This window comes from Quercus suber, unplaced genomic scaffold (assembly GCF_002906115.3).
Source record: "Quercus suber isolate HL8 unplaced genomic scaffold, Cork oak 2.0 scaffold_151, whole genome shotgun sequence".
In the NCBI taxonomy this organism is placed as follows: domain Eukaryota; kingdom Viridiplantae; phylum Streptophyta; class Magnoliopsida; order Fagales; family Fagaceae; genus Quercus; species Quercus suber.
Window position 1 is genome coordinate 901,896 of NW_027069612.1, and position 72,089 is coordinate 973,984.

At 35.1% G+C, this 72,089-nt stretch overlaps 3 protein-coding genes across 3 annotated transcripts; all 3 read right to left on the reverse strand.

Moving 5' to 3' along the window:
- Positions 1 to 19,296: 19,296 nt before the first annotated feature.
- On the reverse strand, positions 19,297 to 30,962 carry LOC111992506 (ADP-ribosylation factor 1). Its single transcript, XM_024024374.2, has 8 exons — positions 30,538 to 30,962; positions 30,389 to 30,427; positions 30,213 to 30,275; positions 29,498 to 29,516; positions 24,291 to 24,402; positions 23,091 to 23,138; positions 22,603 to 22,733; positions 19,297 to 19,801 (listed from the first exon to the last, which is right to left on the reverse strand). The coding sequence occupies exons 1-8, from the start codon at positions 30,638 to 30,640 to the stop codon at positions 19,768 to 19,770; spliced, it is 549 nt and encodes a 182-aa protein (XP_023880142.1). The 5' UTR covers positions 30,641 to 30,962; the 3' UTR covers positions 19,297 to 19,767.
- Positions 30,963 to 34,281: 3,319 nt separating this feature from the next.
- On the reverse strand, positions 34,282 to 36,501 carry LOC111992543 (uncharacterized protein At4g14100). The gene is made up of 2 exons (XM_024024421.2): positions 35,845 to 36,501; positions 34,282 to 34,954 (listed from the first exon to the last, which is right to left on the reverse strand). Exons 1-2 carry the CDS (start codon positions 36,383 to 36,385, stop codon positions 34,851 to 34,853), a joined length of 645 nt encoding a protein of 214 aa, XP_023880189.2. The 5' UTR covers positions 36,386 to 36,501; the 3' UTR covers positions 34,282 to 34,850.
- A 3,249-nt stretch (positions 36,502 to 39,750) lies between these two features.
- On the reverse strand, positions 39,751 to 45,115 carry LOC111992505 (xylose isomerase). The gene is given in 22 exon segments (XM_065777271.1): positions 39,751 to 40,183; positions 40,294 to 40,370; positions 40,406 to 40,478; positions 40,601 to 40,700; positions 40,833 to 40,873; positions 40,972 to 41,042; positions 41,170 to 41,249; positions 41,376 to 41,427; positions 41,680 to 41,735; positions 41,818 to 41,863; positions 42,050 to 42,101; positions 42,295 to 42,396; positions 42,500 to 42,554; positions 42,636 to 42,712; positions 43,292 to 43,342; positions 43,545 to 43,636; positions 43,745 to 43,874; positions 43,950 to 44,024; positions 44,345 to 44,369; positions 44,371 to 44,447; positions 44,583 to 44,666; positions 44,987 to 45,115. Coding segments are annotated over 22 exon segments (1,539 nt in total). The 5' UTR covers positions 45,074 to 45,115; the 3' UTR covers positions 39,751 to 40,147.
- Positions 45,116 to 72,089: the final 26,974 nt, after the last annotated feature.

Here is a 72,089-nt window from a genome sequence, read left to right on the forward strand (position 1 = left end):
AATAAGTTAATGATTGTTCTCTTTATTAGTAGGCCTAAACAAAAATTAGTTTTTGGTGTAGGCAAGTTTAAACTTTCAGATCCCTTATTCAACAACAAGATATTTTAGGTGAGCTAATTAACTAGAACCCATGTATCCCTAATATCATTCAATATTATAAATATAGCAATCTAAAAGTAAAATATCTTCTAAACTATAATGTTATAAATATCTCATACTCATTGATATTTATATTTGGGAAAGTGCTATCTTCTAAACTATAATGTTATAAATATCTCATACTCATTGATATTTATATTTGGGAAAGTGCTCTCTCTCTCTCTCTCTCTCTCTCTCGCTCTCTCTCTCTCTTCATTGACAATCAGTCATTATTACACTACTCTTTCGCTCTATTATCCCTGTCTTTATTCTCAAGAGTTGCTAGAGAAATAAGTTTATTTACTTTATATACTATGTTTTATATATGTACAATAAATATGAAAATTGTATTATTAGTCTAACTTTAGTTAATCTATTGTTGCATGTGATTAAAGTTATTGGTGGTTTTATTTTTAAGCGAAACAGGAATAGTGAATTTGGTAAATCATTTTATATCGAAGCATTGGAATTTATTTTGCTCTATCAAATTATTATTTATATTGTAGATAGTATTTTTTTTTTTTTTTGGGAAAATATTTTTAACTATAAATGCTACTAGAAATAGTTAATATGGATGTGAACAATTGGAAAAAGGAAAATAAAATTTAAAAAAACAAATAGAATCTCTTGAAATTTTTGTTACTAGCAATAAACAAAATATAACAAAAAACAAATTAACTAATAAACATATTGATGATTTAGATTTTTTTTTAACCAAAAGTTTTAAAAATATTTTTATATAAATTTAAGAAGATACTATAATTGACAAACTAAATTATTAAAAAAAGTTGATTGTGTTCCAAATACGTGTATTGCATATAGATTTTTTATTTATTTATTGACAACAGATGCTACAGTTGTTTCTACTAAAATATACTTTCAATTAAAATTGATAAAATTCTAGCTAATTTCTCGTGCAATAAAAAAAATTAAGTGAATTAATCATGTTATCAATTAAAAAGAATATGTTAACAAAAATAATACAAAAATGTGAGAAGAATATGTTAAAATTACACTTACTAATAATTTTGCATCTTATGAAGAGAGAAGAATGTATTTTAAATAGATAAATTCATAATATATATATATATATATTAAATATATTTATTAATTAAATATAAGGTGAAAAAAAAAAAAAAAAAAAAAAAAAAAAACCTCATTAAAAATGTCACCTTAGAATTCAGATCCTAGAGTTTTGAAGTTGAAAATACCATTTGCCTCTACATTTTAGGGTCACTACTAATTTGGCTCATACAGTTTGGTACTTGGTAGTAGTCAATTTGGTTCATATTATTTTCAAATTGCAATAATTTGGTTTCTATCATCAACTCACTAACGAAAATTTATTGCAAGTTGAAAATAACATTAACCAAATTAATTACTAACAAATTTTCAATACCCAAAATGTAAAAATTTTGCCTTTTTGAAATTTGTTTTTTAAGGCATGCAAATCACGTTTATCATTACAAAAAAAATGTTCCAAATTAAAGAGATGGCTTCATCAAAATAAAAATAAAAATGAAAGAGATAGATAGTGGCCAAGAGACAGCAAATAATAGCGATTGAGAAAGGAGAAGGAATATTAATTATGGTACCACTATAACTACCAAGGTCCAAGAATGAGACTAGCCTTTGTCTTGTGGAATAGTAAGATAACAATTTACAAAATAAATTTCACCATTTTTTATAAATTTTTTTTTATATAAATGATGACTAACATTATTAATTTTTATTACACATCAACAACAATGTATTATCTTAATAATTGTAAGAAAAATACAAAATGATCTGCAATTAGACCTATCAATTGACAACACCCATCAAGATTGAATTTTGTTCCGTGTATTCTAAGATAATGATTTATGAGAAAATGGTATATTTTTAATTTTTTGTTTTGATTCAAAAATATTATTTTAGTGTTCAATTGTATTGAAAATTCTCCATATTTTAGTGTTCAATTGTGTTTAATTGCAAGTTACCCTTATCAAAAAAAAAAAAAAATAGAAGAAGAAAAAGATACACATAAGGTAAAATTAATACAGTATAAAAATAAACAGAATAAAGAAATAAAATAAAATCATTGCTAAGAAATAAGAAGACTTAAACAAGATATAAAATAAGAAATCAACTTTTAACACTGGAGGTAAAATTCTTCTCTCATTTGCCCAAGAACGTGGAAGCTTTAATTTGCACTCGAAGTTGGTTATATGGGTTTAAGGATAATATTTAATACATTTATAGAATAGTCAAGAGGAAATGTGCAGACTAGCACAATGAGGAGGAAGTATATCGTAAGTTAAGATGCGTTAGAAAGAAAGTTGCAAACTAGCATCTCGAGTTTTATAGAGTCGATTTCAATCTAAAACTTGAGGGTTAGAGACTCGAGTTCCAAAAAGCAAAACCGTACTTGAAGAACATCAGATCTGAAGAAGAACAAAGGAAGAACGATTTGAAGAGGCACAATCTAAAGAGGAAGAACGAAGAGATGATTTGAAGAGGCACGATCTGATCTGAAGAACAAAGAGACGATTTGAAGAGGCACAATCTGGTCTTCAGATCTGCTGTCGAAGAACGAAGAAGAAGAAGAAGGAAAAAATAAAACGCAAGGAAGAAACCTAGCATGACGTTGAAGAAACCTAGCAGATGAAGAAACCCAGGAAGATGAAGAAACCCAGAACGAAAAACAATCTAACGACAGGAAGAACGATCTGACGATGAAGAACAAAGACAAAGAACGCTGGGTGAGGAAGAAGAAGTATAAAAATGGTGAAACTCAAGTCTTAAAAGTTAAATCTTACAAATCGAGACTTAAAAACTCGATTTTTATCTTGGAACCAAGGGAGTCAATACCGTACCGGAGGCTGTACCGGTTTGCCCAACGGTACGATATATTTCGAATACCAGTCAATACCGGTGTACCGTTTCGGGTTTACCGCTATTTTTTATATTTATAAATAAATAAATATATATATATATAATATATATATATATATATATATAGATATATATATATATATATATATATATATATATATATATATATATATGTATGTATGTGTGTGTATATATATTATAATAAATATAAAAGCTTACCATAAAACATTTCCTCAATTCAGAACTAATTATTCATAATTTTATACTTTAGTATCAATTAAAAGAAAAAGAAAAAAACACAATATAAAAAATAGAAAACTTAAAAGTTATCATTGCATACTAAGAAAACAAATAATACTAATAAGTTAATACAAATAAGTTACCATTCTGCCCTAAAAAAATTTAAAAATTACAAAACTTAAAAAAAAAAAAAAAAAAAAAAAAAAAACTGTTTTCTGTACCGGCCGGTACGCCTGGTACTGGCCGGTATTGCCCGAAATTGGCCGGTATGGCCGGTACCGGTACGGTATCGACCACCTTGCTTGGAACTCGAGATGTTAGTTTTCAACATTGTTTTGAAATGTAACAACTAACTAAAATTTTTGATATTTAATGTTATTTGGAAAAAAAATTCAAATAGTCAGTGTTATAAAATTTTAATTCTTTATTGACTTCTTTTCATTGTATGCTAAAGTTATCTTAAAATTTTGTATTGTAGATAAAAGTACTAAAATTACTTGCGAACTTGAGATGCAATCTCAAGTATGAATATTTCACTCTAGGACTACTATTAACATTGAGTTGATTGAGGTGTAAGTGTAATACATGTTAAATATCTACTTATTTTTCTTTATCTAATGTGTTATGCTTTATTCTTAGAGCTTTATCTGTTTAGTTATCTTTCTAAATAATTTAACATTATTATTATTTTATATGCAACAGGCCTAAAAAGGTTGATAACTTGGTATAGTCTACATCATCTTTTTTTCTTTTTCTTTTTTTGTGGTGATTATAAAATTTGTGAACTTTTGGATTGTATAAAGTTAAGAACAGATTCTATCACATAATTATTGCAAATTGATATGTCATCAATAATAAAATAATAATTCAAAAATTCATTTTATTAGTTGTTAAAGTTCACTAATCGCATTTATTATCACACCACTCATATTCATTGTTATATCACTTTATAAGTTTTTTTTTTTTTAGAAGAATATCACTTTATAAGTTTTATAATTTATGTAGTAAAACTTGTTTATTTTTACCATTTTTCAATTTAATAATACATTTTTTTGAAAAAAGAAAAAAGAAAAAGAAAACCGATTTAATAATCCCTATAACATTTTTCACATAATTATTAGTTTTAGTCTTTTAGAGAGGCCAGGGTTGGGTGGGTACGAGTACTGTCTCGTTGGCCAGTGCGTAAAAGACATGGAAACACAGACATCAATTTTTTTTCTCTATTTTTTGAGGAACACAAACATCATTTTCTCAAACTAAGGATATACCATTCAACCAAACGAGGTCCTGGTTGAAACCGTGCAAAACAAAGGGGACAATAACATGTGATACTGGCCAATATGTTTCTTTGGCACTGGATAACTTAATCAAAATGCAAAGATTTTTTGAACAATCCTTCTCATTTTGGTTTTGGCCGAGCCATGTGAACAACATTTTTTTTCTTTGTTGCTTCATTTTGATTCATATACTGACCAGCTTTTGTCTTATTTTTAGTGAATCAGACCACAATTAAGAGATTGTAACTTACCACCGGGTCAAAAAATATATTGATATATTCAATTTTAAACTTAGTCTACTGTTTTTGCTGAATAATTTTTACCTTTTGTACCTTTCTTTATTAAATACTAGTTTTTTTTTTTTTTTTTTTTAAGAGAGAGAAATAAATGGAATCTAGTTTTCTAAATCTTTTTAAGAAATGAATACTATATATATCTTGTAAATATATTAATGCCAATCCTAGTATATGACAAATTGCGAGTTAAAACATACTACATAAAAGTGACACTCTGTTCATGTATATGAAATATTTCTTCCTTTTTGGCCAGAAAAAAAAGAAATGTTTCTCCCTAATAAGAAGTAAAGTGTGCATCTTCATACTTCATAGTATTAAATAAGAGTATAATGAAAATTTCTTGAAAAGAAAAAAGTATAATAAATTCTAATTTTAGTCCTTTCTATTTTTAATGTGTTAGATACATGAATTTACATGTGGAAGCACCTAACACAGAATCAAAGTATAATTAAAACAATTGTAAAACATTGTCATTAAATTCATAANCCAAGGTACGCATAATTAACCCTCTCTAGCACTCTAGAGTTGTGAGCACTCTTTCTGACTTGACCTTCGGAGGGTATTTGGCCGGCACCACACCGGTGCTCTCTATTAGGTCCTCTTTTTTCTGTGCAGGTGTCGTCTCGAGGGTGCGAGCATTGTGCAACCCACTGTTGATATTTTCGGCATCATCACAACCAAACGAGGTCCTGGTTGAAACCGTGCAAAACAAAGGGGACAATAACATGTGATACTGGCCAATATGTTTCTTTGGCACTGGATAACTTAATCAAAATGCAAAGATTTTTTGAACAATCCTTCTCATTTTGGTTTTGGCCGAGCCATGTGAACAACATTTTTTTTCTTTGTTGCTTCATTTTGATTCATATACTGACCAGCTTTTTGTCTTATTTTTAGTGAATCAGACCACAATTAAGAGATTGTAACTTACCACCGGGTCAAAAAATATATTGATATATTCAATTTTAAACTTAAGGCTGTGTTTGTTTCGTGTAAAATATTTTCCGGAAAATACATATTTTCTGGAAATGCTATTTTCCAGAAAAGGAAAATATTTTTAAGTGTTTGGTTGTATTATGAAAATTGGGGTGGAAAATATTTTTATGTGTTTGGTTCAATTAGGAAAATGCTATTTTCCTACAACAAATTCCGGCAGTAAAATTCCGGCCACAATAACAACAACAACAAATTCCGGCAAACGCAACAACAACAACAACAACAATAACAACAACAATAATCGGTTCTAAAAAAAAAAAAAAAACAACAACAGCAATCAAACTTAAAAAAAAAAAAAAAAAAAAAAAAGAGCTGAGAGATCGAGGAAGAGGAAGAGGCGCGGCGACGACGATCGACGATCGACGATCGACGGTGAGGCGCACGCTGGGTTCTTCGGGGATCGAGATCGAGATCGAGATCGAGATCGGGATCGAGATCGAGATCGAGATCGAGATCGAGCGCTGGGTTCACGGCGAGGTGCGGTGCGAGGCGCGCGGTGCGAGGAGCGGTTCTTGCGGTGCGAGGAGCGGTCTTCATGCTCTCTCTTTCTTCATGCTCTCTCTTTCTCTCCATTTTCTTCTCTCTGTCTTCGCGCTCTCTTTCTCTCCATTTTCCGGAACTCATTTGAAGTGAAAATGAGTCCGGAAATCATTTTCAGCCTTGACCGTGAGTCAACTGAAAATGATTTCCGGAAAATGCAATTTTCCAGCGCAACCAAACACAAGGAAAATTCGAAAACCATTTCCGGAAATGGTTTTCACCCAAAACAAACGCAGCCTTAGTCTACTGTTTTTGCTGAATAATTTTTACCTTTTGTACCTTTCTTTATTAAATACTAGTTTTTTTTTTTTTTTTTTTTAAGAGAGAGAAATAAATGGAATCTAGTTTTCTAAATCTTTTTAAGAAATGAATACTATATATATCTTGTAAATATATTAATGCCAATCCTAGTATATGACAAATTGCGAGTTAAAACATACTACATAAAAGTGACACTCTGTTCATGTATATGAAATATTTCTTCCTTTTTGGCCAGAAAAAAAAGAAATGTTTCTCCCTAATAAGAAGTAAAGTGTGCATCTTCATACTTCATAGTATTAAATAAGAGTATAATGAAAATTTCTTGAAAAGAAAAAAGTATAATAAATTCTAATTTTAGTCCTTTCTATTTTTAATGTGTTAGATACATGAATTTACATGTGGAAGCACCTAACACAGAATCAAAGTATAATTAAAACAATTGTCAGAAAATCATAGTGCATTTAAAATTCAAAGTAAATCAAGTGTGTAGTTAGAAAGGAGAAACTGACAGTGAAGGAGCTTGAACAGTGGGCTACCACAACGTGGGCAATTTGGAACGCAAGGAACAGAGCTTATTTTGACACGGTACAGACACAACCTCATGCGATTTTGGATGGCTCTATAGCTCTACCGACTGCATATCACACACTCTCAGCCACTCAAGAAAACCCGTGATATGGAGACATGGGGTCCACGGGTTTATTTAGTATGGGAAAAGTGTGTCCATTGCCCTTTACTCTGTTTACAGATGATATTACTATCAATAAAATATTTCTATCAGTTATCTAAAAAAAAAAAAAAAAAAGAAAGACACTTAACAAAAAATTAAAATGCAATTAAAATCATATTTAGATTCTTGATTGAAAATTCCTCTTTCCATTATATTAATCTCCGGACAATGCTATTTTAAAGCAACTCTGTTACAATTGTCCACAAATTTGAATTTTATTTATCCATTCACATTGAGAATGCCTCTGTTTATTTATATATTTTTGGAGTAATTCGAGAGCTTTACTGTTGTGGAAGCAAGAATTTAAACCGGGTTTAATTACTTGCTAATAATTACAATTAATTTCTATTATGGGCTCAATATAATCCACAATGGAAAATTTAAATAAGAACCAAACAACTTTCTGCTTTTAAAATAGTGTCAAGACTTTTATTCATATATTTTTGCTATTACATTCCTCAGTATGTGTTTTAATCCTCTCTTTTTTCTCTTTTTGCTCTTTGATTACCTTTCAAAAAACCGCCCGCTTGTCTATCTGTCTCTTTCCTTTTATACTCTTCCTTCTTCTCCTTCTTCCTCTCCAACACGTGCTATAGCAAGTGCTATTCTAATATAGTTGGGCAGCTTTCTGTCCGATCAGGCTCTTCTTTTCTCAAGGTTATGATGAACAAAGACTTTTTGAGCTTCTTGTCTTATTCTAATCAGTTATTTGTTGCATTAGTTGCAACTGTGTCAGATGGGTTGTTGTGGATTTATCAAGAAGATCTAGAAAGCATCTTCGGATACTCACACATACCTCGATAATATTCTTTGGTAGCTCAGTATGTAGATTGACATGGGCAGTATGGTCAATATGACTCATCTTGGATGACTTTTGTGGTTATTCATGATCGGATCTAAGGTGGTGGGTTATGTTGGGTCAAAGTTCGAGGTTAAGGGACCTTGGAGAGGTTTTAGCTGATTTATCATTTACCTTCAGTCCGTATTCTAAGGTATGTGTCCCGTAGAAGGGCTTTTTACCTCGAAAGGATACATTCTGGGCTCATTTTAATCCAAAGCCCAATGCTTATTTGGGCTTTATGAGCCATCTCCCTACAATAGCCCCCCAAGATCTCATGCCCATCTACTTCATGGGATGAGATCATGGTGAGAATCTTTAGGCATCATTTCAAAATTTATTAGCTGACATGGATGGGAGCATGATCATCAGTTTATTAACTACAATTCGGCGTGACTCTTCGATTTCTGAACTGTTATGACATTTGTCAATATCTGAGTGTGAGATGTTAAATGGTGGCATGAGAGGGGAGGAACCTTAGGTGATGGGGTTTGCTTTTCCCACCCAAGCCTTTGCTGTTTAAGGTGAAGTTTTCACCTCATACCTCATTTTTGCTTCATTTCATTATTTTTCTTGAAGTTCTTCATCTCTCTGAAGCTTTCTTCTTAGTGTTTCATTCTTCATCTACCTATAAGTTTTCTTATTTTTGTTTAGCTCTCTTCTTTTGTTTTACCTAATTTCTTCTTTTGTTCATCTAGCTATCAGGCACCATGAGCAAACTTTCCTAGTTATTAGTTCTGATGATCGTATAGTCGCTTTTAAGGCCAAATACAACATTCCCCGAGATGTAGAGGTCTAAACTTGTATAGATGATGAAGTAGCTAAGAATAGGGGTTTTGGTAGAGTAGTTATCCCATTAATAGCTTTTGTAGAAGGGGGGAGTTCGGATACCGATGAGTGATTTACTTGTTAGATTTCTTAGGCATTTTAAATTGTGTCTAGACCACTGCGCTCCAAATATTTTTAGGATACTTAATTGTGTAGATCAATTAAGTAAAAGGTTAGGTTTGTAACTGAGAGATAATAACCATAGATTTAGAGTGAATAATGTTAAGGAAATAATATTTTCACAACTTTTTTTACACTTATTGATAGGAGCAACTGCATACGAAATGAGAACTTAACTAACCACTCTATTGCAATCGCTCTTTCCCCCCACCTCGCTGGTCCTCAAAATTTCCTTAAGTATTCAAAGAAAAATTTTCTAATCATTCTATTGTGATTGAAGTAATATCAATTTCACTCAAATCTAACATCTTAGGGTCACTCTTAAGTGATTCCTTTTTGTAATAATCTGGTGTGTGTGGAATCAAAGCATATACACAAAGGAATAATCAGATACTCAAAGAGGTGTGGATATTCTCGTCTCTTAAAAAAATTGAGACTATCCATGTGCAGTTTTAGTTAAATAAATTTTTTAATGAGTCAAATAACTTATTTAAATAATATACATATATAACTTTAAATAATTTTACAGATAGATGGTTTTATAAATCGTCACGTAAATGTGTTTAGAGCATTCACAACAAGATTGCTAAAAAATATGGTTTTTAGTAACTCAAAACATTAGTTTATCTATTTTAGTAACTCAAAAAATATGATTTTCCTAATTAGTCTCTGTGTCGCTAAGAAAGTAGGTTTCCCTGCTTCTCTTAGGCTGTAGAAGTTTTGTCCCTTCTTTGAAGGAGAGTTTGTTCATGTGTTGTTTCTTTGTACTCTTAGAGTATCAAACATACTCTTAGAGCTTGTGGGGTTCTTTTCTAGGGGTTTGGGAAATAGTTTTCTTCTACTCTCCTTACATTTTCGAGTGGTCCTATTATCTATGGAGAATGGAACAACTAACCAGGAGGTGGGAAAATATGTCACTTTCAGACAATGAGAGAAAGGATTTCACACTTCCTGAGGATCATCGAAAGGGAGAATTTGAAATCGCTGCTAAGTTCTTAACTTCGCACTTTCTTCAAATGGAAGCGGTAGCAAGAACTTTTAAGCAGATATGGCGTTTCAACAATGGGTTTAGAATACGTAATCAAGGAAATAATATCGTCCTGTTTGTCTTTGATAACCTGGCTGATGTTGATAAGATCCTGAACAGTCAACCTTGGAGTTTTGATAAACACTTGATCCTCATGCAAAGGTGCACGAATGATGTTCCTGTCAATGAGTTAACTTTTACCAAAGTTCCATTTTGGGTGCAAGTCCATGATATCCCATGCAGTTTTTTAACGAGGAAGGTGGCTGAGAAGTTGTGTGATACTGTGGGCGAGGTCCAGAAATCAATTGGCGCAGTTGACGACGACGGAGGCAGTTTTTTCCGGGTTCGGGTTATGGTGGATATCACTTTGCCATTGTGCAGAGGAAAGGTCATCTCTCTAACCAATGGAAGCAAGAGCTGGGTAAATTTTAAGTACGAACGGTTACCAAATGTGTGCTACTGGTGTGGGAGATTGGATCATGATGATAGGGACTGTGAGCCTTGGATTGAAAGCAAGGGCACGCTGACCACTGATCAGCAACAGTTTGGTCCGAATCTGAGAGCACCACCGTATAAGACAACGGGTAGAGATATCATCTATGTACTGGGGTATTTTGAGGGAAGAGCTCGGCGCCCTCAAGGCGTAACGAAAGTGGCGCAACCAGTGGATGTAGTACCGGACATGGAAGTGGAGTGGACAGGTGGAGTAATGAATGCTGAAACCGTTACTAGCAATGAATCACCTTTTAATTCAGGAGCAGAGTCCGTTACAGAGGAAAGCCTTAAGCACGCCAACTCCAATCCGGTTTTCTCGCAGTCTGGGAAGCACAATTTAGGGTGCATTGATTCGGATTCTCTTGTAACACCCAACGTGATTGAAGGCGGAAAAAATGTGACCAACTCAGCAAGATCCGTTGAGGGAAACATTATGCTGAATGAATTAAATATGGGCAATAATCTCAGAGATACAAATTTAAATCCCAAGAGTTTCGAGTCAGCCACCACTAGTAGGGCTCCGAAGTTAATGCAAAAAACCCTAGTTGACTCTAACAATGCCAATCATACGTTTAACCCTACCATTAATGAGACTGTGATCCAAGCCGTTGATGGGGACGTGTCACAACTTGCCAATCTCAGAATGTGGAAAAGAATCATGCGACAATCTAAACCTAGTGGGGCAAAGGCCGAAGTTGAACAAGGGACAAAAAGAAAATTAAGCACTGAATTATCAGGTCAGCACGTTGTACCTAGCAAGCGTATGCAGGTTAGTCATGTTGATCAAAATTCATCCAATGTCTATTGGCGGAGGCTGTGAAGCAGCCCTTCCAGGAGCCATGAGTCTAATAGTGTGGAACTGTCGTGGGCTTGGGAACCTAGTGACAGAGAAAGAGCTTGGTGAGATTGTCCAGGCAAAATATCCCTCCGTCATGTTCATAGCCGAAACATGGCGGATGAAGATAGGCTAAAAACAATAAAACACAGGTTACAGTTCGATCACATGTTCATGGTCCCTCGGATTCATAGAGGTGGGGGACTGGTGCTATTTTGGAAGGATTCTATCAAGTTGAATGTGGAGACTTCATCAAAAAACCACATTGATTGCATCATCGGAAAGGGTAGTGAAGATGCATGGAGGTTCACGGGTTTCTATGGCGAACCTATCACCCATAAAAGGTTTGAGTCATGGGATTTACTGAGACATTTGAATAGTCAATTTGGATTACCATGGTTGTGTTGCGGTGACTTTAATGAGATTTTGAGAGGATCAGAGAAGATGGGAAGGAGTACTAGAAGTTACACACAAATGCAACTTTTTAGAGACACCATTGATGAGTGTGGTTTCCTGGATATGGGTTATAAGGGTCATCCGTTCACGTGGAAGAAGTTTTTCAGTGATGGGAGAACAATTGCAGAGAGGTTGGATAGGTGTTTGGCTAACAATGAGTGGTTGGTTCGATTTGGGGGCTCTATGGTGCACCATCTGACATGTAGTACCTCGGATCACTCACCCCTATGGATCATACCCGAAAATTTGGTGGTGGTTACTTCAGAAAAGCCATTCTGTTTAGAAGAAATGTGGCTTGCCGAGAAAGGGTGCTCAAATACTGTCAAGGCCGAATGGGGGAGGGGCAGAAACAACAATAGTCCATCAGGTATTGTCAGAAAAATTAAGGATTGTGGTCAAGCTTTGACAAAGTGGAGCCGCAATTGCTTTGGTAGTGTTCGAAGAGAATTGAAACACAAACAGAAATTGTTGGCTCAGGCAGAGCAGGAAGCTCTTACCACGGGGGTGAATTTTAGAGCAAGAATGCTCAAAACCAAGGTGAATGAACTCCCTGATAAGGAAACAAGGATGTGGTTCCAGCGGTCTAGATCTCTTTGGGCTGTACATGGAGATAAAAACTCTAAATATTTCCACCGGAGGGCAACCCAAAGATTGAGGAGAAACCGGATTGATGGGATCAAGGATTCACAAGGAATGTGGTGCTCGAATCCAAGGGAGGTGGCTTCGGCAATGTTAGATTTCTACAGTAACCTGTTCTCCTCACCCCATACTTGCCAACCTGATGTGGTATTGGATACAATTCAGTGCATTGTGACTAATGATATGAACAGGCAGCTCTTGGAGGGATTTTCGGAGAATGAAGTGCATGTGGCCCTTAATCAAATGGCCCCTTTGAAAGCTCCAGGCCCGGATGGGATGCCCCCCATTTTCTATCAACACTACTGGGATTTGGTGGGTAAGGATATCACTTAATCTGTTCTTTCCGTTTTAAATTCAGCCTCCCTTCCGGAACACTTAAACCACACATTATCACTTTAATTCCTAAAGTCAAAAACCCTGAATTAGTATATGAATTTCGCCCTATAAGTCTATGCAATGTTTTGTATAAAATATTTTCCAAGGTGTTGGCAAATCGTTTGAAAAAAATCCTTCCTCATATAATCACTGAAAACCAAAGTGCCTTTACAAAAAACCGGTTGATTACAGATAATATCCTTTTAGTGTTTGAGTCGCTTCATAGCATGCAAATCCATAATTCTTCAAAGGGGGGTTACATGGCTCTTAAGCTTGATATGAGTAAGGCGTATGATCGGGTGGAGTGGGCTTTTTTAGAAGCCATTATGAGGAAGTTGGGGTTCCATGAGCAATGGATTTCACTTATAATGCTTTGTATATCAACTGTATCGTATTCCATCCTTATTAATGGTGCACCAACGAGGTTCATTAAACCTACTAGGGGAATAAGGCAAGGAGACCCCTTCTCCCCGTTCTTGTTCTTATTATGCACCGAAGGCCTCCATGGCTTACTCTCTCAAGCAGCATCGAGGGGTGACATACATGGTTTCTCTCTTAGTAGGAGGAGCCCTTCACTAACCCATCTACTTTTTGCAGATGATAGCTTGTTATTTTGCAGATCAAATGCTGAGGAATGTCAGAAAGTTATGGAAGTATTGCAAGTTTATGAGGTGGGGTCAGGGCAACAACTCAACAAAGCAAAAACCACAGTTTTCTTTAGCAAATCCACCAATGATGATAGTAGGCAATTGATTAAAGATTGTTTGGGTGTGGAAGAGATTCGGAGTTATGAGAAGTACTTGGGGCTGCCCTCCTTAGTGGGTAGAAATAAGAAAAGTAGTTTCAACTACATAAAGGAGCGTGTGTGGCGGAAGCTTCAAGGTTGGGAAGAAAAATTACTCTCTCAAGCCGGTAGAGAAATATTGATAAAGGCGGTGGTCCAAGCAATTCCCACCTACTCAATGAATTGTTTCAAGCTTCCAATTGGTTTGTGCAATGAGATTGAAGGGCTCATTAGGAAGTTTTGGTGGGGACAAAGAGGAGATAGGAGGAAAATACATTGGGTTAGATGGGAGGAGCTTTGTAAACCTAAGAATGAGGGTGGCATGGGTTTCAAGGACCTTGCATTATATAATGATGTCCTCTTAGCAAAACAAGCTTGGAGATTACTACATAATACAAATTCCCTCTTCTATAAGGTCTTCAAATCTAAGTTCTTTCTAAATTGTTCCATCATGGAGGCAAAGGAGGGTCATTCGAGTTCATACGCATGGAGAAGTATCTTAATTGGTAGAGAGGTGCTAAAAGAAGGGATGAGATGGAGGGTAGGCTCGGGTGCAACAATTAAGGCCTGGTCTGACCCCTGGCTTCCATCAGATTTCCTTCCTTTTATCACTTCCCCACTAGTCAGGGGCTTTGAAGATGTTACTGTAGAAAGCCTTATCAATCCGGATGCAGTTTCTTGGAACATTCCTCTGCTAAATGATCTTTTCCTCCCACGAGATATTGCTTTGATCAAGTCAATTCCACTGAGCAACATAGCAGCTGAAGACAAGCTCTTTTGGCCCTTTACTCCCTCGGGCATTTATTCTGTCAAGTCGGGGTACAGGTTTCTTTGCAAAGTCCAAAGTTTGGATGACCATTCTTACCAATCGGACACTGATAGTATTTGGAAGAAGGTGTGGGGACTCGCAGTACAGCCAAAGATAAGGAATTTTTTGTGGTGTGCAATCAAAGACACCATTCCGACGAAAGCGAACCTCAAACGGCGAAGAGTAATTCCATCCGACTGCTGTGATCACTGCCATAACACCTCGGAGAATACCTTACATGCGCTGTGGTCTTGCCCTTCTCTGTCTCAGGTGTGGTCACTTGATCAATGCTGGAGGAACTGCTATACCAGAACGTTTCAGAGCTTTAGGGACTTAATTGAGCACATTATTGATGAAGGTTTGGATGTGGATTACTTTGCTACTATCGTGTGGATGGTGTGGCATAGGAGGAATACTTTGAGAACCACCAATAAGGCCTTTCCGATTCAGCAAGTGCTCCCTGAGGTGCGAGTAGTCCGTGCAGCTTTTGTTCGCTCTATTCCTCCTAAACCCCCTCACCCTCTCTCTCGAGGCTCAGAATGGGTTATCTGGAAACCTCCACCCTGGTCGAGACACAAAGTGAACTTTGATGGGGCTGTGTTTAGAGAGGACGACTCAGCTGGCGTTGGTGTTGTGATTAGGGATGATAAGGGTCTTATAGTGGCTGCAATGACGGAAAAGATCCCACTCCCCTACTCGGTCACTGCTGTGGAGGTCCTTGCAGCAATAAAGGCTTTGAGATTTGCTGGTGACATTGGTCTTGAGTCTTTCATCCTTGAGGGGGACTCCAAGATCACCATTGATGCTCTGGTAGGGGAAAACAGGGAGCATGGGGAGTTTGGACACCTGATAGAGGAAGCTAAGTGGCTGTCAAGACAGTTTGGTGATGTTAGTTATAGTCATGTTAGAAGACAAGGTAATTGTGCCGCACATAACAATGCTAGACATGCAAGACATGTTAGCGAGTATACGGTATGGATGGAGAATGTTCCTTCACATCTTTCTGCTGTAATTCAAGCCGATTTGGCATCTTCTGAATAAAGTTACAGTGTTCTTTCTCAAAAAAAAAAAAGTTTATCTATTTTAACAACCCACTTATAATAAACTCAACATCAAATGTTTTATTTTAACATTCAACACATTAAAATAATATAAATAACATAATAAAATAATATATCCAACATAATAAACAACAATCACAACCATCACCAAATTAAAATACTTTTCTTTTTAACACCACACATTAAAAAATTAGTTTTTATTTTGAGTTTTAAGCTACAATGAGCTGCTATCTCTAGCAACTCATGTAGCTCAGAGCATCTGCAATAAGGTTGCTAAATTGACTAAAAAATCAATTTATCAACCGATACCCTTAAAAAGTGCTCTATAGCAAAGAAGAGAAACTCAAAATCATTTGAATATGAGTTACTAGAGATAGTAGCTTACTGTAACTTAAAACTCAAAACAAAAAAAAAATTTAATGTATGAGGTTAAAAAAATAGTATTTTAATGTGTTGATGGTTGTAATTGTTATTTATTATATTAGATATATTATTTTATTGTGTTGTTTATATTGTTTTAATGTGTTGAATGTTAAAATAAAATTTTTAATATTAGATATATTATAAAGTGATATGTTAAAATAGTATTTTGAGTTGTTAAAAACTATAATTTGTAGGAACCTTGCTATGCTCTTATTCTCAAATTTTTTAAAGTTTCCTTTATTTGCTGTAGAACACATTTTGGTGGCTAAAAAGAGTACAAGACAAAGGGGTCAAGGGACAACGTGTCTCATAATAAGCATGTGGTACACATGGTTCATGTTATGTCTCCCAAGCCTAATAAAACCTTATTTTACAAGGTCCCATCTGATTTGTACCAATTTGAATGCCATGTGGAATATACTGTGAACCGCGCACGAGCCAACGGTGGTTTTGAAGATTCGTACTCCTTCATCCTTCCTAGCGTGCAACACATTTTTTTCTCCAGGTGCTTTTAATCTAGAAAAAAACTATTCAAATCAATATTTTACAACTTTCTTATGACAATTATGATGCAATAAGATATGACTGATAAATAAATAATAAAAAAAAAAAGTAGGTCTCTTTTTTATTTATCAGTTAATTAAGAATCTAATGTGTGACTCTCTAAAAAGAGAGGCTATCAAATATATTAAAAATTTTAACCTTAACTAATGTAATAAGATATTCATTAAACAGACCCTTAATTTATTAGTATTGCAATAACACTTTTATAATGTAAATCATGTGAATTCCAGTTAGTTCAACTGGTAAAGTCTCTAATATTTAAATAAGAGATTTAAAACTCAATCTTCGCCTATACCAAAAACCGATTATTATTTTAGTCTAATGATAAAAAATGCAATTATCGTAAGCAAATGTTTGAAACTCTATGTACCAAAAAATTAAAATAAAATAAAAAAATCAGATCCTTAATTTATTAGCAAAAATTCTAGATGCACATACAGGTTCATGGAAAAACACCAAATGCCCCTTTTGTTGTTGTCTTATGTTGGGATCTAAATTATAGCAATAAATTTAGGGACATTTTTATAACATGATGAAATTATTGGCCGTGAGGTGAGTAGTCAGCACTTTTTAGTTTTTAGTCAAACTTTAACATGGACTTTTTTTTCTTTTTTCTTTTTTTCTCTCTAACTTACAATCGGCCAATTTAGTATGATGTGAAATTGAAGTAAAATTCAGTTTGTCAGTAATATAGTTGGAATTATAAAGGAAATTGAGGGGCTGTTTGACCGTGTATTTTGAACAACAATTTTCAATGTTTAAATAACATTATACGTATTTTCACACACTTTTTTACCTACACGTATTTTCAAAAAATATAAACAACGTTACTAGACAATAAAGCCAAACGGGCCCTGAACTTTCGGTGGCTTTTTTTTCCTCTTTCAAAGGTCTTTTGATATGTATTACCACATCAAGTCTATATAATAATTAATGAAGAGAACTATAGTGTTAAATCACAACAATCATATCATCAATTGAAAAATATTATTGTGAATGATAATTTTAATGTCACAACTTGTGCCACAACTCGCCTATGTGGCAAATTGTGGTTGGTAGAGGGGTGTCTCCACATGGACCCACCATCACCCCTCCACCAACCGTAACTCGTCACATAGGCGAGTTATGACACAGGTTGTGGCACTAGCAATGCCCTATTGTGAAATATGTTATTATAGCAGCTGGGTAGAGATTGGCAAACCTTGACTGGCCTTTGAATTCTTTTTTTTTTTTTTTTCAGTAAATAAAATAACTTTTAAGCCAACTAAACCAAATGTCTCTAGGAAGCGAAATAACATCAGGCCAACTATTATCAACCAATATCTAAGATAACAATAAATAAATAAATAAAACTGATTGCATTAAAGAAGCATTTAATGCTATTTAGGGATTTTAGTTAAGTGGTCATATAACTGAATTTTAAAAGATGAATCTAAGTAATAGCACTTACGGGATTGTGCCTAAATTTTGCCTAAATAAGAAAATCACATATCACTAATAATATTACTATATCTTTTCTCTTTTTATTTTTCAAATTTTTAACATATAGGAAAGAATAATTCGTTCACACCAATAAGTATTCTCACCTTTTTTTTTTTTTTTAAATTTATTTAGTCACAATGGGGGGTGGGGGATTTGAACTTTAAATGTCTCATTTGCAACCAATTGAGCTACAAAGCACACATTTAAAAGAAGGAAAAAGAAGAGTTGGACACTTCCACCCACTGTAGAGTAGAGAGAAGATTGTAATTTAAAACCCACCTACTCTAATTACATGAAAAATTATCTCTTATTCTAAAATTGTTAAACTAATGGAAAACACTGAATTTAATCATTTGATAATTATTCTAACTACTCAGTATTTCCACCAAATCATAGCTTCCTACCAACATTTGATTTTCGTCACACAACTTTACAAGTTACAAGTTACAATCTCAGTTTTAAAAACCGAACTGGCCTGGCCGGTTCAACCAGGAACTTATACCAATCCAGTCTGGTAAAATTGCCCAAAACAGGTTAAAAACCGAATGTAAAAACGGTTCATTAACCGGTTCAATTTTTGAAACTGCGGTTACAATGCTCTGATGGAGTGTTACAATATTATTATATATATATATATATATATATATATTTATTTATTTAAAGGTCTGGTACAAATATTTAAAACTATTAATCCAAATTTATTCCTCCAATTTAAAATTAGTACAAATATTTAAGATCTACTGCGAATGTTCAACTTTCATTTTTCTTTCCTCTAAAATTTCTGTAACAGATTTCTCCACCAGCTATTGCCTATTGTTAGCCCCGAGCTCCAAATAAAGTATAGACGTCTTAATCGGCTATCATAACTAATACTCGAACTTTGGTGCCTATTAAAGACCGTAACATCAGCAGAATCAAGAATACAATATGTATGTATCACGAGAGGAAGCCAGAATAATCTCAATGGAAGGGCAGTAAGAACAATAGACAGTTACGACGCCTGAAGTTTAACCGTGTCAGCTTCAAGTAGATGCAAATGCATTGGGTAATTTGCTAATTGAGGTGTAAATTTTCTCCTACCAACAAAATGGCATTTGATTGAACTACTAAATCAACAAGTCTTAAAATCACGACAGAATGAACCAGTTAGCATCGATTGGTTAAATGGCAGAAATCGCTGATGTCCATAGGTATGCAAAACATACAACAAACCACCAATCCAGAGAAGGTTAATTACATAAACCAAAGAATTACAATATGTAATTTAGGGGACCTTAAAAGGAGTGTGATAAAGGAAGTAGTATACGGAAATAAGTCAAATAAAGTCACCGTGCATCCCAGCCAACATAGAAATTACCACATCACAATAAGAAAGAAAATTTTGAAAATTGCCCCAGAAGCAGAAAGCAATCAGAGACAAAATGTAAGCAATTAACATGGAAAATACAGAGAAGTGACGCAACAAAAAATAAGAGCCAAGTTGTCATATATCTATGATGATAAATTTTACATGTATACCAGTTGTTTACTCTCAAATTAATCAGAAAAGTTCAAGTGACATAACCGCACCCATAAAATCTCTACCACGAAGTCATTACGAATTGAATGCTGTCACCCCTTCTTAGTTCTGTTCTGGTCGTGCAGCAGCAAGCTTCTAATTCTTTTCTGGAACTGAGAGAGTTAGCCACCTCCAGACTTGAGCGTGTTACTCAACCTACATCAAGAAGTTATTTATTTTCACTAGGCTTGCACAGAAATTTAAAACTTTTAATTATATATTTCACAAGTGTTGCAGCTTGTGCTACTCTGGATTGAATTAGAGTCAGCCATAGAGTAGAGATGAAACAGAAAACAAACTTCATTGAAAGATTTTCGGGGGAAATAAACACTATAAAAACAAACAAAAAAGAAACATTGGAAAAGAAAGAAAGAATTGCAGGACCAAGTACAATGAGTATCAAGTTGACTTCAACCTTAAAGCTTACAATAAGTGGGAAATGGGGGGCTTTGAACCTAGGCTCTCCTCATTGGGAGAATCGGGAAATGCCATTGAGCTAAGACGCTCTTGGCAAGTTGACTTTAACCTTAAAGGTTGGAGGCAAAAATATTATAAAGTGGAAAAGATCAAGAGTTTTTAGCGATGAAATTTGCTCTTAAAAAACTAATTGTATAACGGGACATTCGATAATCAAAGTGACTCTATCTTTCATTAAGTAATGAGATTTCTCTCAATCCAAACCACCATCAGACATTATAGTGCACTTTTCCAAGCCAGAAGTCTCACCAAAGCTCCCAAATCCATCTTTTATTGGATGCAGGACTAAATTCTTCTATCCTGAACAGAAGATTGGGATGGCACAAAAGCTATCTAGACATTGAAGAACAAAGGGACAAGTGATCGACATTATAAATAGTTTTGTTTGCATTTTTTAATTCAGTCCCATCATTTGTTATAAGGAAAATTTTGGAGGAGTGCCATACCTTGCATAATAAGGATGACAACGTATACATTTTTGTTAGAACGAAACTCTTTTGGGCCTTCAAATATTAACAGCCAGAAAAAGGAACCAGTATCATACACATATAAATGAATGTGTTCCCCCCCACCCTCAGAAGAATGATGGCATTGTCCCCAATCTTACAAAAGTCAAAATGCCTCCCATACTCTTTCTTTCCACATAATATGAAATGGGTGCCACTGACAATTAGATCTCCTTATCCCAGCCCTTGCACCAGATTAATGTGAGAATTTCCCTTGCTCTCAATGACTGCCTTCATAATCCACCCAAGCCAACACTTTTCACCAATAATCTCCATCACCATCACAGCAAACCACAATTTAAAATCATCTTTGCCACCACTTAACTTTAGCCACCTACCACTGTCACTGCCAACCTTGTCCTAACTTCAGTCATCACCATTGATGACTCAATAAGCCAATAGAAATTGTAAACACATCACCAACAAGCTCACCAAACCATGCACAAAATCAACACTCAAACAAAGAAAAAGCCAATGATCGGAACCTACCCCCACCTTTTGAACTTGATTACTCATCAATATACAGCTCCATATCTAAAAAAAAGCAAATCAAGAAAGCAAAGAACAGGTTCTGTCTCATAATTTCTGACAGTATTTTGTTGGCACTTTTACCATCTGTTTGAATGAGCTTATTTTCATGGGTTTATCTGTTTAAAAAATAAGTTGCATAAAAGCACAGCTATATCTTAAAAAATGAGGCTTTTTATTGTACCTAGCCAAATAAACAAAATAAGCAAAAATAAAAGAGACCCTTGAATTGCAGAACAACCCTGAAATAGTGCTTTTTACATAATTGCCAAATTGGTGCTTATGTGCAAAGCACTTTTGTCTAATGAGGCCCAAAAGTGTTTTGGGAAAAGGTTACCAAATGCACGCCTGCACCGGCAGGTCTGTGCACTTAAGTGTGCTTCACACTTCTACCAACATTGGGATGAAGGTGGAAAGAGAAGCAAGCCAAGCGACTATGATAGGGGGATAACGTGGAAAAAGAAACGAGTCAAGAAACTATGGTAGTAAGAAATACTATATTTTCCTAAACCAACTTTTTTACTTCCCTTTTTTTATTGGATAGGTAACCTTTTTGCTCCCCTTCTGTCCTTTTCTTAACAAAATTAAAATAAAATCAGAAAAAGTGGGGAGAGATTGGGGGGGACCACTTCCTTTTCCTTCTCTTCTATCCTTTCCTTTCACCCTCTTTCAGTTTGCACTAACAAAACAGAGGTTAAACATAGCAATTTTAGATCTCATTGCAACTTGGGGTACTTCAATTTGCAGGATATACTACAAACTACAACAAAGACTAGCAAACAGTAGGCAGGTAAAAACAATGAACATAACTACTTTCATTCTTGTTCTTGTCAAAGCAAATTTCCTAATTGCACTAAGCTTTCTAACTAAATTGTTCACCCAACTTTGAATAGCCCACCTACTCTGATTAGTTCTGGCCTTCCAATTATCATAGTTGGAGATGAAATTCAGACTAAGACATCACAAATTGAGGTGGACAACCAGCACAGCACTATAAGGGTCACGCATTTTATAACTTTATTATAGCCCAATCACCTCCATTTAAGCATGGATTTAATGAAATATTCCTTTCAACTGTAAATCTTAAGGACATCTCATCACTAAAAGTACCCATCCTTCAAACCAATAGAAAACTAAAAATACTGTCAATATCATATAACCTAGGGTCAGACTCATTGGAGGGATTTTAGGCAACTTATCTGATTCCCACTCATATTAGTCTCTGAAATGCATTCCTACTCACATCAAAACAAGTGCACTAAACATGGACTGAAGTAAAAGAAAATGAAGTAGTTAATTTGTTCCCAGTAATAAGAGCCATAGAGGACTACTGCAGGCCTAGTATGATGCAAATATGTGAAAATTTGAAGTTTGACGAAGGAAGCAATAATTTGTGGTAACTTCTAGCCCAACACCGAAATACCACTTGACCATTGCTAAACTTACCAGTCCAAGCCCTCAAAGAGACCTTCACCCTTTATAGCAGAAGTTTTAAAAATAGCCCATTGGCGGTTTTTTATCTTGTGCAACTCTAAAGCCTCAGTAACAGCAGCATCATCAAGTGCACCAGGAAGATCCTGTAAAAACCAAGATACATCAAACAAAACAAAAAGGAAAGAGAAAGAACACAGAATTTAATTGAAAAAAAAAAAAAAAAAAAAAAAAAATTAATTTATAAAAAAAAAAAATTTAAAAAAAAAATGCATATAGAGACAAAGATGTAATAAAGGGATCCTAATTCCTTGACCAACATATTTTTAAAAAAATCCCCCACCCTTTTTTAAAACAAGCAATAATGGCTTATAGGTTATAGGATAAGTTAAAGGTTATAACACCTGTCTGCTTTCATCTTTATTTACAAACTCAATTAAATGTGAAATCTTTTATTGTACAGACATATCTTAAGGAATAAATAATATGGCAGTAGTAGTAACCTGCTTGTTTGCAAAAATGAGAACAACAGCACCTCTTAATTCTTCTTCCTGCCAAAAAGGTTAAAAATGGAGATTAGATTATAACATGTCCAATATATGCAGGAAAAATGCTTCACTAAGCAAGCCAACCAACAAAGGAAAGGAAGGGGAGATATATATTCATTACAAAACCATTTGAATTCCCCCAAAAAAAAATCTCTTAGAAAACACAATCAAGGGGTGGGGGGGAATTCTTCAGGTACAGTGTCACTACCTTCTAATGTCAAATTTCAATGTTAAAAGACTTAAAAAATCTCACAGTACATAACATGTGACAAGCTTATGATGAAACTATAGAACTGCCAAAAAAAAAAAATTTTTTTAATTTTTCAGTGTCACTGAGATTACTTGTGTTAGGAATCCGTTAGTGTGCTGACTTGTAATAGTTTGTTTGAGGATATTAAGGTTCCATGCACATGTGCATAGAGATTAGACGTGCTTGTAACAGATTAGATATCAGCCATGTGTATGCCCCCACTTGGGTGCCTCAGCGGTAAGGGAGAGTGCTTGGACTAACTGTAAACTCAGAAATCTTTGGTTCAACTCCTAGCCGAGGCATTTCGAGATTTACCCAATGCCTGCTCAATGGGGGTGTTTAGGCATCCGGGGTTTGCCCCTCAGGGTGGTCCCACTGGCCCATACCTTGAGGGGGATCCTCGTCACACAAAAAAAAAAAAAAAAAAAAATTGATATCAGTCAAGTGTGATTGATAAGGCGTGTGACTAATTAGTAGAAGGCTGTTGGGCTGTTAGAGTTGTTAAGTGCCATATGGCAAGTTAGTTAGAGAGTTAAGCCAATCTTAGCCTTTGTACTTGAGCAGCCTTATACCTTAGTAATAGGCTGCCACTCATCGTATACAATTCATTCAGAAAACTAATGCTAATACAGTCTCTTTAAGTCTTAAGCCTCTCAATTATCACTAATTTCTCCCTCTTTCTGAAGGAGGCCTAGCTACCTCGAATTAGCCATTTCAAGAACCAACCTATGCAAAAAAGAACCTTGACAACTTGACGAACAGTTGTTCAACATGAGATATATATGTGTGTATGTATATAATATAAATAAGCAAAGCATGAACTATATAAATGGTGGGGTGGTCATAGAGCACTAAAAAGTTTCCCATTAACTTTTCAGTCCTATAGTCTAGTCTGTAAAGTGTACCTCCAAAATTGCATGAAACTCATCTTTGGCTATGACCAACCTATCAGTGTCACTTGAATCAACAACATAAATTATGGCTTGAGTATTTGGAAAATAGCATCTCCAATATGGCCTGAGGCATAAAAACATGTAAGCAGTTGGTGAGCATGTAACATTAATGTCACTTGAATCAAAGACATAAATTATGGCTTAAGTATTTGGAACATAGCATCTCCAATATGGAGGCATGAAAACATATAAACAATTGCTGAGCATGTAGCCAAGAGCCATGTACCTCAACTGGTGGGCACCTCTTGGTGTTTCTAACAAAGACATTTAGGGTTCAAATCCCCCCACCCCCAGATATTGATGTATTAAAAAAAAAAACTAAATAAATAAATAAACAATAACTGAACATGTAACATTAATGAGAAATTAATGATTTGACAATCAATCAGAGGAATATTATACATGTCACAAGTACCAAATGGCAGAAAGTGAAACTTAAAGTCTAGAGGAAAAGAAAAATCCCTGCATTTTTTTTTTCCAAACTGAAAACAGATGAACAAGCATTAAGTTAAGGACAATGTATGGCACAGATATATTACATATTCCAGCCAATCCTCAAAATTGGGGCAGGAGATGCATTCAAAAGTTTGAGTCCCGTTGAAACAAGCATCAATTCAGTTATATTTTTCAATCAAGTGACCATACAAGTCATCAATCTTTCAAACAAGGTATACAAGTGACTGTCATTTTATTTATCATGCATCAATTGAACATATTGTTCATGTAAATGCATCAAATATTTGAACACCACTTTATCTTAACATCAACAAAAATAAAACTTCCATATTTATGACAAAATTATTTTACTTCCCTTGAGAACAGGAAAATATACTAATTTCAAGTTCATTGTTGTATTCATATTCTTATTGTAATTTTTTACTATTTTTTTAATGGGGTCATAACTGAATCTCTGATCTATATCCCAAAATTAATTGAAAACAATTATCACAGTATTCTCAATTTGTTAGAAATTAAGATATTTAACTGCAATACTACTTCAAGTTTAATTAACCACAACCTTTCAATTTTGATACATTAATCTCATGTCAATTGTGAAAATTGAAGATCAGTCAAGTTACGAGAAAATACATATTGGCCTATGAACACCATATTGGCCTATGAGAGCGAAATATTTTGTTGACAGAGTGAAGGTTTGGTGGGCATCTTAGTTGTTCCAAGGAACATCTAGTTTTATATTGGCTAAGAAGTTGGCAGCTTTGAAGTTGGATCTTAAAAAGTGGAATGAAACAGAGTTTGGCAATGTTACTCTTAAGAAACAACAGCTTTGTAGTAGTTTGAATGCTTTGGATGCTAGAGGAGACTCATCCTATAACAACTAAGGAGAAATTAGAACAAGTTAAACTCCGTACAAAGATTGAGAAGTTGGCTCTATTAGAATTTAGAAGAGATTAGTTGGAGACAAAAGTCTAGGGCGCTGCACTTGAGGGAGGGGGATTCTAATACCAGATTTTTTCACAGGATGGCTAATTCTAATAGAAGAAAAAAGGGTATTGAGAGCCTTATGGTTAATGGTAGTTTGTCTTCTGATTAGGGTATGATTGCAGATTGTATTACTCAATTTTTCATGAATTTATACTCTAAGCAGCAAGTAGATCGGCCATTTTCAGATGTGTTGGATTTTCCAATGATATCCGGAAATAATGTGGATTGGTTAGAGAGACCCTTTGAGGAGGCAGAGATATAAGACGTCCTTCAGACTTTTAATGGTGATAAATCTCCCAGACCAAATGGTTTTCCAATGGCATTTTTCCAAGCTTGCTGGGGGATTCTCAAACATGATCTTATGGCTGTGTTTCGTCATTTTTTTGCTAAAGGTCAATTTGAGAAAAACTTGAATTTGAATGCAAACCTTCATTACTCTCATACCCAAAAAAAATGCAGCAAGTGAAGTCAGGGATTTTCACCCCATCAGTCTTGTTTTGGGGGGGAATGATTGCTAAAGTCTTGGCCACTCGACTATGCACGGTCATGGAAGAGATAATTTCAACTTCACAGAATGCTTTTGTGAGGAACAAGCAAATCCTTGACCCTATTCTGATTGCCAATGAATGCCTTTACAGTAGGTTGAAGACTGGTTTGCCAGGGTTACTTTGCAAAATCGATGTTAAGAAGGCTTTTTGATCATGTAAATTGGGGTTTTCTTATGCAGTTGCTAGAACGGAGTGGGTTCTCTGCTAAGAGGAGGTGGTGGATTCTCTTTTTTCTATGTACAATTCGGTTTTTTGAAAGTTCCAGAGGGTTGAGACAAGGTGATCCTCTATCTCCTTTGCTGTTGTCTTGGTCATGGAAGCCCTTGGAAGGATGTTAGATAAAGCTGTCCATGAAGGTCGCATGTCAGGCTTTCATATGGGAAATTTAGAGGGAAGATCCTTGGTGGTGTCTCATCTCCTCTTTGCGGATGACACCTTAATTTTTTGTGAAGCAGATCTGGATCAGATTCTGATTCTCCGTATGGTGCGTATTTGGTTTGAGGCGGTTTCTGGTCTAAAAATATTGAGTTATTGCTGAATGTCCTTAGCTCTAAGCAAGGTACTCTTCCAATGAAATATTTGGGTCTTCCTTCCTATATCTGCTGCTGTGGCTAATCGTATTGAGAAACTTCAACGGAATTTCCTATGGGGTGGGCTAGGTGATAAGCCCAAATTTCACCTAGTTAGATGGGCTATTGTTTGTACTCCTCCTTCATTGAGTGGCTTGGGGATAAGGAAGGTAAGACTTTTTAATGATGTTTTGCTTGGGAAGTGGCTATGGAGATGTGGGATTGAGAGGGATGCCCTTTGGAGGCGAGTGATAGAGGTGAAATATGGATGTGAATAGGGTGGCTAGTGTACCAGATCTGTTTATGGTCCATATGGTGTTGGTTTGTGGAAAAATATTGGTAGGGGATGGCCTTCCTTTTCACATTATATTCTGTATGATATTGGCAATGGGTCAAGGGTGAAGTTTTGGCAAGACCGTTGGTGTGGGGAGACATCTCTTGCAGTCACCTACCCTGAATTGTTTAAATTTTGCCGAAATAAGGAAGCAAGTGTGGCAGAGCTTATGAAGTCCACTAATGGAGTCCTTTTCTGGGATGTAAGTTTCTTTAGGGGTGTTCATGTTCAGGAATTAGAGGCTGTATCAAGCTTCTTGGATACCATATATGGTGCTACAGTAAAGGAGTTTGGAAAGGATAAGATGTGTTGGAAACCAGATAGAAATAAGGGGTTCATGGTTAATAATTATTATAGTCTTCTAGGGACTCTACTGATTGTTGTTTTCCTTGGGAAAGCATTTGGAAGTAAAAGATTCCTTGTCGAGTGGTGTTCTTTTTTTGGACTACTGCCTTAGGGAAATGCTTAACAATTGACAATTTACGTAAAAGGAAGATTTGGATATTAAATTGGTGTTATGTGTGCAAGTGTAACGGTGAATCAGTTGACCACCTATTTCTTCACTGTCCGGTTGCTATGGATTTGTAGTCTATGGTTTTGGGTTTATTTGGAGTAAGCTAGGTTATGCCACAGTCTGTTGTGGGGCTTTTAGTTTGCTGGCAAGGCAGATTTGGTCATCATAAAAATGGTCATATATGGTTAATTGTTCCCCGTTGCTTGATGTGGTGTCTTTGGAGGGAAAGGAATAGTAGGTGTATTGAAGATAATGAGAGATCCATACCAGACCTCAAGCTTTTTTCTTTAGGACTTTATTAGATTGGTTGGCTACTTTGCGAAACCAATAATTCTCTTCCTTTCTTGATTTTCTTGATTCTTGTAATTTTTGTTGACCCCTTGTACACTCCCTGTGTACTAGGGTGTCCCTTTTTTGATATCAATAAAATTTATTACTTATCAAAAAAGAATTTATCGTGCAAATAGCCAAATAATCAATGAAGACTGTGAAATGATAGCAAGAATGAGATGCAGAAGGATTAAGCGGAAGAAAATGAATAAACTCCAATAAGAAGGGTCTAGCTATTCCTTTAAGCTCACATAAACCCAAGTACCATGGAGGAGAAGCAGTCCAAACAAGACAAACCAACCCGAGAGCACCTCAAAGTTGAAAAGGGTGATACACAACACCCCAAATAAAGAATATACCAGAAACCAAAGTTCCCAGGCCTCTAGGACAATGCAATAAGTAGTGATTCAAGCCACCAGGACAATGCAATAGTAGAGTGATTCAAAGATTTTTCTAATTGTTTGCAAAATCAACACCAGTTGAAAGAATGTGCTTGTGTGGCCCCAGGGGGGTTGGGGGGGAGGGGGCAAAAAAAATAAGGTTGTATTGGAGGGAAGACCAAGAGCATCAAATTACTTTCCAAAGAGAAAACCCAACTAAATTTGATTAGGAAAAACAGGTAAATATAATCAAACTTCAAATCTTCAACAATCAATTTACAAGAATAACCTCGATGAAAATCTAAAGATTTAACAGTAAATCTATAGTATTTGAATAATTCTAACAAAGCAATTCTCCACAATTCTTGGTGCATATTACATTGTCTATTGAGCTATAGATATTATTTTTGTATAATTGGCTCAGGGCAAGGCTTAAGTGAGGTTAAACTCTTACACTGTTGAATTACCTGCTAATAAATTTTAAGGCCAAACAAGCCCAATAAATTTGGAGAGAGGAGAGAGGGGGGAGGAGAAACAATAGATAGGTACGAGCTCAAGCTGTGAGTGCCATGTTTATGAGGTATCATAAATGTTCTCTTCATGGAATATATGTTGAAAGAATCTTTGAGAAAATTGGAGAAAGCTTATACGTGCTTGAATCAAAAAAAAAAAAGCCTATCAAATTACAATAATAGTAACTCTTTTTAGAAAATGTATATACTTTACAACATCATGTAGTCAATATTTTGACACACTTGACTTGAATTGAGTTCAGAAATTACATTGTGAGCTAGAATTCTCTTAATTCCCACAGCCAGCCATGTTTTGAAGTTATTGTATCATTAATCAAGTACAATTGCAATATACAGCAGAAATGTAAGCATGTTATTGTTAAAATTGTTTTTCACAAGAGTCACAGAACCTCTCCAAAGTTCCAACTACTTTATAAGCTAAATTTAATAATTTACCAGAGACTAATCATTTTCTTGCAAATCATATTTCATATTAATAATTAAGAATAAGCAATAAAAGCAACTGTACCTGATACTTGTCTGTCCACCTGTATAAACAAAGAGCAGAAATGGCATCAGAACAAGCAATTCAAATTACCTATAATTTGTAAAGAATTCAATAATAAAATCCTACTTTTTGGTGCTAAATACTAAACCATAAAACTTAATGCATTGCATATACACAGTTCTTAAATTAGGCATCCAAATGATAAGGCTCCAAAAAGCTCAAATCAGCTGCTCCTTTACATATAATGCCACGAACACAACAATTTCACAACCTTTTTCACAACTACTGAAATGACATATTGTGAATGTAACAACTTCACTTTCATCTGGATCCACACCTAACACAAATTTTATTATGCACGAATCACAACAAGCCATATCAACTGTTGTGAAAAATGTTGTGTCCCTAGACTTAATATCAACAATTCAATTCATGATCCCATCACCTCATCCACCAAAAACTTAAAACCTATCGTTTAAAAGAGAGAGAGAGAGAGAGATCAATATGGCTAGAAGTCAAGTCTCAAGCTCATCTATATTCAATGTTGGTCAAAGAAAGAGCTGTTGCTTCAAACTCATACTGTTTTTTTTTTTTTTAATTGGTAAACTCATACTGTTTTTTATAATGTTAAGCAATCAAAATTTAGTAAACCTCACTTGTCAGTCCTAGTATAGACAAATGTGATACGATGACTATAAAATTGAAGATGCAGATCAAAGAGAATAGATTGGCATACCCAGATCCCATACTTGGAATTTGATGTTATTATACTGGACCGTCTCCACATTAAATCCAATTGCTGCACCCCAAAAAACAACAACAAGATTTAAGTTTGGAAACACTCTAGCATACTTAAAAACAGTATCAATAATGAGTAAACTCAAAATTTAAGAAACGGGAAAGAGCACCAACTTGGAATAGTGGACACAACCTCTCCCATCTGAAGCCGATCTGCACAAAACCCAAATGGAAAAACCATCGAATTATAGAAATTGGACAAAGACCCATTACTCAAAATTGAAAAACAAGAAATGGGTAAGCGTGAAATGAGAGAAACTCACAGAGGATGGTTGTCTTTCCGGCATTGTCGAGGCCGAGAACGAGGATCCGAGCTTCTCTGTTTCCGAAGAGAGTAGAGAACATTTTCGTAAACACTATACCCATCTTGAGAGATTGACTCTCAGTGCACGAAAATTCAGAACAGATCAGAGAGGTTTTTGATTTGATTTTGGTTTGGTTCTTCTTTGAGATTTAAGATCTCAAAGCAGAACCCTGTTCCTAATGGAAAAGGGTCTGTGCTTGGGAATAGTTTAGAGAATTTGGGCACAGTGAATGAGAAACACAGTTGTTCTCTCTCTTTTTCTTTCTTTCTTTCTTTCTTTTGAGTTTCTCTCAGAAACGGAATCGCAATGGAAGATGCAGAGCATGGATGAGAGAACCTGAGGTGACCACTCTCTCCGGTGCTATAGATACAGTAGCCGCTTCTTTTTCTTTTTTGTTTGATGCCTGTGGGCCCTACCTGTTTGCTAATTAGTCCGATTCAATTTATGGATTTCGATTCTACCTAATAACTTTGAAAAAAATGCTAGGAATACAACTCTGCTACAATTTATTTTATGGCAAGTCGTAAATGGTGAAGTATAAATGATGAGTTCATAACTCCATCACTCACTATTTGGATATTTTGCAAAATAACACCATTTTAGAAGCAATTTTGTTAATTAGCAAGTTTTCAAAACATATTAGCAAATTAGCATCTCAAGTCTCTTAGAATCGATTTTATTGTAGTAACTCAAGTTCGAAAGACTCCGGTTCTATGACTTAACTCGAGGTTTACACACTCAATTTCATTTTCTTGTTCACAACCCCAAGAACAAACCCACAAAGACTCACCGCAAAAACAACCCCAAGAACAAGCCTATAAAGACCCACGACAGAAGAAGAAGAACTACAGCAAAAGAAGAAGAAGAAGAAGACCCACCTTAGGAACAAACCCATAAACACCCATGGCAACATTAGGAACAAACCCACAAAGTACAAAAATGGTTTTGGTTCGGATTCAAAGAGAAGAGCTTCAGAATGGACCATTGCCGATGGTCGCAATGATGGTCGAAGGAAGAGCCAAGGAGGATTGGCTATGGATCTTCAAAGAACAGAGGCGATGATGCTTCATTGCTTCGTTGTTGTGATGATGGTCGGAGGGATGAGCTTCAAATCGGACCACCGTCGATAGTGTCGACGATGGTTGGAGGAAAAGACAATGGTTGGAGGAAAAGGCGATGATGCTTCGTTGTTGCTTCTTTGGGTTTTTGGGTTCATTAGCTGCTTCGTTGCTTTTTTATTTTTGGTACTTTTTAGACCAAAATCGAGTGTCTTGGACTCAATTTCTTAGACTAAAATCGAGTGTCTTAGACTTGAGATGTTAATTTCCTAAATAGTTTGGAAACGTTGCTAACTAACAAAATTGTTTGCAACATGGTTTTATTTTCCAGAAAAAATTCCTCACTACTTGCCATGAGTAGTGAAGTAAAAGTTGTGGGTTCACAACTCTACCACTTACGACTTGCCAAATGAGCAAGTTGTGGCAAAAATTATGGTCCTAACATTACTTATTAACTTTGAGTTATTTTGATGCTCTATTTGTTTTAAATTAAAATATTTTAAAACTATGTAAAATATTTTCAGTATAATATTTTTAGGTATTTGGTAAGACATGTAAAATTTTTTCAAGCAAAACACAAAGACTAATGGCTCAATACCAAAGCCGCTGGTGCTGGAGGTTCGATGATCAAACCGCTGAAACCAGCAATTAGAGCAATGGCTCCAACGACCAGACTGCCAATGATCACTGTAAAAAACGATATCTCGAATGACCAAACCACCAACACCAATTGATAAAACGACATTTTGATTACTAGACCTCCAGTACCGACTGTGATGTAGCATCTTTGGCCACCAGTTGTCGATGTGGTGTCTCCAACCATCTAGTTGACAACACCTATCGCCGATGAGGCGTCTCCTGCCACCGAACCATTAACACTAGTTGTAGAGTGAAGTCACCAGCCACTGACCGCGAAGCGAAGTCACCAGCCATCGGACTGACGCATCGGTTAACGAAGTAGAGTCGTCACCAGTCGTTGGCCACAAGATTGGTGACCTAATGACTAGATGGGGGATGGGAACCCATGGTGTGTTTTTGGAAAATATTTTACCAAATTTTCAAAGGTAAAACATTTCACAACTAACGAAAAATATTTTACAAGTTTAACACTATATTCTTTACAAATAAACACTTAAAAATGGAAAAACATTTTCCGAAAAATATTTTATATAGAAACAAACGGAGCAAAAGACCACAACATTTTTTGTGTCAAATGGTTGAATGTGTTGGATTTCCATAAGGGTATTCAAAAGATGTGGAACAAAAGCACTTTGAGTCAGGGTTGGTCCTAGCCCTAGGCCATTTAAGCCATGGCCTAAGGCCCCCTGACATAAAAAGGCCCTAGATATTGGGCGGTAAGTTTTTTTTTTTTTTTTTTTTTTAATTAAAGAAAAAGTGTGAGTTAGGGATATATTTTATCCCAATCTTAAGAAGGCCTTAAATATTAGAGTTATGCTAGTATATTACAAGTTTTATTACATAGGTTGTACAAATTGATATGTCACCAATAAAGTAATTCAATACTCATTTATTATTTTGTTGAAGTGTAACCTCATTGTCACATTAGTTTGTAAACTTTTTGTAATAAAATTTGTAATAAGTTTAGCATTTTCTCCCAAAAAAAAAAAAAAACTGTGTATGAAAAATGCTAAAGCCAATACAAATTTTAGGAAAAAAAATTTACAAACTGATATGACAGAAATATGATCGATGTTACTTAAATAATATAAGAAAATGAATGTTTGAATAACTTTTCTTTTATTGGTGATATGTAATTTTGTAAAACCTATATAGTAATTATCATTAGCCCACTTTGGGTGAATTAGTCATATTAATAAGTAAGAATTAATAATAGATTTGAAATTAAATAAAAATAAATAATATTATTTAAGTGATATTTAGATGTAAAAAGGCCCCTACAAAATTCTCACCTTAGGCCTCAAACAATCTTGGGCCGGCCCTGCTTTGAGTCTTTGAGTTTTTAAAAGACATTGGCAAAGGAAAGGGCCATGGGAGCCATAAGACATTGCCAGAGGACGCATCATGATGAGATGCATGAGTGAGTTAACGGTCTTTGGAGAACCATACAAGGGCTTGAGTCTAATATCATGTTTATAATTATTATCGATGTTAGGAGAGAGATAAAGTTGAAGTAAAATTAATGTGGTTTCTCATGATGATCTACATTCACAATGAATAGTACTGAATAGCATTTAATAGCTACATCTAGCGCTAGTCAAGTCCACTTTAGCCATTGCCTAGGGCACTCTATTAGGAAGAAGGCCCTAAAATTTAGATTAACATTTAGTTTGTCTGCAATAAAAAGAAATGGGTTGCATGCTCTCTTCTCCACACTAATAAGGTCTCAAAATTGTAAGCCAATGGAAATCTAATCTAATTGAAATATAAGTGTAACAAATCATCATTCATGATCAATTTTTCATAAAAACTTGAGACATCAATTTTTGTAAGTAAATTACATGCATGGTAGATTGTCAATTTTAGTAGTCTCCCATATGGTCATGTGCCAAATAATCTCTCTCTCTCAACACAAAAATCAAAATTGGAAGTCAATTCATTAGAAGAAAGACATAATTTTGCATCTCAAAAAGCAACAAAAATGAATGGATTTTAAATATTTCAAAAAAAAAAGTCATCGGTGCCTTAATATCGAACTGAACTTGGTTACATCTATTGTATATTATAATGAACCAAATTTGAGGTATATATAGGAAGATAGTAGACCTATATAATCCCAAACCATGGTAACTCGTTATATTGCAAATCCATGATTTACTTATTTATGGCATAGCTTATTACATATTCTAACATTGAGCCTTGAAGATAGAAGTCGATCGAGTAAATTACCATTGCCTCTCTGCACTAATTTCTTTCTTTCATCTAACTTTGACAGAAGAAGAAGAGACTCTGCCGTAACTTCTTGCTTTCTTTAATTTATCCAACTTTGACAACAGAAGAAGAAGACTTCCAATTCTAATTATCCTAACGTATAGTCATCATGTAAAGTTCCGATGAAACCCTCGATCGGTTAGAATGCTCGACTTTCTTTGCTGTAATATAGAATTATAGATATCTATCAGTCTCTTCTGCATCATGTTACTTCTTTAAATAAGGCACTTCGAAGCATTAAAGCTAATACAGAGTAAAGGCAAATACACATGCCTTTCTTTCATATCTAGATTCTGCTGATTTCTACAATTTCTCACTTTCTTGACTGAAACAATAAGCAGGTGCTTGTGACAATGAGTCTTGCAGTACTGCGCCAACCTCAAATGTAATCACGTGTGTAGATATTCCTACAGAATGGTCACAATAAAAATTAGTGTCAAATTGTTTGAAGAAGCATGCAAGTTTTTTTAGGGCAACTATATATGTTTATATACTATTATTCATTCACCAGCGCAAAAAATTTTCCTCTCATATGGTTTGGGAAACTGTGGTTTCCCAATAGATCTCTCTTTTATGAATTTGAAGAGCCCCATAAAAAAATAAAATTTGAGTTTGAACAAGAGAGAGAGAGAGAGAGAAGAATTTGTTTCACAATCACCTTCTAGGCCTTTTGTCCCTTTATTCCTTAATCTTGTAGGACTTACATTAGTCACCACATACAACGAAGTGATCATAATCATATTAACAGTTCCATATATGGTTTTCCGGGGTCATACTTATTTAGTATAATTTTCTCTTTAATTTTTGTAGGATTATATTATCAAGTCTAGCCATTTCTTATATTATCAGTTTATATTTGTACTCTAGGCTGATTTAGCCAGCTTATCTAAGTAAAAACTTTGATGTCTATCTTCTCAAAAAAAAAAAAAAAAAAGAATTCTCATCTTCAAAATTAATAAATATTTATTGGTTCCTAATTATATTTGTAAAAAAACTCGAGAGCTGATCCCAGAATACTGAAGATAATCATATTCAATACAATAACAATCCTAATAGATGAATTTCATAAATAAATAGGTTTTCTTAATGTGGGTTAGGGATCTATATCATTTTTATAACAACAACATGACCCAAGAAAACATGAGAAAAATGTGATCAGTAGTCATTCATAAGTTACTATTAAATATAGTAATACTTTAATTACCAAGAAAAACAACACAAACAATACTATAATTAGCCAAACATTCACATTTCATTATCAAAGTAGAAAAGTTTGAAACAAAATTTAACCACATACCATCATAGAAATCCCACCGAACTGGCCTCCTAGTTTGGACATCCTCATAGTACCAAATGAAATCTACCTTTTCCCACACGTTGCAATAAAACCCATCCGTGACCGTAGTTCCAAGGTAATTGGCATCATCAAGAAAATCAGGCCTAGGAATACCCACCTCAAACTCTGTAACCCTACATGTCCCTTGTGCCCCAAGTGTATAATAAAACGAAGTGCCATTGTTCCACTCAATATCATATAAAAGCTCACCTAGTTGCTTCTGAAATATGTTCACGTTTCTGCCTCTTGGCCAGTCATACCATAGGTCACTCATTTGGAGACGAGTGGTGCTCAAATTCATGTAAAGAAGTGCATGGAATTGCTCTGGCCATGGCAATGGAGTTGGGGTTGAAGTTGAACCAACCCATTCAATTGAAGGACTCACAAGAAGCAGGATTAGAGAGGCTAAGGAGAGTGGATTGAGTTTCATATTTGTGTTCTTGTTTTTTTGAGATTTTTGTTTTTTCTTTATAGAAGGGGATAACGTGCATATATGCCTCATTTGAGTGGCTAAAAACAAATGGAGTTAATGTGACTTTTATCTTGATGAAGTACTTGTTTTTTTCTTTTTTGTTTTTCTTTTTGGCTTAAAGACGAAAGAACTTTCATGTGCATACGTCCAGGTCTGAAGTGAACCGGCCAGCAATGAATGTAGTTTATCATGTTGTTAATAAATCACACACCATTTTATATTTGAAAAGAAGAAAAGATCAGCAAGGCAAGGCAGTGAGGACTGGGGAGTAATTTTTCCATTAATCTCTTTTGGATTTTCATTTTCTATAGAAGAAACTATGTTTCAATTTAGATTATGTTTGGTGGGGTAGACAAGTGAGATGCATGATAGGCGAATAAAATGAAAGGCCATCAATTCTCTCTCACACACACACAAATATAGGATTGGATTCAAGTTACACCTGGTGTAATTCTAAGTAATTTTACACTACCCAATAACTTGTTATAGAATTTATATTTTAAAAATCTTACCACTGAATTACATATTCTATATGTTCTTAACATCCATGCTAATTTTCATGTCAATTTTTATGCATTATTTTAAACTACAAAAACTTGAATTTAAACAATTGATTGATGACATTGCTATTAATCTTTGATCATTTTGAAATTTTGCAAACATGGAGAATATATGAAGATAATATAATCTAATGATGGATTTGTCAAAATTTGCATCAAATTGAAAAAATACTAAGTGATGTAACATTACTTAGAGAGTTGGAGTTACACTAGGTATAACTTAAACTAAACTCATATATATATATATATATAATTAGATATGATTATGAGCGAAGCCAGAAATTTTTGTTTGGAGGGCCGAGGTAAAACTATCCTATTGATTTGTGATTCAAGAAAAATGCAAACCACGTCATACTATATGCATACATACATGTATACATGCACTAGGTTAAAAAAAAACAAAAATAAAAATAAAATTCTTTAATCCAATGTATAAGTCATAACTCACATATAATACTGCAATATTATTATATCGAAATTTTTTATTAGTGTTATTTTTACTAACACTCAAAAATATTACCAAGCTAAACACCCCATTGAGCATCTAAAGGTCTTTTTTATCTTGCATTTTTCTTATTTTTATGAAAAATCATAAGTCCATAACATTCATAGAAATTAAATATCAATATATAACAAAACTAGACTATATTTACAATTACAAGAAATGATATTCATAGAAATTAAATATAATAAAATCACTATAAGAAACCATAAAATAAATAGAATTCAACTAGATTAGACAACTATAGTAAATAAATTCAAAATTAGTTTCATAGCTCTCAGTAGAAATTGAACTAAAAAAGAAAATAATAAAATAAATAGAAATTATACTTAAATAGCACAAAAGAAGATAAAGAAGAAGAATAATTTTGTAACAGAGTGCATTGTGGAAGAGAAGGAATGGTATGAGAATTGAGAATGGGAAAGGAAAAAGAATTTAAAAAAAAAATGATTTTATTGGTCTGCATTGTACTTGCAATGTAAACTTACATTAAAAACGCATAAAATGTAGTACATATTTGTAAAAAGTGTACAATATATAGTAGAACTATAAAGTGTCAAGTGAGAGGGAAGACTTTAGTAAAAAAAGAACTTTCTTGAGAGTTGTCTATCTTATAAATGCCATCGCATATTTTTTTTATTTACAAGAACACCTCTTTTATTTTTAGGTGAATAGTTGGGATTTTTTATGGCAATCTTTGCCCTTGGAGGGGCCGGCTTTTAAAGAAAATAGAGTGGTTGTACTTTCACCTATTATTATAAGATTTTAAAAAAAAAAAATTTGGGGGGTGGGGGGGTGAGGGGGGGGCGGGGGGGAGAGGGTAGGTCAAGGCTCCCATACATATAACGTGGCTCTGCCCTTGGATATGATATAATTTGAACTTACGGAGAGATAAGGGATTAACTAGAGTTTAACTTATCAACAACATTTACAACAAAGAACTCTTTTCTTGATAGTTAACTTTATTTGTTCATAATCATGTTGTATAATTGGGAAGATAAAAGATGAGTATTCTTCAAATAAACAATGTCTCATCTTTCCCTTATGTGGTATTAACAAGTGCTACGTAGCTCTAATACATTGCAAAGACACACCAAAAAAAAAAAACATGAATGAAATCTTTCACAAATTAGAATAATATCTTGAAGTATCCTCACGACCAAGCGAACTTCAAATAGTTACATCTTTACTATTGAGTTTTATTTATTACAATTTGCCATTCTAAAAGAATATTTAATAATAAACTAACCTATGCTAACCCATATCTCTAACATGTTCTATTAGCAAAATAAACTTTCTTTATTATACTACTCATGCAATCACTCGATACAACATATAACGACAGTAGAAAAAATTTTAACCCAAACTTGAGCCAGTCTCAATATAATGCTCTACCATTCAAGTTAAAACAGCAAAATCACTCAACTTAGAGTTCTTAAGGAGAATACTCACATGAAAATCAAGCATGTACGGGAAGTATATAGATGCGCTGGTGATACCTAGACTACTTTGGATAGAACACTGAGTGAGAATTTTATTTGTTTTCATCTTCTTTCTATACCATTAAGAGTGCTATTGCTTTTTATAATTCAGTAGACATCAGTCTTCAACTTGTACCTTTTGTTTTTTAGTTTATCTACTACCCTTCCACCTAATTTCACGCCAATTTTTACTACTTGCTGAAGTCAAATTGGCTACTTGCTGAAGTATTCGAAAAAAAAAAGTGGTGAGTTCATGAAGAAAGTGTCAACTACTTCAGCTTCTTGCAAAATTAGGTATCAAAATTAATTGAGCGCATCCCCAGATTTGTTCTTAAATTTTAGGCTTATTTAAAGCAATAACCACAGATTACATCTAACTCAAACTTAGGTAGGTAGTTCCGCAGGCTGATGCATTGGCTACCCGGGATGAAAATGGCAACAATCCACTTAGGCATTCAATGAATGAAAACTATACCCTTCGCAGATAATTTTGGGATTGTATCGTGCTGTTGTTAACCAGTGCAGTTAATTGATTATGACCATATGTAGTGGGTGTTGTTCATACTATATTTCCTGTTTGAATGATTCTTATCACCCTTTATTATGTCTTTCGTGAGCTTACGGTACAAACTAGCTCCCCCATTATACAAAATAGTGGATCCCCATTTAACATACTACTTTTTCCAATATATTCCCCCAGCAAGAAATGGATATAAATAAGAGGCTAGCAATGAACCAGGGACTTAAAAGTCCAAAGTGTGCCTAAAGAATACAACATATTCAGACATGCCCTTAACATGACCGACAGGAAATCTTAGTTTGGAGATTTTAAAATGCTTTAAGACCATGAGCTTAGATCATCAAAACGTTCATGTCAATTTATGCTTCATTTCATGAGTTAGATTGTACTCAATTATGGTTGTCAAGGTCTTTCACAGATCACAGCAATTACCTAAAAGATATAATGTATCCCAAAGCTCCATACATACAAAGCTGCTTTCTGGAAATGGCCTAGTTCAGGAAAGCATGGTATCTGATCCTAATTTAAGGCAAATAAACCCCACCAAAAATTATGAGTGCAGGACAAAGATCAACTCTTCCCATGTGTATTTTCCACGATGAGTTGAGAAGACAGCCTACATGATCAACTTTGGCGATAATGTGTGCCTTATTGGTAAACCTCTATTTTGTATTATTCCCCAAAAAGAGATAAGCAAAATCTAGTAGCCCAGTGGCACCTGCTGTTTTTTTACAGTGCAGATTGGAAAATCATCTCCGCAAGTTCCTGTGACATTGCACAAAATCCCTCTATTAGATTTATTATGAAGGCCAAATGAGATAGTAAATTGGCAACAATGTAATAATAAATACTCGGCATACTCCAAGCTTAATTACCTGCTTGGCAGAAGCAACTTTGGGTTCTCCCAATTCAAAGGCTTTCTTCTCAAGCATATCAAAATCTGCCTTAGGGGGGGTGGGGTTGTTGTGTTTGTTATAGAATACTTTACCTCAATTTGAGCCCCAAGTTCTGAGTCAAAACTCTGATATCGCTTGCGGACAAGCTCAGCTAAAGAACCATCCTTTGTTTTATGATAAGAAAAGTCATTTGGTGTCATTAGTAGGAGAAAGAAAAGAAACATTAAAATAAAGTTTATACATGCAGCAGGTCCATAACGAAATAGAAGAAGCATAATTTTTTCACCTCAATCAGCTTGGCAACATTACGAAGCCCACGGGCCAGGGTATCCATTCCAGAAATATGAGCAATGAACAAATCTTCAACATCTGTACTCTCTCTTCGTCTAAATATTCAACAAGTGAAGAAATGGATCAAAACAATGTATAATGAAATTCATATATTCATCATGAAAACATATAAGATGCATGTAGCCATAAGCACGTTTAAGAAAATCAAAAGAAAATAAGGGACTGACAGTTTTGCATCAAAGTTGAATCCTCCTGGGGCTAGTCCGCCCTGTGATAGGAATAAATAACAGTTCAATAAATTGCATTATTTTATCACAACATTTGAATCTTGCAATGAAAAATTGAAGAGATGCAATTATCACATACATTTCTGACCACACTGAGCATAACCAGAGTTGCCTCTCCAATATCTGTGAGAAACTGATCTGTATCCCAACCTGTAGCAAACGAAAACAGCTCCAAAATAAACTCTCAGTATTGGAACATTTTTTATGTGAAGTATATAAATTACCCAAAAAAGTAAAGAATTGAGGAAAATATTTTATGTTTATAACTATCACATACCAATCTGAGGATCGCCAGTGTTTGCATCAATATTTCCCAGCATACCGTTGAGTCTTGCAGTTTCAAGCTCATGGTGACAGCTGCAACATACAGAGGTATTACAAGGTTGCAGGAGTTACAGTTTAGTTCGTGCTTGTTTAATTCAATGGAAAAGTTAAAATTCAGAACTTACTTAGCACTTGCTCAACAAAAAAAATGTATCATACCTGTGACCAGATAGGGTGGCATGATTACACTCAATGTTCAGTTTAAATTCTCCTATAAAAGAGAACAGGACACAATAAGGTCTTGAATTTGTTACAGTTAATCAATCAATGTTCTATGCAAAACAACTTGGACATCCATCTCAAGATTCTAATGTTAGTCAAGGACTGCAAATCATGCAAGTTAACCACATTTAAAATCATGAATTATGGAAAAACTTACCTGATTAGAAATAGTATGGTATTATTAACAGCAAAGTGAGAGATCAAAATGAGAAGAATATGAATGTAGTAAACTTCTTCTTACCTTCAAGGCCATATTTTCGCAGGAAATTGGCTGCTGTTGCAGCATCCCAGTCATACCTGGCAAGAGATTTACCACATGTAAGCATGAAGGAGAGTGCAATTCAGATTATTAATTAAACAGAAAAGTTAAGAAGCATACTGGTGTTTGGTAGGTTCTTGAGGCTTCGGTTCAATCAGCAGTGTCCCTGAAAAGAGCAACAAGAAGAAGAAAAACAAGTTCATTATAGCATAATGGCGGAGTGACATATACTATCTGCTATACAGATGATAATAATTCTATTAAATTCTTTACTGGTTTATTCTTTGTACATCATACTATCACACAAGTGCCCTAGTACGAGGCATTGGTAATAAATAAAACACAATGTTACCACTGAATCCAATCTTCTTCTTGTAAGCAGCAGCAGACTCAAAGAACCTGGCCTGTATGAAGATTAATAATAACTTAGTAAAAGAAGAATCATCACAATGAATATTATATTAAAATAGTAGAGACTAAAGACCCTTGGTGGCTTGGACTGGGAAAGAATTAGCCGAAAAGAATGTAAAATCAAGACAAAGGTTAAGTCAATGTGTCATTGAACACAATTGTAAAGTTGATGTGCACTAAACACACCATATGATCAAGCTCTCGTCCCATATCCGTGTTCAAGAGAGTCTGGTAACCCTCACGGCCACCCCAAAACACATAATTCTCTCCGCCTAAATAATGAGTGACCTGTAAAATGTGTCAACAAGCAGACTTAAAATGTGGTGGAAAAACATTGCAAGCATAGGTAACACACACAAAAATAACATTTCACGCACACACATATACCCACCTCCATGGCTTTCTTGACTTGAGCGGCAGAATATACATATACACCTAATTCAGAGCTGTAAACCAAGTGCATCTGAAGCATAAGTCCACGAATGACAGAGCACAAACACACAAACAGTCATTTCAGGAAAAATTACCTAGTTGCACCACCATGCATATAGCGAGGATGCATAAACAGCTGAGCTGTACCCCACAAAGGGCGGATTTTAGTTCCCTGAACAGTCACATTAAAGAGGTATTTAAACAAGGCAGGCTTATTATGTGCAATAGATAATTCAAAAAGAAATTTTTTGTTATATAACATGGATAGAAGCCTATGCATCATTAAGTTAATTGCTCTTGCCCAAACAGGTCCAGGAAATTAAAGGGTTGACAACAACAAAAACGTTTACATGAATGCATGCGTCATAAAATTTAATTTTCCACCTTAACTTGCTTCTACTTGGCAGAAAAACAAAGGATTAAGCTTCACAGGTCATTGAAGATTGGGTATGCTTGGTTTCTTTTCCAGGATATGACAAAAATAGCACATGGTTTAATGCCACAATTCATATGCTTAAATTATTAAGATTTTTAGTTGGTCAATGGTACATGTACTCAAATTGATAAAATCAAGAAAAGGAAATATATGTGGATATTTGAGCCTCAAGAGAGTCAGGGCGTTCTTGATCCTCATGGAGACACTGAGAACTATGTAGATCTGAAAGGTATATATATGTTTTGCTTATATATGGGGTGATTTACATTACAGCTATTGACATGACCATTTACCAATTCATTCATATAAAATTACCTGAAGCTCCTTGGCAAGGGCCACTACTTCATCCAAGTTTGCGTTACTTTCCTGTTACAAAGATAGCAAAGCCAAATGACTGGTTTTGTGGGAGATTCTTAAACTTCTATAGAAAAAACAGCTGAATATTATTAAAAAAAATCAGGAACAACAAAATCAAATTTTCACATCTGCTTCTGATTCCATTGATTAAATTGAGTAAGCAACAGGAATTTCACCTCCTATTAGCACAATGACCTAAAAGATGACTCACCTCCAGGGTTTTGCCATCAGGGGCTATATCCCTGTCATGGAAGCACCACCAATCAACTCCAAGCTTGTTTATGAATTCAAAGTTGGCTTTCACTGTTATATGCATTAAGAATTTTGAGGGGAAAAGAAGTTCATATCATTTCCACTGGTAAATTATCAGTACCAAGTATACAAAATTGAACAAATAAAGATCAATCTTACTTCTTCTCTTGGCCATAGCCACTGAATTTGTACCATCTTCCCATGGCCAATACTTTGTAGGTGCACCAAATGGGTCGGAACCACTCCCACGAAATGTATGCCAAAATGCAACACTAAATCTCATCCAATCCTGTTTCCATAAAAACCTTTTGTTAGAAACCATTAGCTTCTTGAAAGCCTAAATCATATTACAAATTCAAATAACCTTCATTTTCTTCCCGAGAATCTCCTCCTCTTTATTGTACCATTTATATGCAAGTGGATTCTTGCTAGAAGGACCCTGCATAGACAAAAGTTAAATTCACATATTTGTGCTATCACAGTCATGAAGACTCCCATTATTATTTTATTTTTTTTAAGAAATAGAGTTGTATACAAAATACAAAGTTCCATAATTTAATAATCTAAATAGATTTTAGGAAAACTTAAGTCTTTACTTTATAATTCACAGAGATTTAAAACTGATAACTTGACAGTCATTGAGAAATAAAATTTTCCTAAACCTATATTTCAATAGAAACACAAGAAATAACATGGTAAAAAGAAAAAATGAATAATCTTTACCGCCACAAATGGGCCATAAGGTCATAACTCTCCTACCTCATACTTAATTCTTGGAATCCAGGAAAGAATTCCCTTGCCATTCACTCGAATCACTGCAAGCCTCACCAAGATTAGCATCGCATGTTGGTGGATTAGCAATCTGCAAGCAAGATGAACCAACCACAAAATAAGATAATAAATTTAGTAAAATACAAGTGCAAAGCTGTAATATCTATCCTAAAAAAAAAAAAAAAACAAAGATGTAAGGAACAAAACACAAAGGGAGCTTCTTTACCACTCCAATGGTAATCACATTCAAACAAAGAAGAAGCAAGAAAATCTTCCCAGCCTTCATCTTCATACTCTCATGCAAACTCCTCTGCAATATATAGTAACAAAGGAATTTTAGAATAACCAATCATCAGTCATAAACAAAGAGTCACACACCATGTAAATTCAGGAAATACCCAGATCAAATTTAACGCATAAACCTCACACACACAATCAAACTCACATAATTATTAGAAATAGACCAATTTGGGGAATACCCATTTACCAAACCAGCACATATAAACATGGGTTATTGTCACAATGTTAGAATACTCACTTCACTTGTACAAGAAATTTCACAAAAGAATCATTCTAACCAAACAAAAAGGCCTACAAAAGACAAACAAAACTATAGAGAGAGAGACTCACAGATTGAAACTGGCTTTTGGATTCAGCTTCGATTGGAATAGGAACACGTAAGTCTATCTTAGTAATGTCAGTTAAATAGATATACATGTACTGTAAGGACTGAGAAGTAGTAGTAGATAATATCAAGATTATTCAGCTTTAAAAAAATTGTAAAAAATTAATAATATTATCTGAGATTAATTAAATATAGATTTTTTTTTTTTTTTGGATGTGCTGATTAGTTTGCACTGCACACGACTCGGACTGAGTCCTTTAATTTTGCTATGTATGGATATGACCCTTTTCACCTTCACCTGTTTGCCACAGTGTCTTTCCTTATTCCCTAGTTTTAGATAATTTATTTACTAAATATGAAATAAAAAGATAAAATTAGATTTTTTTGGGGGAGAAACGATAAAAATTAGTTTATTTACTTAAAAAGTTCATCAATAACTCAATGATTAGATTTGGATTCCCTTTAATATCAAGATTAGAAAAGTACCATATTTATAATATTTTCACCCAAAAAAAAAATGGAAAGTTTTAATTGGTTTTAATTTAAATTTACAATTTAAAATTTTTTTTTTACTCACTCGTAACAGTTAATAACAATTTACTATTAAAAATTTTTTGTGGAAGTGTTGTGAGAATACTATAAACATAGCATTTTTTTTTTTAATGTTATTATGCATGGATTTTACCTATTTTACTATTTCACCTTTGCTGTTTTCAATGATACATTTTCATTATCCCTATATTTCCAAATAACTTATTTGTTATATAAAAACTAGTTTATATTTGCTAAAAAGTTTGTTTTGTTTTTGCTGAACAACAACTATAGGGATTTTTTAGTCTTTTTCTTTTTTTGAGAAGATTATTTTATATTATTTGTTGGTCAACTATAAGGATTTTTTGGTCATTTTATGTACCTTTAACCTCCTCGAAGAATCAGGAAAATAAAATGGATCTGGCTAACAAGTGCCCTTAGGTCACTCATTAATAATCTATTTTAAGAAAAATTTTATATTACTTTTATGAGAAATGAAAAGAGCTGTCAAAATATTAATTTCTTTTTTTTTATTTCCCATAAAAACTTTCTTTAAATGGATTATTAACGAGTGCCCTAGCATTTCCCAAATAAAATCTATTAGATTGATGTTTGATGACGTGGTTTATTAATTTTTCTGATTGGGAATTGAGTCAGCTATGACAATGAATTTAATGACAATGAGATAATCTATTATCTACCTTCCCATAAGTCCAAAATGCAATCAACACAATGCTTCTCTTGTAAACCATGCCAATTTTCTAGGTAAGTCATTCCATTTTGTATCCTAATCCTGTTCTTCATTTGTGGGCAGTTGTTTCTTCTTGATGCTAGCACATTGGCGATGCATGTCATCTAAGACTGTTTTTAATCCATTTTGGCATTGTACTTGACTCACATATTGGATTTTTTGTGCACTAGCAATTGCTTGTTGCTCTTCCTGATACTCACTTGATTGAAATACCCACTCTTCAAGTTCAACTCCAATCTATTCCACGAGAATATGTTCAACACACATTCCAAATTCATATCCATTTGTTGCAAAATACTCTTCCTTTTCTCCTCAAATTTATGTGCCATTTGTTTCAGAAAATTCCTTTTGAATCTCCTCATGAGATAAACCGAATGTTTCAATCGTGTCCAATCATCATCAATGGACATCCATTCTCTCCCACTTTAAACTGCTTAGAAATCTGTGTAAAAAAATTTATCTTCCTTATTGTCCCAATATCTTCTCCTAGTACTTGTGCTTCGAATGCAATTAGGAAATCCTTTAACATATAGTCACAGAAAACTAGGACAATGGCTTCGACCTTCAAAAACAAAAGTTGTGTTGATTATGTTTTTTGTTTTTATTTTATAATCTATGTCGAATTTGGCATGTCTTATGCTCGAGAAAGTATATAGTGTTTCTGAAACTCCAACTTAGGACACATGTGGAGTTTCTAAGACCAATAAAAAATTGACAAATGGATTAAAAATTACAACTCACCAACTCAGGTTACATAAAACAAAAAGACACAAATACCCGCTGATTTTCCCCTATCTCGCTGAGAAAGTATACCATGTTTCGGTAATACCAACTCAGTATCTATTTTGGTATTTCCTATCCAATAAATGAGCGACATTTGTTTCAAAAAAACTACATCAAACTACTCCAATAAATTAATCACAATCTTCTATACTATCGAGAAGATAAATTAATCATTTATTGGAGTAATCTGATGTGGTTTTTTGAAATAGTGTCACTCATTTATTGGGTAGGAAATACCAAAACAGATGCTGAGTTGATATTATTGAAACATGGTATACTTTCTCCATCCTGCCACTGCCTTTTCCCCTTCTCCAAAATAGAAAATTTCATCTTTCTCTCTCACTCTCTCTCTCTCTTTCTCTCGCAGCACTGTACCACATTAGTCACCACTCACTAGCACCTCCATCTTCCTTATCTCAACTCTAAACCTTGATAGCCACTACCTAGTATCGCCAGTCATCATCAGTTCTAACAAGACCGGCCTTTGTCTCGTCGGAAAACGCCTTCTCTCTTTGTTTCTCTTGCACCACCATAGCACACAAGTCACCAACACCTCCATCTTCCCTTTATCAACTCCAAACCTTGACAGCCGCTACCTAGCATCGTCGATCATCATCGGTCTCGTCAGAAAACGCCCGAAATTGTCTCTCCGTTGTTTCCAACCACAATGCCGAAAGTTTTCTCACCGCTTTCAACTTTGACTTTGCAAGAAGGTTTCTCCTCACTCTTTTTCTTTTTATATTTTGTGAATTTTCTGTTTACATATGTGTCTTTTTTTTTCCAAAAAATTGACATATACATTCTTATGTAAAAAGGAAACTTGTACTGTCTACTAAAATTCTTCAGTGAGGCCATGCACTAATAATACAATAAAAGGTTTTTTTTTTTTTTTCAAAAAATTGTTCTTTTTGATTAGATTAAAAGTGGTTAGTATGATGTAGTTTTATAAGTAGAGAAATAAAACTTCTTTCTTTGTTTATTAGTTGATTTAATGTATTTGATGGTTGTGCTTGATTTTAAGGTATTATTTATTTGTTAGATTTTTTCTTTATTTTTCAGCTATTCATGTTAAAGATGATTTCTTTTAGATGCATTTAAGTTTGCAATATGTGTTGGCTTACTTGGAATTTTCACAATTTTTTTCATTCCTTGTAATAGTTTTTTTTTTCATGGTGCAGAGATGGATGCAATACTTTTGTTTTGTTGTTTTTGCTAAAGGAATTGATTTTAATAAATAGTTTTGTCCTAAGAGTCTCCTCTAAGGTATTCAATCTATCTTTTTGTCATTTTCTTAGTTTAAGTCTTTGGTTGATTTATTATGGAAAATTATGATATTTTGATAATTGGTATAAAGCCCACTTGAGTTTCAATGTGTTTATGGCTGAGAACCAGCAGGTGGCTGACAGCAATTCTTTTTTATGAATTTATGGTGATTTATGTATATTTATAGTCATCTTTTCATGATGTTCATTCAATATATCTTTTTTTCCATAATTAGGTTCGACTAGTCATGGATTTTTCAAAAAATGCTTTTGTTGCTGTTGTGGACAATGATAAAAGGGAGAAGTTTGAAAATGTAACTTTGGGTGAATGTAATGAAATTAAAATTGGAATGCAAGTGAGGTTTGAAGAAGAAGCATATAACCTTTATAATGAGTATGCTTTAAAAAGGGGATTTAGCATTTGAAAAGCAGTTAAACGAGAGTATAATGGTGTTATTAGGCAACGAGAATTTGTGTGTTCAAAACAAGATTTTAAAGAGTTTGAAAACCTTTCTAATGTTAAAAAGTATCATAATTTAGATGTAAGAACGGGTTGTCATGCTATGATTCGGTTGGATGTAAAAAATGATATTTGGAGTGTTTCACAATTTAATGACTCACACAATCATGAATTTGCAACTCTAGAAGAAAGATGTAACTTGAGATCAGGAAGGAAGGTGCTACCTGCTCATGGTAATATAATTAGCATAATGGTTAGTTTGGGTATAAAAGCAACGAAGTCTTACTCATTTTTGTCAAAAGAACTTGGTGGTGCAAATAATGTTGGGTTCTCTAAGCGAGATTACAACAAACATTTCCAAGGGAACGAATGATGTTTGAACATCTTCTATATTAAAAAAAAAAAAAAATTAACAAATGATTAAGCTCAACAAGCAAAAATAAGAAAAATAAAAATTGAAATACTAGTTTTGTATTTACCATGTACCATAGAAATAGCTTCTGATGCTTGTGAAGTGGTTGTATCTTTCACTTTTCTATGTTCCTTTTTTTCAAATGATTTTCTTGAAGCATTGTTGTAGAGCTACCACAAGATTAGCAATAGACATCTTTGGGGAAGAGATGATGATTGAATATTTTCTTAAAAAAGAAAAAGAAAAAGAAAAAGAGATGAAGTAAGAATATACAGTTAAACTCAACAAGCAAAAAATAAGAAAAAGAAAACTTGAGTACTAGTTTTGTACTTACCATGTACCATAGAAATAGTTTTTGGAGCTTTTGAAGAAGTTGCATCTTTCACTTACTTTTTTCTTTACTTCTTTTCCAGTTGACTTTTTATTCTAAAATTGGTTACCCCTTTCTTTTCACATGTGGCAGATCAAGGATTGGTCTCTTACCATCTAAGCAAGGTTGTACATCATCATTATGTATGAGATCTTGGAAACATTTTTTACCAACATCTTCCACCTTATTTGCATCTGCTGAACTTTTTGCAAGCTTGCATAATACTCACTTAGACTATCCATTGCTATTTTGGTCCCATGATCAGTCAATGCAGCTTATCACAACATTTATACTACAAAAGACTTAAGTTGCTCATGCAATACATGAGTCGATATCTCATTTGATTTAAATGAATCAACAGAGCAACACAACCTTTTCTTGGCATCTTTTGTCCATCTACTTAATATATATTTGTCGGGTATATTATTCACATGATTCACAAGAAAAACCCTTAAAGCATGGCAACATAACAATCCCAAGTCTCAAATAATTTGCGATCACAACAAATACTTAATTCAACCCAATTAAAATGCACAATATGAATCCTTCTACTCTCTCCATTACTTAGTGAATATGTAAAGTTATCCTCACAATGATTAGTTTCAACACAATTTAATCTCATACCTGAATTAAATTCTTCTTCAAAAATTCCAAACAAAGCAAGAGTAAAACTTTAGCAGCATGACTTAAAATGCCCCCATGCTTATGAACTTTCCCAGGTGCACCATTCTTACAATGAAAATCTTCATTTATTTCATCTTGTCGCATTTGTGCTGCCTTTTCCTCATAAAATATAATAACTTCAATAAGAGGCATAGATGTTTTCATAATTTGATTAAAAAAACAACTTGTACTCTCACTTCTTGGGGTAGANTAAAAATAAAAATGAAATACTAGTTTTGTATTTTCATGTACCATAGAAATAGCTTCTGATGCTTGTGAAGTGGTTGTATCCTTCACTTTTCTCATGTTCCTTTTTTTCAAATGATTTTCTTGAAGCATTGTTGTAGAGCTACCACAAGATTAGCAATAGACATCTTTGGGGAAGAGATGATGATTGAATATTTTCTTAAAAAAGAAAAAGAAAAAGAAAAAGAGATGAAGTAAGAATATACAGTTAAACTCAACAAGCAAAAAATAAGAAAAAGAAAACTTGAGTACTAGTTTTGTACTTACCATGTACCATAGAAATAGTTTTTGGAGCTTTTGAAGAAGTTGCATCTTTCACTTACTTTTTTCTTTACTTCTTTTCCAGTTGACTTTTTATTCTAAAATTGGTTACCCCTTTCTTTCTCACATGTGGCAGATCAAGGATTGGTCTCTTACCATCTAAGCAAGGTTGACATCATCATTATGTATGAGATCTTGGAAACATTTTTTACCAACATCTTCCACCTTATTTGCATCTGCTGAACTTTTGCAAGCTTGCATAATAGCTCACTTAGACTATCCATTGCTATTTTGGTCCCATGATCAGTCAATGCAGCTTTATCACAACATTTATACTACAAAAGACTTAAGTTGCTCATGCAATACATGAGTCGATATCTCATTTGATTTAAATGAATCAACAGAGCAACACAACCTTTTCTTGGCATCTTTTGTCCATCTACTTAATATATATTTGTCGGTATATTATTCACATGATTCACAAGAAAAACCCTTAAAGCATGGCAACATAACAATCCCAAGTCTCAAATAATTTGCGATCACAACAAATACTTAATTCAACCCAATTAAAATGCACAATATGAATCCTTCTACTCTCTCCATTACTTAGTGAATATGTAAAGTTATCCTCACAATGATTAGTTTCAACACAATTTAATCTCATACCTGAATTAAATTCTTCTTCAAAAATTCCAAACAAAGCAAGAGTATAAACTTTAGCAGCATGACTTAAAATGCCCCCATGCTTATGAACTTTCCCAGGTGCACCATTCTTACAATGAAAATCTTCATTTATTTCATCTTGTCGCATTTGTGCTGCCTTTTCCTCATAAAATATAATAACTTCAATAAGAGGCATAGATGTTTTCATAATTTGATTAAAAAAACTACTTGTACTCTCACTTCTTGGGGTAGACTTCATCTTTGCAAAAAAGAAATCGAGATTAAAAGTTGGGCACCACTTTTCTCAAATTTGGTATAACCTGTCCAACCATGTATTGTCCTTTAAATTATGCATCTCAATCATTTTGCTCCAAGTTGACTCAAACTCCATTTCATTTGAACACCCACCATATAAGTAATGATTAAATCTTTGATTGAAATCTGGAACACCATAGATTCCAACAAGATTTTTTTGAGCATTTTTACTAATATGCCATAAACAAAGTTGATGACAAGACTCACTGAAAACCATATTAATAGCATTTGCCATTGCTTGGTCTTAGTCTGTTAAAATAGATTTTGGTTGTCGACCTTCCATTGCAATAAAAAAAGTCTCAAACAACCAAAGAAATGATTGAGTTGTCTCATCTAATAAAAAAGCACAACCAAACAAAACATTGTTCTAATAAGATGATTGATTCCCACAAATGGTGCACAGATTAAGTTGTACTTATTGGTTCGATAAGTGGTGTCAATTATAACAACATCTCCAAAAGAGTCATAATCTAATTTTGATCTACCATCTCTCCAAAAGAAATTTGCAATTCTATTATCTTGGTCTACTTGCACCAAATAAAAAACATTGGATCTTCATTTTATTTTTCTTTGAATGATTAATAATACTTTGCCCATTACCAACTTACATAATTTCTTTTCTTCTTGTTTGCACAAAATTATGACTTATCCCATGATTAACTCTACAAGAATGTTTCAAGAAAGTACCTTAATGTCACACTTGAATCAAGTACATTCTATAACCTTGAACTTTTTGTGCTAGAGGGGGAGAAGCTTTAATATGTGCTTTTGTTTATTTTTTTTTACCCTAATATTGTTCTCTTTTTTTTAGGGCCCTACTAAAAATTTATAAAGTACGAAGAAAAATTCTTTTGGATAGTATTTTGGACAATATACTGCATAGCTCATGGACAACATCTTTGGATAGTTTTTTGGACAGCATTTTGGTCATTTTTGCACAATGGACGAACCCCTTAGATAGTATATTTGACTTGAAAATTTTATAGATAACATAGCTGAAAATTTGGACAAGTGATTGCATAGCCAAACACTAATTATAGCTGTCATTTTGCAAAGCTTTTGTAACGAATGAAATTACTCAAACATGATAGATTTTGTATATGTTTGAATAACTTCTAGTTAAAGACTAATTATATGCAAATGATAAAAGTTTTTAATGCAAGAGTACTTTTTATTCTTATATTTTAGTTTCTATATATGCATGGTGGTGGAATTGCAATGCTAGATTGTTGAAAGTGTTATATTGTTACAGTTAAGGGAATGGTATAGTAAATGACAATATTTTGGTGTTAGACTTTTTTTGTTGTTGTTATTTTGGTAATATAGTGAATCGTAGGCGTTGGATTTTTTTTGTTTTTTTTTTTTTGTTTTTTGTTTTCTTACAGGTGGGGGGAAGGGGATTTGTTTTTTATTATTCCAGGGGAGAATTGTACAAGTGTGTTTACAAGAAATATATTGATGGTGAAAAATGAGGATAACTTAGATGGTGGAGAGATATGGGCATGTTGAACATTTTTGTGGTGAAAACTTAAATGTTCAATATTTATTTGAGATTGTTTTGTATATAAAAATGAGAGTTTGGCATTATGTAATGTTCAAAAACAGGAAAATAGTTTTGATTTGGATAAGGCATGGACAATTTTTTGTTTTTTGTTTTTTGTTTTTTGTTTTTGTTTTGTTTTAAGAATTGCAGTTTGCAATAGATGTATTGTTAATATAATTTTGTACTCTATAAACAAATAGAACTTTGTTAAAATAAAACCATATGCGTAATATTTGTTTTCTTAAAAGCAATGACCAACATTTATTGTTACCCCCTCAAAGTATGAAATGACCAATACATTTTGGCTTATTCTTCTTTTGCAAAGGTGTAGCCATTTTTGTAAAGTTGCTGAACAAATAATTTATTGATAAATTTCATCCAATATATACTTTACAAGGAAATTTGGAAGGTCCTCCATCTATATTTTTAAACTATCCCAACTTTATATCTTTTGCAAAACATAAGTATTTGTATTATACATCACACTTGTCTTACATTTCTTTGGTACAAGTTTTAAACTCAACACAACAAAAAGGTTACCTTTTCTTTAGATAAACAAAGTTGGAACTACTAAGGTTGGTTGAGATTCAGATCTCATAGACCAAGTTTCTTCAAAAAGTCCAAAGTTTGTTCACTACAATGACCTCATGTCATGGAGAATAAAACCAAAGTTTGATGAGCATCCCAAACAACGCTGTTATGCATAAACCTTGAAGCTTCCCAAACCATCAGACTAATGAAATTCCAATACTGCTCACAAGCAACTAGACCACCACCTAACAAAGTTTTGAAAAAAAAAAGTCTCATTCAATTGCATATAAAGAAACAATGATTCTGTCAAAATGCATAACTGAACACATTTAATATGGTTAATTCTAGCATATGCAAATCTAACAAAATCTCCAAGTTGCATAGTTAGCAAGAATATATCTCAATGAAAATATTCCAAAGTATGCATAGTATAATTAAAGTAGGAATCCATCCTTCAAATTCACTCAATATAATCTACTATTACCTATTACCATCAAAACCAACTACAAAGCACATCTTAGCAATTCCACAAGTTGAAGTAATCCTCCACAGAGCTTTGTTTGGAAACTCAAGCAAAGAATTTAAAACACAATCCCCTTATTTTCTCAAACTTTCTTAGTGATCAATTCCAAACTCATACACAATTTGATTTAGTAACAGAAATAAGAAACTTACCAAAAACAATTAGCAAGGTTCCATAACAACAACTAGCGCCACATGGTGCCATGATGCAAAACAAAAAAAGTAAGGTATATAAAGCCAATAATAAACATGACTGATGTTGATATAATCCAAATGTATCTAACAAAATGTACCAAATTCCTCTTTATTTAAATCTAAGGCAATATAGACTTAGACTATATGCAACATAGTACACTACAAGCAATATATGACTGACTTCATCTTAGTGACCAGCATGAAGTTTGACTACAGTAGCATCATATATTACTTGGAAGGAACCATCAGTGTTAATCTAGGCAGCCCAATCTTATTTTGTCCCTTTCTTTATTTCTACAATATAAATATAAAGATGAGAAATATGTACAACCCCAAAACAAGATTGTACATACAACTTCAATATTGGAAGAAGAAAAAATAACAATTTTAATCTAACCTAAAAAAACAATTTTTTGAAAAAAAAAAAAAAAAACCTTTTATTGTATATTAGTGCATCTATACTCATTAAAGCTGTAGGGTCAGGATTTGTAGCCCAAGCCCAAAACAATGAATTTGTAGAGAGTGGGTGAAAGAGCTGGATTAGTCGTGAATTTAGCAATTGTTAACTATGATATTAAGGGATAGGCCAACATAAAAACATACTTAACAGCTAAACATATTGATGTCCGAAGAGATATATTATTGATTGAATAGTGAATACAGTTCTTAGAGCTACAATTAAATCTTTCTCCTCCTTTTCTTTTCTTTTTTCCCCTCCCCCTTCTTCAAAGACCATTCCCATTTATATAGCTTTCTTCTAAACCATCTTCAATGTACACTTGTTCTTCATCCAAGCAATCACTTGAGTACATGTCACATCAGGTATCTTCTTTAGTTCTCCAAGAGTGTTGGTAGTTGAAGTTGCACTGTGCAGGGGTCTTCTTCACATAAATGCCGCCAGAAAAGTTACTGCAGTGCATTAAATACGATGGTAGTAGCTTTTTCCTTTAGATATTTCTCCGTTTTTATCATCTTCAGACGTGCCCAGAGTTTATCCTTATCATTGGAATTGCCAGGAAGATCACTTGAACCTCTCAAGTACTTGCTTGATCGAGACTCTTTATATCCGAAGAGAATACGCTCTTCGGCTTGCTGATGATCTCTTCAGACTGCCCTCCTCAATCATTTCCATGTATATTTTTCCCATTTGGAATCCTTCTCAATCATTTTCTTCTCTTTGGACATAGCTTAACCCAAAAAAGGGCCCTAGGTCCAATACACAATGTTGGGCTTTCACCCCCCACAATAGCCCCTCAAAATTTTAATTTTTCTCTCGCATTCGAGGAGAAAAAAATAAGATTTTGATTTGTTACGAAATAAAAACACAAGTATTTGAATTCACACGTGTATGAGCATAGGTTTACGCACTTCATCATTGCTGCTGTCGTTTCAGTATTAGCGCTATTAATTACTCCAGGCGGCGTTCTGTCTCGTATCCAATGGTGGACCATCGATCCAACGGATGATGTTTTTCCTCGTAATTTGGGCGGGATGACTCTTACCCTTTCATTTATCCCTGTATAATGCCTCAGAAGAGGTTATTTCTTCTTTACTTTGCAAACTCTCAGATTATCCAGCGAACTCAAGCACTCAAATCCACCAAGCTCTTCCAATCATCAATCCTAGTTCTTCCCAGAATCTGTAAGAATCTCTCTACGAGTTCAAAGATCATTCTCTGATTTAGTTTGTGTAAGTTCTCCTTTATTCAAGCCTTTCATCTTCTCTTCGGCCAGCTTCCTCGGCCTTCAAACTCTCATTTCCTCGTTATTATTCTGCATCTTCTTCTAGTTAACCAAAAATGGGTAGATTTCAGTATCTTATCGATAGTCCTGCCTTAATAGAGGCATTTAAGGAGACATACGACATACCACAAGGGGTAAACCTGAGGTATTGTCCCCTAGAAAGGGTATTAACCAACCGAAGAGAGGGAAAAGTCGTAATCCCTATGATAGCATTCATAGAAGGAGGAATAACTCTCCCTATGGGTTCTATTACACAAAATTATTTTCGTAACCACAGGCTTTCTCCTGATCAATGCGCACCCAATGTCTTTAGGATCCTAGGAGCAATTAATGCTTTGAACTGTCATCTAGGATTAGGACTCACCTGGCTTGACGTGGTACATATGTACGAGTGCCATAGCCAGAAGGGAGCGGGATACTATCTTAAATCCCGATCCGACGCCGTTAGGCTCGTCTCCTGCCTTTCCAAGTCCAACAAAGGGATGAAAGACGACTATCTGATCGTCTTAGGTGCTTGGCATGATGGTCTTCATGGCCCGACCTAACTAGGAGAGCCAGGTAAGACATCCTAGATTTAGGTTTCCTAACAGTAGATTTAGGATCTCCGTTTTTTAACAATTTTCCTTCTCTTTGTATCATTATTTTTAAGTTTCTGACTAAGTTTTGTTGTGGTGTTAATAGATAAGGATCACGTTTCTCCTCGGCTCAGCCTCATAAACGTTCGCGCGCTCAACTTTTTACTACGATCAGAAATTTTTGTAAGTGAAGGTGGGCAGCTCCAGTCCGTTCCTCTCATTCTTGGTTTCACACCAAAATCAACCGATTTTCAGCCGATCAGCAACACTATCACTCAAGGAGACTATCAGCTCAAACGAATAGACGTCTCTCGGCGCAATTTTCTAGCACCGTTCGATCTTACCCCCGTGCCACATCCAAATCTGCAGGGTATACCATTGCTCTTCTAGCCGGTTCAACAGGTTCCCCTTGAACCAGTAGCAGTAGGTGAAAGAGTTGCTTCTTCAACCTCTTCACTTGAGGAGCAAATTAATAAGTTTAGATTTGAAGGAGAGGCTTCAGAAAGGGTTCAAGTAATACAAGTTTTGGAAGCCGAGGAGGAAACTGACAGGCAGTCTAGTGTTCGCCCTCCTGTTTTAATAACTGCTGTTCCAGATGACTCCTCGGAAGAGGAAGAAGACATGGCCAGCCTAAGAGACTTGATGAAGAATAGGAATAAAAAAGCTGGGCCCAAAGTGAGTGGTACGTCTCAACTAGTTGTTAATCTTCCTCCACCACCTCCCCAGGTTCCTTTGGATTGCAGCTCAAAGTAATTGCCAGATCCGAAGAAGAAGAGGCCTCTCGTCGATAATGAAGAAAGAGAGGTGGCGCCTCTACCTCTGAGTAATGGCTCAGTGAGCTAAGGACTTACCTCCAGTGTGGCTCTCATAGATTCCTTCATGTAATTCTTCTAGTAGTAACTCAACCGCTTCAGGATGCATGCATAATAAATACAGTCCAAAATAGGAGCGTTTATATAGTTTCTGGTCCTCGGATAGATAGAATCTGGTTGCCTTGCTCCGAACTTTGTCAACTTTCCACTTTTCTTCAAGTAAAATATCCTCCTTTAAGAATTTAATTATAAGATCCATCCAGTTAAGTTCGGCCCTGATTTGGTGAACCTGGACTACCTCTCTTCTTGCCTCTGTAGGCCCATGCAAGTCCTCGACGAGGATAACTCTCGGCAAATCTTACGCCGAAGAGGTAGCCAGCGTGGCTAAAGAATCAGCATGTGCATTACCGTTTCTAGGAATGTGCAGCAAACTAAAAGAGTCGAACTCCGATTGCAGACATTTAACTCGGCTTAAGTATCTCTACATTCTTTCATCTTTCGCCTCAAACTCACCTTGTACTTGACTAACGACTAACCTCGGGTTTGAGAACACTTCCACTGACTTTCCTCCCATTTTTCGAACCATAGCCATTCCCATCAGTAGAGCTTCATACTCGGCCTCATTATTTATGGCCGTGAAGTTTAGTCTTAGCTACTTTTTGATAACAATCTTTTCTGGAGATATTAACACTAGCTCCACTCCAGAACCCTTCTGATTTGCTGCACCGTCTACATATACTTCCCAGGATGATGGGCCTTTCTAAGAGATTACACCAACCGATTTTTCATCCATATTCTGTGTTAGCATTAATTCTTCTAACGAAGGGCTTAGTGAACTCAGCTACTAAATCTGCGAGGACCTACCCCTTTGTGGAGGTACAGGGCATATATTTGATGTCAAAAGCACCTAGGATAGTGCCCCATTTAGCTATTCTCCCCGTGTAGTCAGCACTTTTAAGTATGGTTTTAAGCGGGAGCTGTGTGAGCACAACGACTGTATGTGCTTGGAAGTAATGAGGCAATTTTCGTGTACCAAATACTACTGCCAAGATGGCTTTTTCCAGCGGTAGGTATTGAATCTCGGCCTTATACAATAAATTACTCACATTGTAAATTGGCCTTTGCACACCTTGGTCCACTCGTATCAATACCAAACTTACAACATAAGGAGCCACAACAATGTAAGCAAACAAGACCTCATTTGGGTCAGGACTGAACATGATTGGTGGGCGAGCCAAATAGTCTTTAAGTTGTTGGAAGGCCAAAGTGCACTCTTCAGTCCATTCAAACCCTTTCCATTTGTTGATCAACGAGAAGAAAGGTTTACACCTATCTGCTGATCGAGAGATGAATCGGTTCAAGGCAATGGTCATTCCAGTCAATTTCTGAAAATCTTTGGGATTGGGAGGAGCTTGTAAATTGTGGATGGCCTTTATCTGATCGGGGTTAACTTCAATTCCTCTGTGAGTCACCATGTACCCCAAGAACTTACCTGATCCCACACCAAATGAGCATTTGCAAGCGTTTAGACGCAGCTTGTGCTTTCTTAGAACTTCAAAAATGTTTTCAAGGTCCTTTACATGTTCAGAAACGATCTTGCTTTTCACCACCATGTCATCTATGTAAATTTCGATGCTTTTACCCAACTGTGACTCAAACATTCTCGTCATCATTCTTTGGTAGGTAGATCCTGCATTTTTCAAACCAAATGGCATCACTTTGTAATGGTAGTTACCGATAGGGGTGACAAAAGCAGTCTTCTTCGAATCATCCAGGGCTAATGGTATTTGGTGGTAACCTTGAAAAGTATCTAGGAAACTCATCTGAGGATGGCCGACAGTGGTATCTACTAGCTGATCAATTTTTAGCATAGGAAATGGATCCTTAGGACAAGCCTTATTTAAGTCAGTGAAGTCTACACAGACTCGTCATTTTCCATTCTTCTTTTTCACCACCACAGTATTTTTTAGTCATTCAGGATAAAAAACTTATTTAATAGCTCCAGCTTGTTTGAGCTTTGTTACCTCTTCTCTCACTGCCTCAGCATGTTCCTTAGATGGGCGTCGAGGAGGCTGTTTTTTAGGAGTAATCAGTGGGTTGACCTTCAGATGGTGACAGATGAATTCTGGATCCACCCCTGGGGCTTCGTAAGCTTTCCAGGCAAATACATCAAGGTTTTGTTTAAGGAACTTTATTAGCTCTTCCCCCTCCTACAGAGGCAGCTGAGATCCGACTTGAAAGAATTTTTCTGGATTGTCTCCGATGATAACTTTTATTAAATCTTCGCACCTAGCGCCTTCGTCCAGATCTTTGACAAGCGATACCTGAGGTTTTAACTGATATAAACCTCCGAGGACTCAGTTTCTGGCTTATGCTGGATGGCAGCCACTAAGTATTGTCTGGTCGCGGACTGATCTCTCCGGATTTCACAAACTTGTCCTTCAGATGGATATTTAATTTTCTGATGCAAAGTAGAGGAAACAGCCCCTAGTGTATGAAGCCAAGGTCTAGCTACAATTGCCGTATATGGCGAATACACATCTACAACTATGAAATCCACCTCTACCACCTCTAAGCCGGTCTGCACGGGCAATCGTATTTGTCCTTTCGGGGTAATAACTCTTCCTTCAAAACTCACCAAGGGGGAATTGTATGGTGTTAGGTCTTGAGGTTTTAAGTTCAGCCCCTTGTAGAGATCAGGATACATTACCTCTACCGCGCTACCCTGGTCGACCATTACCCTCTTCACATCATACCCTCCAATTCTGAGGGTGATTACTAAAGCATCATCATGGAGTTGGATGGTTCTAATCTTGTTCTCATCTGAGAACCCTAAAACCAGTTGAGCATCCGATTTAGCTCTCTTCAGACATTGGCTGAAATCCCCTACGGGTAACCGGGCTACCGACATAACCTTCAATGGCCAGGATCCTGTTCTCCCCGGTGCAGCGAAGATGACATTAATAGTTCCCAATGGGGGCTTTGAAGGGTCATCTCTTCGGGGTTCAGAGTTCACCTGACTTCCTCGGCCACTGGAGTGGTGCAAGAGGTGCCTCAATTTACCCTCATAGAATAGTTGGTCCAAATGATCCCACAAGCTCCTGCAATCCTCTGTGGTATACCCATGGTCTTGATGGTACTGTCAATAGAGATTATGATTACGCCTCTCAAGGTTCCCTACCATTTTATTCGGCTACTTGAAGAATGGTTCATTCTTAATCTTTTCCAAAACTTGGTGTACTGGCTCTTTGAATACAGCGTTGACTGCTTGAAAATTTGTTGATCCTGATTGCCCAGCAAAATCTCTCCATGGTTTACTGTTATTGTAATGGTCTAACTTGAAATCCCTCCTCTCTTGAGGGATAACCTTGTCCTTTCCATTCCCTTACTGTTAATCTTCTTCAACTCTTTTATACTTTTTAATACGGTCTATGAGCTGATGCATGTTAGTAACTGGCTTACCAGTTAAGGACTTCTTTAAACCATGGTTAGTAGGGAGGCCGAGCTTGAACGTACTAAGGGTAATCCCATCAAAATTGCCCTCCATATCATTAAACATCTCCCAGTACCTATCGGAATATGTTTTCAAGGTCTCACCCTCTTGCATACTCAAGGATAGCAGTGAAGATAAGGGTTTGGCCACTCTTTGGCAAGTGACAAAATGGGAACCAAATGCTTGAGTGAGCTCTTTGAAGGAACTGATGGAGTCTGCTTTTAGGCTGTCAAACCATCTCATTGCAACCGGTCCAAGACTGGAGGGGAAAACCTTGCACATCAGAGCCTTATCCCTGGAGTAGAGAGCCATCCTTCGGTTAAAGTGACTCACATGTTCCACAGGGTCTATTTTACCATTATAGATGGTGAACGTCGGCTGATGAAAACAATGAGGGAGCCTTGCTTCCTCAATCCTACGTATAAAAGGTGACCTATAGATTTGATTCAAAGCTCTACTCATAGTATCGTTCCCTACGCCTCCATGTAACAGGCTTCAAGGTTACCTCTTATGATAATGCTCTTCTTCATAGGAAAAGGATTCATTGACTGGTGTTCGAAATCTCTGCTTGTAAGTGATGTCTTGTTCATCATCAGAATCCTCATTAGAATACGAAGAAATCCGTTTCCTCTTTGCATGGCGCAACTCCATTTTTAGCCTTTCAATTTCTAGTTGCATGTTCTGGTTCTTTTCTGCATGAGATACGTGACTTCCGCCATGTGACTGGCTTCGATCAGTATGCGCAGTATGTACACTACCTTCACGATCTTGTCTCTGCTCCAAATTAAGAAAAGGGTCAACATGTTGGGATGCCCTAGACTTTGCTGGTTGTTGTCCTGGTTCAACTATTATCAACTGTTGCCTCCACTTTTGCTCAAGTTCTCCCCACAGACGGCGCCAATTGTAGGGCCAGGATTTGTAGCCCAAGGCCAAAACAATGAATTTGTAAAGAATGGGTGAAAGAGCTGAGCTAATCGTAAATTTAGCAATTGTTAACTATGATATTAAGGGATGGACTAACATAAAAACACAATTAACAGCTAAACATATTGATGTCTGAAGAGGTATATTATTGATTGAACAGTAAATACAGTTCTTAGAGCTACAATTAAATCTTTCTCCTCCTCTTCTTTTCTTTTTTCCCCTCCCCCTTCTTCAAAGACCTTTCCCATTTATATAGCTTTCTTCTAAACCATCTTTGCTGTACACTTGTTCTTCATCCAAGCAATCACTTGAGTACATGTCACATCAGATATCTTCTTTAGTTCTCTAAGAGTGTTGGTAGTTGAAGTTGTACTGTGCAGTGGTTTTCTCCACATAAATGTGGCTAGAAAAGTTGCTGCAGTGCATTAAATACAGTGGTAGCAGCTTTTTCCTTTAGATATTTCTCCATTTTTATCATTTTCAGACGTGCCTAGAGCTTATCCTTATCATTGGAATTGCCAGGAAGATCACTTGAACCTCCTACGTACTTGCTTGATCGAGACTCTTTATATCCGAAGAGAATACGCTCTTCGGCCTGCTGATGATCTCTTCGGACTGCCTTCCTCGATCATTTTCATGTATATTTCTCCCATTTGGAATCCTTCTCAATCATTGTCTTCTCTTTGGATATACCTTAACCCAAAAAAGGGGCCCTAGGTCCAATACACAATGATGGGCTTTCACCCCCACCATAGACCCTCAAAATTTTAATTTTTCTCTCGCATTCGAGGAGAAAAAATAAGATTTTGATCTGTTACGAAATAAAAACACAAGTATTTGAATTCACACGTGTATGAGCATAGGTTTACGCGCTTCATCATTGCTGCTGTTGTTTCAGTATTAGCGCTATTAATTACTCCAAGCGGCGTTCTATCTCATATCCAACGGTAGACCATCGATCCAACGGATGATGTTTTTCCTCGTAATTTGGGCGGGATGACTCTTACCCTTTCATTTATCCCTGTATAAAGCCTCAGAAGAGGTTATTTCTTCTTTACTTTGCAAACTCTCAGATTATCCAGCGAACTTAAGCACTCAAATCCACCAAGCTCTTCCAATCATCAATCCTAGTTCTTCCCAGAATCTGTAAGAATCTTTCTACGAGTTTAAAAATCATTCTCCGATTTAGTTTGTCTAAGTTCTCCTTTATTCAAGCCTTTCATCTTCTCTTCGGCCAGCTTCCTCGGCCTTCAAACTCTCATTTCCTAGTTATTATTCTGCATCTTCTTTTAGTTAACCAAAAATGGGTAGATTTCAGTATCTTGTCGATAGTCCTGCCTTAATAGAGGCATTTAAGGAGACATACGGCATACCACAATGGGTAAACCTGAGGTATTGTCCCCCAGAAAGGGTATTAACCGACCAAAGAGAGGGGAAAATCATAATCCCTATGATAGCATTCATAGAAGGAGGAATGACTCTCCCTATGGGTTCTATTACACAAAATTATTTTCGTAACCACAAGCTTTCTCCTGATCAGTGTGCACCCAATGTCTTTAGGATCCTAGGAGCAATTGACACTTTGAACTGTTATCTAGGATTAGGACTCACCTGGTTTGATGTGGTACATATGTACGAGTGCCATAGCCAGAAGGGAGCGGGATACTATCTTAAATCCCAATCCGACGTCGTTAGGCTCGTCTCCTGCCTTTCCAAGTCCAACAAAGGGATGAAAGACAACTATCTGATTTTCTCGGGCGCATGGCATGATGATCTTCATGGCCCGACCCAACCAGGAGAGCCAGGTAAGACATCATAGATTTAGGTTTCCTAACAATAGATTTAGGATCTCCATTTTTTAACAAGTTGCCTTCTTTTTGTATCATTATTTTCAAGTTTCTGACTAAGTTTTGTTGTGGTGTTAACAGATAAGGATCACGTTTCTCCTCGGCTCAGCCTCACAAACGTCCATGCACTCAACTACTTACTACCATCAGAAATTTTTGTAAGTGAAGGCGGGCAGCTCCGGTCCATTCCTCTCATTCTTGGTTTCACGCCAAAATCAACCGATTTTCAGCCGGTCGGCAACACTATCACTCAAGGAGACTATCGGCTCAAACGAATAGACGTCTTTCGGCGCAATTTTCTAGCACCGTTCAATCTTACCCCCGTGCCACATCCAAATCTGCAGGGTATACCATTGCTCTTCCAGCTGGTTCAGCAGGTTCCCCTTGAACCAGTAGCAGTAGGTGAAAGAGTTGCTTCTTCAACCTCTTCACTTGAGGAGCAAATTGATAAGTTTAGATTTGAAGGAGAGGCTTCAGAAAGGGTTCAAGTAATACAAGTTTCGGAAGCTGATGAGGAAACTGATAGGCAGTCTAGTGTTCGCCCTCCTGTTTTAATAACTGCTGTTCCAAATGACTCCTCGGAAGAGGAAGAAGACATGGCCAGCCTAAGAGACTTGGTGAAGAATAGGAATAAAAAAGATGGGCCCAAAGAGAGCGGTACGTCTTAACCAGTTGTTAGTCTTCCTCGACCACCTCCCCAGGTTCCTTTGGATTGCAGCTCAAAGCAATTGCCAGATCTGAAGAAGAAGAGGCCTCTCGTCGATAATGAAGAAAGAGGCCTCTATTCGGACATACCTTAATCCAAAAAAGGGGCCCCAGGCCCAATACACAATGCTAGGCTTTCACCCCCACAAAAGCATTTTATCAAACAGTACAAGTTTCCTTTCTACATAATAGGTTTTGGTTTCTTGGGATTTCTGCATAAAAGTCACAACATAAAAATGACTAAAAGAGGAAGAAATACCATCTTACCATGTATTCAAAAATGAAGAACAATTCATTGTTTTCCCTGACAACCTCATTCAGTTTTATGATATTGGGATGATTCAATTTATGAAGAGCCTTACAAAGGCAAGGTTATCAATAAATATTTTTGGAAAAAAAAAAATCAAGACACATATGTAAACAGAAAATTCATAAAATAAAATGAAAAAAAGTGAGGAGAAAACCTTCTTGCAAAGTCAAAATTTGAAAGCAGTGAAGAAAACTTTGTGGTTGGAGAAACGAAGAGATAATTTGAGGTGTTTTCCGACGAGACAAAGGTTAGTCTCATCGAAACTGGTGATGATTGGCGATGCTAGGTAGCTGTTGTCAAGGTTTGGAGTTGAGAGAGGGAAGATGGAGGTGCCAATGTGGTCTAGTGGTGCGAGAGAAACATAAAGAGATGAGATTTGCTATTTTGGAGAATGGGAAATGGAAGAGTGGCAGGATAGTGAAATTTGGTATTTTCAAAACTGTTTATATCCGGTAGTGTAGCTCCGCCGATGATGCTAGGTAGTGGGCAGTGGCTATGGAGGCTTGGAAGAGAGAGCGGTGAAAAAGCAAAGAGAGAGAAAAAAATTTTGATTTTCAAAAAAAGGGGAAGTGTTGTTTTGATGGCGGGCTTTGAAAATTTAGAGAGGATTTTTTTTTTAATATTTTAAATAACCTTTGGTGAGTTTTAATTTTTAATCCATTTGTCAATTTTTCATTGGTCTTAGAAAATCCACATGTGTGCTGAGTTGGAGTTTCAGAAACACTATATACTTTCTCCTTATACTCACGTCCTTTTGGGGTATAGTGTATACCCAAAAACATGAGCGCCACTATAGCTACGATTCAAATAATAATCCGGTATCTCTCTAACTTGAAGAGGTCTCCTGTATATTGCTTTCAAAAACCTTGCTGCTTTCCTCATCAACTTTGTGAGTCAACAAGCAATTCATCTTTCCTTTGATGAAAGACATGTTTGTAAAAAGCTCAAATACTAATTGTGAAAATATTTTGAGACCTAGGAAGATCTCCAAAACAAATAATATGAACGAAGAAAACTAACTCAAAAGAAAAATAAACACAAACACACTAAGAATTATGTGGTTCAACAATAGCCTACCTCCACAAATGACAGAAAGAAATTTTGTTAACAAATTTGGAAGAATACGGATATGGTGTAGGGGCACTCTCACACAATCCAAATCTTAAATATACCCAAATTGCTCTCTCTCACAAATACAAAGGTTAGGGGTTGCACCTTGCCCAACACTCCCAATTAAACTTTATTATCAAAATATTACGTGACTTATTATTAATTATTATGATAATTTACTCTAGGTAAAACTCCATTACTTAAATTTCAAGAAATTTAAATATCTTCTTTAGTAAAATTCTATTAACAAAATGTTCAAGTAATTTAAAATAAAATTCATATTTATTTGGTATTTTGATTATATATCACAAATTTGTATTTTAATATAGGTATGTCTTATACGTCATAAAATTAATGAATTTTTGTCGTGGCTCATTAATTATTAAGATAGTCCATTCATTCTCGGTAATAATATTTTAATATCATATAAACTCATTTACAAACTAATATAATACAATTTCAAGTCTATATAATAATATTTTTAGACAAGCATACATTAAAATATAATATTATATATAATTAAATCAAGCCTCATATTCAAAAGTTTGTTTACGAATATATTATTATGCTTAGCTTGACTAGTTTAATAATCGAGCCTAAACTTAGACTTTACTTTGGCTTGTTTGCCAAACAAGTAAATATTAAAAAAAAAGAAAAAAGAAAAAAGAAAAAGCTTTTTCGTGATCCAAGTTTGAACTATTCATAAACAACTTCTCTTTTATCACCTTAATTATTTTAAGGAAGTGGGCCTTTATTAAACTTTGGTCCAACCTTAGTTTTCAAAATAAAACCACTTCGTTTGTCTAGTTCTATTTGATTATGGCCCAAATGAAGGCCTTTTTGTTGTTGAACCCTATGACCCAAAGCTTAAAGCATTAAATAAGTATTTAACACCGATTGAACATCAGTAATCTTTGCAACACAGATTCCTTAAAAATAATTGGTGATGAAGAAGCAAAACAAAGCACTGCACGTTGTACTAGCGTTTGCTATGAGCTCACATGGTCTCTGTGAATGTGCCAACCTCACATGGTGGCACCCCATGAACTCATTGATGGGTTGCTGAATCACAATCACACATTTCAAACCACAAATCCCATATTATTCCAAATTTCCAATGAACAAAATATATGAGCTTGGGTCCCTGCTTTTATGTCGAAGACTTATAAATTGCTTGGTTTGTTGTGACTGTTGAATTTCCTTATGAAATTAGCTTGCTTTGTGTTCCTCTGCATGTACTTCTAAGCTCGGGCGAGACTTTATGCACTTCACCAATCAATAAATACTTAATTTCTGTATTATGTGGACCAGGCTCATATGTGAAAGGAAGAACCAACAAAAGGGATAATTAAAATGTATGTAGATTGGATAGCAAAAGAGTCATTCGGCTCCATTTTGGGCTCAAATAAGGTCTTTTTACTAACTTTAGAACATTTGAGAAATCATAAACTCTTAGGGTATGTGCAGTCCCCCCGTCAGATATCATGAGTCCTTAGAAACCATTAAGCTAATCTCTTGGAGTCCTAGATACTTATAAAATAACCAAAATACTTGTTGAATTGAAACATATCAGTGATATCACCCAAACACACAATTTCGGGAGTTTAGCTAGCTGACTACCTAGAATTTGAGAAAAACCAGCAGTTTGCTAAGAAGGAATTTCGTGACTTTTAACCCGCTGATTAACTAGAATTTGAGAAAAACCAGTAGCAATATGCTACTTTTGAGGCTTCACTGCTTAAAGCAAACAGATGCTAATATCCGACAAATACAACAACTTTTCCTCTCATCAAATTACTTTTTATTGACAGCAACAAATCTATAAAAGATAGGAGGACTTGAAAGTGATAAACATCAGACTTGAGGAGATTTGGAGTAACACGGAAAATTAAATTTTCTTTTAGGTGCTTTCTTACACTCCTATAAACCTTCAAACCTTCGAACACATTCAGCAGATTGTTCAAAACTCTTCCATGAGTTCCTGAGTGCCCTAAGCATAAGTGACACTTCTCTCCTTCATCCCATTAATCCCAATTATCCCTATTACAAAGCTAACACCATGATTTATCTAAGTTTTGTGAGCTAACCATAACATTTGCCCTCATTTCACTTAATATCTTACAAGGGGCATTTGGTGTATATTGTCTTTTTTTTTTCTTTTTCTTTTTTTTTGTATTTTCATTTATTTATTTATTTATTTTGTTATGTTTTGTTTTTGTACACAACTAACATGATAGGGACTAAGATCCATTCATAGTTGTTGGCGCTGCCATCTCATATTTGAAAGTGTGAATCCTTGAGACTTGACTTATCATACGTATCTCATGACTTGTTTCCACCAAGAGAGGAACATCAATTGCTTATAACTAAGATAAGTTTCTATATATCTTATTCTCCTTGCATATTTATACATATCTTCATATGGTGTTGCTTGATACTTTTATTGGCATGAGTTTAATGCTACATATATTAACTTGGGCATAGACAAATATATTCATTTAATATTGGCAAATATACTTGCTTAGCTTTGTTTATGATAGCCTAATATATTTCTTCATATTTATTTGTATATGCTTCATATTAAAATTACATACACATCAAAAACTATTTATCTCATTAATATGTTATTCTCATAATTTATTATATTATCTTCTTGTTTAAGAGAAATGCGAAGGTAGTGGCCAACTAGCAATCCATTGACATGAGTATCAAACTCAAATACCTCAAAGAACCCGAGTTTAGTTGCTAACTTATCAAAACATGACCGGGGGCGTTATGTTCAAGCCAGGGGGTTCAAATGTACCCCCAACCAGTCCAAAATTATATATATATATATATAATTTTTTTTAATTACAACTAAAATAAATTTGAATATGATTATCTTAATGCTACTTTCACTATAAATGTTATGTGGCAAGTTGTAACTAGTTTTTATTTGGACCACAATTGACATCACTTTTTACCTACCTTTTACAACTTGCCACTTAGATTTTGTCATAATTTTTTGGTAAAAATATTGTGTATTGAATTTTATAAAAAAAATTTTAAAAAAATATGTTTCAAATTTTTGCTCATTTGTTATATTTATACATATCTTCTTTCCAGGACTCTGGCTTACTTTACTATTGACAACATAATGAAATTGTTTTTTCTAGCACTTTTCTTCTTCATAAGCAAAAAATTACACTACAGTTACAATCAACAAATCTCTAACTACATATGTGATTCTTTCACCATTCTCCTTGTCTCTCTTTCTCTCTTCTATATTTTCTTAGTTTTTCTCTTCGTTTGATCAAATAGTTTGATAAGTGCTTTATAGATTTTCAAATTCAAGAAGCCTTTTAGTGCTTGCTCAAATTCCAAGAGCGCGATCGCGTGTATGATTAAAAAGCCATACACTTCAAAAGCTAAAACTTATATTAGTTACTATTTTTTTTTTCTTCACATTTACTCCAAGTCCTACTCCTACTCCTTGGTGTGTTACTATTCTTCTTTATTATATATTTTTATTTAAATGATATTACATATTAATATAATAAGTTACTATTAATTTGACAAAAATGTATGATTAATTATTTAATTATATTTGTTTGTGTATTCAATGATTGTTGTTTTACCGATCTTTAAACTATTAATAATTTTTTTAGACTATTATATAATATAGTTGTATTGTATACTAAATTGTATTTAGAATATCATTTTAGATTATTATATATAATATGGAAGTTGTATGTAAAAAAATATATATATCATTTTATTTTTTTTATTTGCCCTCTATGACAAATTTTTAACTCTGTCACCCCTCTAAAAAGAATCCCGAAGCCGTCACTAAACATGACGCATGTTACGGCCGCAAAAAGACGGCTAAGAGCATTCACATCAGCTCATGTAAAATTTGTGTCTATTTTACACATAAAAACTTACTTCTTCTATTTTACTCATTCACTTTTACAATACCCTCACATCAGTTCATCTATTCTATTCCTTCTTCTATTTAAATAATCAATTTTTTCAATTATTTTATTATTTTCTTCTTACCTTTTTATACGCGGTTTGTCTCCCACTTTCTTTCTCTCTTTCCATTTTTCTGATTCTATTTCTCTCTATCTCTCACGGTCTCCCTCTCATATCTCTCACGGTCTCCCTCTCGGTCTCCCTCTCTATAGCCATCTTCGATCAAGCTTTATCCGGTCTCCCTCTCGGTCCGATCAAGCTCCGGCGATCCATCCGGCGATCCAGATCACAAGTCTCCCTCTCTATAGCCATCTCCGATCAAGCTTTATTCGGTCTCCCTCTCGGTCCGATCAAGCTCCGGCGATCCATCCGATCAAGCTTTATCCGATCAAGCTCCGGCGATCCAGATCACAAGTCTCCCTCTTGGTCTCCCTCACGCTTCACCGGCGATCCACGAGCTCAAGCAAGACCCACGATCTCCGGCGATCCAGATCCTCTCTTCATCGGCCGCTCCACGCTTCACCGGCAGACCCACGAGCTCCGGCAACCCAAATCGCTCCGATAAGCACCGATATCTATGTCCGTTTGGGTTTGTTTGTGTGTGGGTGTGTTTGTGTGTGGGTTTGTTTGGGAAGATCACAAGTCTCCCTCTTGGTCTCCCTCACGCTTCACCGGCGATCCACGAGCTCAAGCAAGACCCACGATCTCCGGCGATCCAGATCCTCTCTTCATCGGCCGCTCCACGCTTCACCGGCAGACCCACGAGCTCCGGCAACCCAAATCGCTCCGATAAGCACCGATATCTATGTCCGTTTGGGTTTGTTTGTGTGTGGGTGTGTTTGTGTGTGGGTTTGTTTGGGTTAATTTTTAGTTGATTCTGGCTGTTTGGGTTTGTATGTGTGTTTGTGTGTGGGTTTGTTTGGGATCATTGTCAGTTGATTTTGGCGCGCTGGAAGTTGGGGAAGAGAGGTGGGAGATGAGCGTCAGTTGATGAGGGAGAAAAAATTATTAAAAAATTAAATACACGAGCTACAGTACCCGTGTAAATATACACGGGTACTGTAGCTCGTTGATAAATTTCCACAATTTTACATGAATTTAGAAGGACTGATGTGGAGTGTTTTTTGGAGCAAAATGTGTAAAAGTGATCAAAATGTGTATTTTACACATATATAGCAGAGCTGGTGTGAATGCTCTAACAATGGTGAAGAGTGTAGATATGGTTATTTATTCGTGGGCCGAGTGAAGGGTAATCGGCTGCATATCAATTTATTTTGTTTGCAAAATGTCATGGGCTTGGGTGTTCTTTCACCAACAACCCAGCTTAGTTTAGATAAGTGGCCATGTGTCATAAAGCCTGAAATGACTGAAAAGTCAGAAGCCTGAAACGTACAGAGAGATTGTATGGGTCTAAACTCTAAAGTCCATTTCGTGTAGAAAAAATATTATGGATCTTAAAGCACAAATCATATAGAGTAGGTATCATGCATCGTAAAGACAATTTTAGGTAGATAATATTGGGCCCTAGACTTGTTTTGCAGAATTAAAATGTGATCACAAGTTTTTTTTTTGGATAGAAATGTGACGTGTGGATACGTAATCCGACTTTGCTCAAGTCTAGCACTCATTTTGGAGAAAGGCCAACTCTTATACGATGCTGATGTGACCTGCAAATGACCCACCAATTAAAGGCCACATGTTTTTATTTCATAATCATAATCATTTTTGCTTACTGTTATCATGTTATAGTCTGTTATCTATATAAAAAGCGGCTATACGGCTATGGTGTTTATGCATTGTTCATTTAACATATTTTACTGTTTATCTACAGTAAAAATTTGGTGAGGCACTTTTTTTTTTTTTTAACTAAGTTTCAAACAGACGGAACTGTAGCTAAGTAGTTACATTTTTTTTCCTTTGTTTGTAATTTTTTTTCTTTTATATATATTGTTATACTGACATAACAAATTTTACAATATTTTTACAATTATTGAGGTGTCAATTTCTTATAAGTCAAAATAAAATAATAAAATATGAAATTGTGACTAACCACAACTGAAAATAAATGTTTTGTGAAAATGTTGTGACACTTGTAGGTGAATGTGTAAAAACTACAGCACTTTTAGTT

Bases quoted from the DNA above. Each gene is read 5' to 3' on its own strand.
- LOC111992506 (XM_024024374.2), bottom strand. From the start codon at position 30,640: ATGGGTATAGTGTTTACGAAAATGTTCTCTACTCTCTTCGGAAACAGA. The intron at 22,734-23,090 runs GTTACTACTACT...TGGTTTTTACAG, and splicing joins TCATTTTTGCAAACAAGCAG to GATCTTCCTGGTGCACTTGA. The intron at 19,802-22,602 runs GTAAGTTTAGCA...TTCTTGATGTAG, and splicing joins CTCTTTGAGGGCTTGGACTG to GTTGAGTAACACGCTCAAGT.
- LOC111992543 (XM_024024421.2), bottom strand. From the start codon at position 36,385: ATGAGGCATATATGCACGTTATCCCCTTCTATAAAGAAAAAACAAAAA. The intron at 34,955-35,844 runs GTATGTGGTTAA...ACCATTCTGTAG, and splicing joins TCGGTGGGATTTCTATGATG to GAATATCTACACACGTGATT.